Source organism: Rattus norvegicus, chromosome 1, assembly GCF_036323735.1.
Source record: "Rattus norvegicus strain BN/NHsdMcwi chromosome 1, GRCr8, whole genome shotgun sequence".
NCBI lineage: Eukaryota > Metazoa > Chordata > Mammalia > Rodentia > Muridae > Rattus > Rattus norvegicus.
In genome coordinates this window covers 171,305,275-171,377,363 of record NC_086019.1, presented here as the reverse complement: position 1 = coordinate 171,377,363, position 72,089 = coordinate 171,305,275, and the positions used below count along the sequence as shown (strand labels likewise).

The 72,089-nt window shown below is 38.0% G+C and overlaps 3 protein-coding genes across 4 annotated transcripts; 1 reads left to right on the top strand and 2 right to left on the bottom strand.

Moving 5' to 3' along the window:
- Nucleotides 1-14,911: 14,911 nt before the first annotated feature.
- Nucleotides 14,912-15,850, bottom strand: Or5p4 (olfactory receptor family 5 subfamily P member 4). Its single transcript, NM_001000216.1, has one exon. The coding sequence runs from the start codon at nucleotides 15,848-15,850 to the stop codon at nucleotides 14,912-14,914; it is 939 nt and encodes a 312-aa protein (NP_001000216.1).
- An 8,702-nt stretch (nucleotides 15,851-24,552) lies between these two features.
- Or5p6 (olfactory receptor family 5 subfamily P member 6) lies at nucleotides 24,553-65,536 on the top strand. Of its 2 annotated transcripts, XM_063285734.1 has the most exons (2): nucleotides 24,553-24,660; nucleotides 64,619-65,536. In XM_063285734.1, exons 1-2 carry the CDS (start codon nucleotides 24,553-24,555, stop codon nucleotides 65,534-65,536), a joined length of 1,026 nt encoding a protein of 341 aa, XP_063141804.1. The 2 variants fall into 2 exon arrangements, with proteins under 2 accessions (XP_063141804.1, NP_001000214.1); NM_001000214.1 differs by lacking the exon at nucleotides 24,553-24,660 and having other exon boundaries at nucleotides 64,592-65,536.
- Nucleotides 36,836-37,819, bottom strand: Or10ab4 (olfactory receptor family 10 subfamily AB member 4). Its single transcript, NM_001000215.1, has one exon. It carries the CDS (start codon nucleotides 37,817-37,819, stop codon nucleotides 36,836-36,838), a length of 984 nt encoding a protein of 327 aa, NP_001000215.1.
- Nucleotides 65,537-72,089: the final 6,553 nt, after the last annotated feature.

Sequence of the window (72,089 nt, the reverse complement as noted above, 5' to 3'; positions counted from 1 at the left end):
AGAGGGGGAAATTTCCTGAACAGAACTCCAATGCTCACACTCTAAGATCAAGAATTGATAAATGGGACATCGTTAAACTGGAAAATTTCTGTAAGGCATAAAGCATGCTCAATGAGACAAATCAGCAATTTACATATTGAGGAAACATCTTCACTATACCCACATCCAGTAGAGGGCTAATATCCAAAATATATAAAGAATTCAAGAATCTAACCACCAAAAATTCAAATGAACCCATCAAAATATGGGGTATAGAACAAAACCGAGAGTTCACAGCAAAAGAATTCAAATGACTGAGAAGCACCTACAAAATGTTCAAAGTCCTTAGTGATCAGCGAAATGCAAATCAAAATGACCCTGACATTCCACCTTATACCAATCATAATGGCTAATATCAAAGCCTCAGGTAACAACATGTGTTGACAATGATGTGGAGAAAAAGGAACACTCCTCCATTGTTGGTGGGATTGCAGACTGGTACAACCATTCTGAAAATCAATTTGAATGTTCCTCAGAACATTGGAAATAGATCTACATAAAGACACACCAATACCACTCTTGAGAATATACCCAAAAGATGTCCATAGGGGCATGTATGATGTTCATAGTGACCTTATTTGTGATAGCCAGAAGCTGGAAACAACCCAATGTCCCACAACAGGTGAATAAATACAGAAAACGTTGTTCATTTGCATTATGGTATACTATTCAGTTATTAAGAACAAGGATATCATGAGTTTTGCAGATGAATGGATGGAACTAGAAAATATCCTGAGTGAGGTAACGCAGACCCAAAAGGACATGCATAGTATGTACTCACTAGTAAGTGGATATTAACCCATCCCCCCAAAAAAGAAAGTATAGAATGCCCAAGATACGGTCCACAAACTTCAAAAAGGTCAGTAAGCTGAAAAACCCATGTAAGAACACTTCACTCCCACTTGTGAAAGAGAAGAAAGCAACCACAAGAGGGGAAGGAGGGAACTGGAAGGGAAAGGTGATAGGGCAGGGGAGAAGGGTACATGATCTGGTATTGGGTGGGGGAAATGATTGATGCTCTAAAGTCCAGCAGAAAGAATGGAAACAGGCAACCTTGGGAGGTAGGCGGTTGTGAGGACCCTCCATAAGGTACCAGAAACCTGGGAGGTGAGAGACTCTCAGGACTCAAAGGGAAGGATCATAGATGAAATGCCCTACAGTGGAGAGAGGGAACTTATTGAATCCACCTCCAACAGAAAGACAGGGCATCAAGTGAGGGATGGGGTTGCTATCCCACAGTCAAAACTCTGACCCATAATTACTCCTGTCTGAAAGAACTGCAGGGATGAAAATGGAGAAGATCATGAGACAAAGAAGCTCCAGCAATCAGCCCAAAGTGGGATCCAGCTCAAGGGGAGGCCCCAAGGCCTGACACTATTACTGAGGCTATGGAGTGCTCACAAAAAGGAACCTATCACGACCGCCGTTTGAAAGACCCAACAAGCAGCTGAAAGAGTCAGGTGCAGATATTTGCACCCAACCAATCAACAGACACTATTGACCCCTGTGTTTGAATTATAGAAAAGTTGGAAGAAGCTGAGGAGGAGGAGGACCCTGAAGGAGGACCAGCAGTCTCAATTTACCTGGATCCTGTAGATCTCTCAGACACTAAATCACCATCCAGGCAGCATAAACTAGCAGATATGAGGCCCCCAACACATATGCAGCAAAGGACTGCCAGGTCTGCGTTTAGTCAGAGAAGATGTACCTAACCCTCAAGAGACTGGAAGTCCCAGGGTACTTAGAGGTAGGTGTGGTGGGGACATCCACTTGGTGGCAGGCAGAAGAGGAGGTATGGATGTGGAACAGTCAGAGGGTGGGCCTGGAGGGGAATAAAATCTGGAGTGAAAAAAATGAAAAAAGAAACCACCTACAGTTTTGGGTTATTTGGGGATTCTCATGAGACTCCTTTGTCTAATAACTTAATTAGAAGCTGGAAAGAACCCAGATGCCCTTCATCATAGGAACGGATACAGAAATTGTGATACGCCTACACAATGGAATATTACTCAACTATCAAAAACAATGACTTTATGAAATTTATAGGCAAATGGATGGAACTGGAAAATATCATCCTGAGTGAGGTAACCCAATCACAGAAAAACACACATGTTTTGATAAGTGGCTATTAACCCAAATGTTTGAATAACCCTAGATGGACAGAACACATGAAACTCAAGAAGGATGACCAAAATGTTAATGCTTCACTCCTTCTTTAAAAGGGGAACAAGAATACCCTTGGGAAGGAATAGGGAGGCAAAGTTTAGAACAGAGGCAGAAGGAACACTCATTCAGAGCCTACCCCACATGTTGCCCATACATATACAGCCACCCAATTAGATAAGATGGATGAAGCAAAGAAGTGCAGGCCTACAGGATCTGGATGTATATCCCTCCTGAGAGACACAGCCAGAATACAGCAAATACATAGGTGAATGCCAGCAGAAAACCACTGAACTGAGAACAGGACACCCGTTGAAGGAATCTTAGAGAGGACTGAAAAGAGTTTGAAGGGGCTTGAGATCCCATATGAACAACAATGCCAACCAAACAGAGTTTCCAGGGACTAAGCCACTACCCAATGACTATACATGGACTGACCCTGGGCTCCAACCGCATAGGTAGCAATGACTAGCCTAGTAAGAGCACCATTGGAAGGGAAAGCCCTTGGTCTTGCCAAGACTGAACCCCCAGTGAATGTGATTGTTGGGAGGGTGGTAATGGGGGGGAGGATGGGGAGGGGAATACCTAATTAGAAGGGGAGGGGGAGGGGTTATAGGGATATTGGCCCAGAAACCAGGAAGGGGAATAACAATCGAAATGTAAATAAGAGGGTCTTCCTGGTTGCTGCCTCTGCAGAGAGCCCGTGGGCAGCACCCCACGAGCGAACTTGAGCCTCGGGACCACAGGAAAGACCAAATTTTCTGCTGCAAGAAAGCTGCCTGGTGAACTCAAGACACAGGCCCACAGGAACAGCTGAAGACCTGTAGAGAGGAAAAACTACACGCCCGAAAGCAGAACACTCTGTCCCCATAACTGACTGAAAGAGAGGAAAACAGGTCTACAGCACTCCTGACACACAGGCTTATAGGACAGTCTAGCCACTGTCAGAAATAGCAGAACAAAGTAACACTAGAGATAATCTGATGGCGAGAGGCAAGCGCAGGAACCCAAGCAACAGAAACCAAGACTACATGGCACCATCGGAGCCCAATTCTCCCATCAAAACAAACATGGAATATCCAAACACACCAGAAAAGCAAGATCTAGTTTCAAAATCATTTTTGATCATAATGCTGGAGGACTTCAAGAAAGACGTGAAGAACTCCCTTAGAGAACAAGTAGAAGCCTACAGAGAGGAATCGCAAAAATGCCTGAAAGAATTCCAGGAAAACATAAATAAACAAGTAGAAGCCCATAGAGAGGAGACACAAAAATCCCTGAAAGAATTCCAGGAAAACATAAATAAACAAGTAGAAGCCCATAGAGAGAAGACACAAAAATCCCTGAAAGAATTCCACGAAAACACAATCAAACAGTTGAAGGAATTAAAAATGGAAATAGAAGCAATCAAGAAAGAACACATGGAAACAACCCTGGATATAGAAAACCAAAAGAAGAGACAAGGAGCTGTAGATACAAGCTTCACCAACAGAATACAAGAGATGGAAGAGAGAATCTCAGGAGCAGAAGATTCCATAGAAATCATTGACTCAACTGTCAAAGATAATGTAAAGCGGAAAAAGCTACTGGTCCAAAACATACAGGAAATCCAGGACTCAATGAGAAGATCAAACCTAAGGATAATAGGTATAGAAGAGAGTGAAGACTCCCAGCTCAAAGGACCAGTAAATATCTTCAACAAAATCATAGAAGAAAACTTCCCTAACCTAAAAAAAGAGATACCCATAGACATAAAAGAAGCCTACAGAACTCCAAATAGATTGGACCAGAAAAGAAACACCTCCCGTCACATAATTGTCAAAACACCAAACGCACAAAATAAAGAAAGAATATTAAAAGCAGTAAGGGAAAAAGGTCAAGTAACATATAAAGGCAGACCTATCAGAATCACACCAGACTTCTCGCCAGAAACTATGAAGGCCAGAAGATCCTGGACTGATCTCATACAGACCCTAAGAGAACACAAATGCCAGCCCAAGTTACTGTATCCTGCAAAACTCTCAATTAACATTGAGGGAGAAACCAAGATATTCCATGACAAGACCAAATTTACACAATATCTTTCTACAAATCCAGCACTACAAGGGATAATAAATGGTAAAGCCCAACATAAAGAGGCAAGCTATACCCTAGAAGAAGCAAGAAACTAATCGTCTTGGCAACAAAACAAAGAGAATGAAAGCACACAAACATAACCTCACATCCAAATATGAATATAACGGGAAGCAATAATCACTATTCCTTAATATCTCTCAATATCAATGGCCTCAACTCCCCAATAAAAAGACATAGATTAACAAACTGGATACACAACGAGGACCCTGCATTCTGCTGCCTACAGGAAACACACCTCAGAGACAAAGACAGACACTACCTCAGAGTGAAAGGCTGGAAAACAACTTTCCAAGCAAATGGTCAGAAGAAGCAAGCTGGAGTAGCCATTCTAATATCAAATAAAATCAATTTCCAACTAAAAGTCATCAAAAAAGATAAGGAAGGACACTTCATATTAATCAAAGGAAAAATCCACCAAGATGAACTCTCAATCCTAAATATCTATGCCCCAAATACAAGGGCACCTACATACGTAAAAGAAACCTTACTAAAGCTCAAAACACACATTGCACCTCACACAATAATAGTGGGAGATTTCAACACCCCACTCTCATCAATGGACAGATCATGGAAACAGAAATTGAACAGTGATGTCGACAGACTAAGAGAAGTCATGAGCCAAATGGACTTAACGGATATTTATAGAACATTCTATCCTAAAGCAAAAGGATATACCTTCTTCTCAGCTCCTCATGGTACTTTCTCCAAAATTGACCATATAATTGGTCAAAAAACGGGCCTCAACAGGTACAGAAAGATAGAAATAATCCCATGCGTGCTATCGGACCACCACGGCCTAAAACTGGTCTTCAATAACAATAAGGGAAGAATGCCCACATATACGTGGAAATTGAACAATGCTCTACTCAATGATAACCTGGTCAAGGAAGAAACAAAGAAAGAAATTAAAGACTTTTTAGAATTTAATGAAAATGAAGGTACAACATACCCAAACTTATGGGACACAATGAAAGCTGTGCTAAGAGGAAAACTCATAGCGCTGAGTGCCTGCAGAAAGAAACAGGAAAGAGCATATGTCAGCAGCTTGACAGCACACCTAAAAGCTCTAGAACAAAAAGAAGCAAATACACCCAGGAGGAGTAGAAGGCAGGAAATAATCAAACTCAGAGCTGAAATCAACCAAGTAGAAACAAAAAGGACCATAGAAAGAATCAACAGAACCAAAAGTTGGTTCTTTGAGAAAATCAACAAGATAGATAAACCCTTAGCCAGACTAACGAGAGGACCCAGAGAGTATGTCCAAATTAACAAAATCAGAAATGAAAAGGGAGACATAACTACAGATTCAGAGGAAATTCAAAAAATCATCAGATCTTACTTTAAAAACCTATATTCAACAAAACTTGAAAATCTTCAGGAAATGGACAATTTCCTAGACAGATACCAGGTATCGAAGTTAAATCAGGAACAGATAAACCAGTTAAACAACCCCATAACTCCTAAGGAAATAGAGGCAGTCATTAAAGGTCTCCCAACCAAAAAGAGCCCAGGTCCAGACGGGTTTAGTGCAGAATTCTATCAAACCTTCATAGAAGACCTCATACCAATATTATCCAAACTATTCCACAAAATTGAAACAGATGGAGCCCTACCGAATTCCTTCTACGAAGCCACAATTACTCTTATACCTAAACCACACAAAGACACAACAAAGAAAGAGAACTTCAGACCAATTTCCCTTATGAATATCGACGCAAAAATACTCAATAAAATTCTGGCAAACCGAATTCAAGAGCACATCAAAACAATCATCCACCATGATCAAGTAGGCTTCATCCCAGGCATGCAGGGATGGTTTAATATACGGAAAACCATCAACGTGATCCATTATATAAACAAACTGAAAGAACAGAACCACATGATCATTTCATTAGATGCTGAGAAAGCATTTGACAAAATTCAACACCCCTTCATGATAAAAGTCCTGGAAAGAATAGGAATTCGAGGCCCATACCTAAACATAGTAAAAGCCATATAGAGCAAACCAGTTGCTAACATTAAACTAAATGGAGAGAAACTTGAAGCAATCCCACTAAAATCAGGGACTAGACAAGGCTGCCCACTCTCTCCCTACTTATTCAATATAGTTCTTGAAGTTCTAGCCAGAGCAATCAGACAACAAAAGGAGTTCAAGGGGATACAGATCGGAAAAGAAGAGGTCAAAATATCACTATTTGCAGATGACATGATAGTATATTTAAGTGATCCCAAAAGTTCCACCAGAGAACTACTAAAGCTGATAAACAACTTCAGCAAAGTGGCTGGGTATAAAATTAACTCAAAAAAATCAGTTGCCTTCCTCTATACAAAAGAGAAACAATCCGAGAAAGAAATTAGGGAAACGACACCCTTCATAATAGACCCAAATAATATAAAGTACCTCGGTGTGACTTTAACCAAGCAAGTAAAAGATCTGTACAATAAGAACTTCAAGACACTGAGGAAAGAAATTGAAGAAGACCTCAGAAGATGGAAAGATCTCCCATGCTCATGGATTGGCAGGATCAATATAGTAAAAATGGCCATTTTACCAAAAGCAATCTACAGATTCAATGCAATCCCCATCAAAATACCGATCCCATTCTTCAAAGAGTTAGACAGAACAATTTGCAAATTCATCTGGAATAACAAAAAACCCAGGAGAGCTAAAGCTATCCTCAACAATAAAAGGACTTCAGGGGGAATCACTATCCCTGAACTCAAGCAGTATTACAGAGCAATAGTGATAAAAACTGCATGGTATTGGTACAGAGACAGACAGATAGACCAATGGAATAGAATTGAAGACCCAGAAATGAACCCACACACCTATGGTCACTTGATTTTTGACAAAGGAGCCAAAACCATCCAATGGAAAAAAGATAGCATTTTCAGCAAATGGTGCTGGTTCAACTGGAGGTCAACATGTAGAAGAATGCAGATCGATCCATCCTTATCACCCTGTAAAAAGCTTAAGTCCAAGTGGATCAAGGACCTCCACATCATACCAGACACACTCAAACTAATAGAAGAAGAACTAGGGAAGCATCTGGAACACATGGGCACTGGAAAAAATTTCCTGAACAAAACACCAATGGCTTATGCTCTAAGATCAAGAATCGACAAATGGGATCTCATAAAACTGCAAAGCTTCTGTAAGGCAAAGGACACTGTGGTTAGGACAAAACGGCAACCAACAGATTGGGAAAAGATCTTTCCCAATCCTACAACAGATAGAGGCCTTATATCCAAAATATACAAAGAACTCAAGAAGTTAGACCGCAGGGAAACAAATAACCCTATTAAAAAATGGGGTTCAGAGCTAAACAAAGAATTCACAGCTGAGGAATGCCGAATGGCTGAGAAACACCTAAAGAAATGTTCAACATCTTTAGTCATAAAGGAAATGCAAATCAAAAAACCCTGAGATTTCACCTCACACCAGTGAGAATGACTAAGATCAAAAACTCAGGTGACAGCAGATGCTGGCGAGGATGTGGAGAAAGAGGAACACTCCTCCACTGTTGGTGGGATTGCAGACTGGTAAAACCATTCTGGAAATCAGTGTGGAGGTTCCTCAGAAAATTGGACATTGAACTGCCTGAGGATCCTTATTTATAATAGCCAGAAGCTGGAAAGAACCCAGATGCCCTTCAACAGAGGAATGGATACAGAAAATGTGGTACATCTACACAATGGAATATTACTCAGCTATCAAAAACAACGAGTTTATGAAATTCGTAGGCAAATGGTTGGAACTGGAAAATATCATCCTGAGTGAGCTAACCCAATCACAGAAAGACATACATGGTATGCACTCATTGATAAGTGGCTATTAGCCCAAATGCTTGAATTACCCTAGATCCCTAGAACAAACGAAACTCAAGACGGATGATCAAAATGTGAATGCTTCACTCCTTCTTTAAATGAGGAAAAAGAATACCCTTGGCAGGGAAGGGAGAGGCAAAGATTAAAACAGAGACTGAAGGAACACCCATTCAGAGCCTGCCCCACATGTGGCCCATACATATACAGCCACCCAATTAGACAAGATGGATGAAGCAAAGAAGTGCAGACCGACAGGAGCCGGGTGTAGATCGCTCCTGAGAGACACAGCCAGAATACAGCAAATACAGAGGCGAATGCCAGCAGCAAACCACTGAACTGAGAATAGGACCCCCGTTGAAGGAATCAGAGAAAGAACTGGAAGAGCTTGAAGGGGCTCGAGACCCCAAAAGTACAACAATGTCAAGCAACCAGAGCTTCCAGGGACTAAGCCACTACCTAAAGACTATACATGGACTGACCCTGGACTCTGACCCCATAGGTAGCAATGAATATCCTAGTAAGAGCACCAGTGGAAGGGGAAGCCCTGGGTCCTGCTAAGACTGAACCCCCAGTGAACTAGACTATGGGGGGAGGGCGGCAATGGGGGGAGGGTTGGGAGGGGAACACCCATAAGGAAGGGGAGGGGGGAGGGGGATGTTTGCCCGGAAACCGGGAAAGGGAATAACACTTGAAATGTATATAAGAAATACTCAAGTTAATAAAAAAAAGATAAAAAAGAAAAAAAGAAATGTAAATAAGAAATACACAAGTTAATAAAGATGGGTAAAAAAAGAAAAAAAAACAAAAAAAGAATTATAGACTTATCAAAAACATAGGTTTTTGAACCTTATAGTAGAGTTCCAGTCTGTGTAAATGAAGTTATATGTATATGCTAGAGATTGTATTGGAGTTAAAAATTCTGAAAGCAAGATTCAAGAATGCAAGAAACTAGAGAATTGAATTTGAAATTTTCAGAGTCCTATTCTACTAAGAAATTCGAGTTTTTCAAGATACACAGCAACTGGCTAGACAAAAATAAGCTAAAAATTTGAGTACAGATTTTAGTTTTTTGTACTTCATTTTTCAGAGTTTTATAATTTTAAGTCATTGAGGAGAGAGTGAACCTATAATACTATAATATTTTATTTGGGATATTTTTAGCATAGAAAAACTTTAGGTTAATCTAGGAAAACATGGTCTTCATTGTCCATCACTCAATAATTTTAAAAATGACAAGGCATGGCAAGGGTAAAACCAAATAAAAATAATTCAAGCATTGCAATTGCAAATAGAGAGAGAGAGCAGAGAGAGAGAGAGAGAGAGAGAGAGAGAGAGAGAGAGAGGGAGAAAGAGAGAGAGAGAAAGAGAGAGAGAGAGAGAGAGAGAGAGAGAGAGAAGGATAGAAGGAAGGAAAGAAAAGGGAGAAGGATGAAAAGGGAGGAAAAGGAGATAGAAAAGAGTAAATCTGAATCAGAGAAATGAAACCTAAGTGAGGGATTTAGTGTCTGTACATTGAGTGTGTACGGTTGTGTTACTCAGCCACAATGAGTGTGTTACTCAATCACAGTGGGTTGCTACTCAATCACAGTGTATACAGTGGGTATGTTAATTAAAATGGGTGTGTACAGTGGGTGTGTTAGTCACAGTGAGTGTGTACAATGTGTATTTAACTCAATCACAGTGAGTGTGTAGAGTGGGTGTATACATTGGGTATATTACTTAGTCACAACATAAATAGGTATTTGTAACTGAGATCTGTTGATAGAAAAATATATATATTACTGAATGAAAATGCAAATAGTTCAAGAGCTTCCTGAGAGAAGTGAAATGTTCTAACACATGGATGTTCAAAATGGAAGGTCAATGAGGTAGAAGATATGTTTGAAGATAGTCACTGTCGCGTGCCCAACGTCTCGCCAGCATAAACGACGTGCAGCAACAGGATTCTTCTGCGAACAAGCCTTTACTGTACAGCTCTCTTGAACAGGGACAGGGGACCTCGAGCAGCAAAAGCGCTCACCTTATATACACAACAGTATGCTAATAATCCTTCAGGGATTGGTGGGGCACGGGTCACCCCACTATCACCCCACTGTCATCCCACTATCACCCCACTACTTGTCCTCCAGGGATTGGTGGAGAATGAATCACCTCACTAGCATGGTACCGCCCCTCATTAGCATATTACTGGCCAACTGACACCAGGTGCAAAACCTGCGCATGCGCAGTACCGTTGTTCGCCACTGGAGGGCGCCCTACAAGTCACAAAAAAAAAAAAAAAACTCTAAATTAGGGAAAGAACATGGGCAGAAGCTGTAGTTCAGTAGAATGCCTGCTTAGTAGGTAGTAGGACCTATATTTGGTTCTTCATGGGAGGGGAGACAGGAACAGAGGCAGAGAGAAACAGATGAGAGAAAGACAGACAGACACAGAGAGACACAGACAGAGACAGAGTTTGTAGAAAATAAAATGTGTATTCCCTTTATAATGAAAATTATAAATTACATTCAAAGAAATGATTGAAAAACTAGAACTCATTGGAATTTTGTGTGAAAATTGTTTTTAGCTTATAACTCAAAATTCTATGCAAAAGAAAATATCAAATTGAGGGTGAAAAAATAAATTTTTGACAAGAAGAAACCTGTTAAAAAGTCAACATGAATAAACTATTATTATGAGAAGAAACAATATTTTTAAATAAAAAGCTATTGAAGACAGCAATGGATTGCAAAAGCTAGAATGTACATACAGTTATCTATGTAGGTTTTATAGATAGTAGGCAGAAATCTTGAAAAGTAAATAGCAATTGGTTTATATTGCTTGTGCATGACATCGTTGTCACAAAGCTTGTAAAGTCAGCTTAAAATTAGGAGAAAAGTAGTTCCATTTCACAACCTATGTGATACTGAAATGATCACATAAACAAATTTGAACACAAGTCTAAAGATTTATTTACCAGTACACACACACCCATAACTTTTACCCAATTACAATACACAATGATTTTGTGAGCCCTACAAATTGATCTATTTCCCTTAGACTTTTGAGCATCAATCCACTGCTGTATTTTCAAAAACTGGAGAAATTTTATGGTTCCTAAGTTCTAGGCCATTTCAGTTCAGGGCCATTTAATAAAATATATAGAGACCAGGAAATTTTTAAAAGAAACACAGGTAAAAATTTTAAATCTTTCCAGTTTGAATACCTGCAATCCGTGTTTTTAACTAGGAATCTTACAAATAAGTGAAGATTACACACACACACACACACACACATACACACACACACACACAACTATGAGAATTTTGGATTGGTCTCAGTGAGAGTAGAATCATTATCGTTGATTCTTCAATGAGAGTAGAATCATTATCATTGATCCTTATTTATCAACTCAGTATGTTTGGGTGAAATTCTTTTTATTGGTACAGGTTTTCTTTTATTTTGTCTTTTCTCGTTTTAAGAAGGTATTTACTACAGTGTGTTCCTGGTGCCCTCCAAGCCTCCATTCCCCTCTATTTCTGGAATAAGTAAATGAATAGTGAAACTTAAGAAAAAACTAAACATGCAATTGTATTTGCTTGCTAGTGCTACTAGAGCCAATACCATAAGTTAGATGTCTTAAGCAATATAGATGCATGTCTTGCAGTTCTGGAGGCTTGGAATCCAAGATGAAGGCATCTCTAGAGCATGTTTCCTCTCATAGTTCTGAGAGAGAATTTGTTCCATGCCCCTCCCCTGGCCTTTTCAAGTTTAAGGTTATTTTTCGCATTCATTGGCATATAGCAGCAGCATCCAGATCTGTGTCATCTTTTTAGTGGTGTTTTGCCCTTTGTGGTGTTTGCTTCCAAAATTCCTCCTTTGAAACAGTTCCCTAATCATAGTCTACTGGAGCCCAATTTACTCCAGCAGGTTTTCTTCCTAAAAAAAAAAAAAAATCTGCAATGAATCTATTCTCAAGTAAAGTCACATTCAGTGACTCTGAGAATTAGAAGTCTTCCATGAATATTTTAGAAAGACAAAATTGATTTCCAAACTGCATCCTAGTCCTTCATCACCTTTTCTCTTAGGAACATGCACACCTTCAGCCCTCTTCACTGCTTTGGGTCATATGGTAAGGTAATAAGTAAAGTCACAGTTTGGAGAAAGAAAGCCTGACTATCTGCCCTGCGGTACAAAGTAAAGACAAAATTCTAGGTCTCAAGGTGCAAAAACGGAGGCAGAGGTTGTCTGTATAGTAGAGTGTTTTCCTAGCATCCACAAATCTTGGGCACAGTCTCCAGCACCAAACCAAAACCAACCCAAATATGAAACCATGTGACCATCCACACGAAATAGATTCTCTAGCATCAGTTATTCTGTTTGTACAGGTAATGCCTTGTTCTTTCATGTTTATCCAGAACAAGGGAACAGAACATGAACCTATATCATCACACAAAAGGACTCTAACAATGTGAGTTGTACCCACATTGTTAATTACATCTGGATGAGTTAAACCTGAATCCTTTAGCATTGAAACACATGAGACTTAACTCTGTATGAGTCAGTAAGGGAGCACTTAAAATTCACAACAAAAACTATTCAGATAAAGATAAGATAAATATGTCACATAGCAACCTTTTGAATGAAGGAAAAATGAAGGAGAAAGACTGACTATTTAGAAGGGCATAAAGTAAGGTCCATCCATGTCTATGAGGTCCATCCAGGCCTATTATAGTTTGTATATAAAATCTCATGACCCATCTCCCCACATGTGTGCAGCGTATATGTTTGAATACTTACTCTCTAGCTGGTGGACTTGTATCTGGGGGAAGACTGTGGAATCCTTGTGTCTGTGGCCTACCTATTAATAGGGGCATGCCTTAAAAGTGATAGTAGATCCTACTTGTGCCCCAAGCTCTCTGATTCCTGTCTCACCACATTGTAATAAGTCATATGATCATGACACCGCAAGCCAGATACCCCAGGGGCCATGCATTCCCACCATGATAGAACTGTGAAGCAAAAGATCTCTTGCCTCCCTTAAGTTGTTTCTGTCAGATACTTGGTAACAACAATGAATAAAAAAGATGACATTTTACAAAGAGGTGATATGTATCAAAAAAATGAAAGGGGAATATTAAGAAGAGATATAGCCAATCCAATAAGGTTCACTGGATTTGAGAGTCTTCAAGAAAAGACCAATGAAGTTGGCTGTTATCTAAGAAGGTTTCATTTGGGGACAAAGTTATTAGTACCTTCTTGAAGAGCCAAGTGGAAGGAAAGATGAGGATGGCCAGGAACGGATAATGAAAATCTTCAGGCAGCAGATTTCAAACTTCCATCATTACGTTGAAACATTATTTTCCCCAGACTGAAGTCAAATCCTGGGCCATGTATGTCTGTGCATGTACCTGCCCTACAATCATTGTATTGGTAAAAGCATGGGTCCATAGAATTTGTAAATTAGCAAATTTCAGAACCATAAGCAGAGAAATCCCAAGGCAGCTTCCAGCTGACAAGGACATCTGCTTAATTTGCCTACTGATCAATCCAAGAATGAGAACTATGCTTGAGAAATGGCTTTTCCATAATGGTTTTGCATTACAACAATGTTTAGAATAAAAATGCATTCCCTAAAATATTAATCGGAAATCACTGTTAGAAGAGCTATAGAGAGAAATTGCCACACAGACTGATCAGGACTGATTGGCTGAGGTAGGTAAACAGTGACCAAGAGGATAGAAAAGTGAGTGGTAAGGACTTTCTCTGGTTAAGCCATAATTTCCTCTTTACTTGCTATTCTTCAAAGACATTTTTGCCACCCTATTATTATCTTCCAGAATAAAGTCTATACCCAAATCCACTCTAATACCTGTGTATGCAGACCTCAGTTATCAGATCTAGACTAAGATTCATTCAATTTCCTCTGTTATCTGATTTGGATCTTGTAATAGTAAAATGACTCTTTTCATTCTTGACCAAATTAAAGAAAAATAAACATATTTTTCCGGGACATGATCTTCATTGTTTCTTGAAGTCATTTATCATGTAAAGGAAAAACCTTTAAAGGTTAGTAAATCCCAAACTTAAAGGCATAAAATTTCTTATGGATCTATTAAAAATTTCATTCCCAAATGTTATTTTAAATAGGAGATTGAAAGACATTTGATCCTTGAAATATATCTATTTAAGTAACATTGCAAAATTGGCCAATAAGGAACAGTCAAAGTTGTAAACTATCTTGTGAACTAGTCTTACCTTTTAAAAACCCACATTTCACTTGAACAAAGCAGAGATCAATGTAAATGGCACTTTTTAACTTTTAAATGAAAATAACCAGTGAGAGTATTAATCAGAGAATATTAATCAGGTAGTTTTTTTTCTCTTAAGAAATGGATGACCATGATGAGTGTGACTGATGTGGAGTAGACAGTGTCCACAAAAGCTAGATAGCTGAAGAACAGATATGTGGGAGTGTGAAGCTGCAGGTTTCTTCTAATTAAGAGGATTATACTGTTATTTCCCACTACAATCACTGTATAAACTGTAGAAAGAAACACAAATAAAATGCAAGAGAAATGGATGTAGATATTTCAGCAATATAAGGATGGCCACAAGAGAATTTCACAGGTGGGAAGAGGTCAAATTTCTGTATTTATAGTAGCTTCTTGCTATGAAAGAGTTTAGGATAAATAACATGAAAATATCAAGCACTGATATTCCTCAAATTACTGATTTTATTATCCATATTTTTTCCTGATTTACTTCAAAGGAACCAATGTGTTCTGGCCATTAATTTTTTCATAGCCTCCTTTACCTCCTTGTTCCTCAGACTATAAATAAGAGGGTTCAACATGGGAATCACCACTGTGTAGACCACAGAGGCCACTTTGACTTGGTCAGCTGAATAGCTGGACTTGGGCATCACATACACAAACAGAACTGTCCCATAAAACAAAGTGACTGCAGTGAGGTGGGATGTACAGGTGGAAAAAGCCTTGTTCCTTCCCTCAGCAGAGCGCATCCTTAGGATTGAGTGCAGGATATAAATGTAAGACACAATGATGGTAGAGAGCGTGCTCACAAGGACGGATGCAGAAGAGATGGATGGAGATATTTCAGCAATATAAGCATGACCACAAGAAAGTTTCACAAGTGGGAAGAGGTCACAGAAAAAATGGTTGATTTTGTTTGGGCCACAGAAGTTTAGGTTCACAAAACAGCCTGTGAACGATGAAGCATTCATGCATCCACCCAAGTATGATGCCCCCAGCAGGAAGCAGCAGATTGATGGGGACATTTGAGTGGAGTACAACAGGGGTGAGCAGATGGCCACATAGCGATCATAAGCCATGGTGGCCAGCAGGAAGCACTCTGTAGTTCCAAAAGCTACATCAGAGCCAAGCTGGGCTGCACAGCCAGCAAGTAGGATAGTAGTTTCTTCTCTTAAGAAACTGATGAGCATGATAGGTGTGACCGATGTGGAGTAGCCGATGTCCACAAAGGCTAGATGGCTGAGAAACAGGTACATGGGGGTGTGAAGCTGAGGACTGCTCCGAATTAGGAGGATTATACTGATATTTCCCACTACAGTCACTATATAAACTGGTAGAAAGAACACAAATAAGATAGCGCGTAGTGTAGCGCTATCGGTTAGTCCCAAAATAATGAATTCTGTCACCATGGTGTCATTTTCAGTCTCCATTCATTCACTCAATGGTGCCTACTGGAACCAGAACCAGAGAAGAGTCACTCTCTGAAATAACCCTGTTCTAAATATAGTCTTATAAATTCATTTTAAAATGTCAATTTTGTCTTAGTCACAGAATGTTTTGTAATTTTTTTTAAATTCCATTAAGATATTATAATAGAAAAGTCATTACTTTAGGATCCAACTATGAAGATCCTACTTGCATGTGAAAAAAAACAAGTTTTGTCAAGGTATGTATAGGAAAAATATACATGAGTAATCCATAGTGACATTAATTTTAACAGCACCAACTGTGACTAATAAATATTTATGCCAGATGTGACTCTTGTTCCTCCTATTCCCATCACAAATATGCCTCTGCCTTAGTGCTCTCTTCAGTAAACGCAACCTCCTTTTGTGTAATTGTCTTGCTAATAACAATGGAACTAGGTTGAACATCTTTTTTAAAATGGCATGCTAGAATAGAATAACCCAATGTCTTATTTATAAAAACAAAATCAGTACCAAGAGCTAGATCTTGTCTACGTTCAAAATAGACAGTCTCATCACAATTTTTATTATCACTCTGATATAAACTTACTAGACATTTTACAAAATGTCCCATGACTCTCCTCCACTCCTTTACCCTTACAGGATTGTAAGAAGTAATAAGAGTCTATATATTGCTATACATCAGCATCAAATAAATGAACAGAAGTATCTGGGAGCTTGCATTAGGCAAGTTTTATGTCTAAAATGCAGCGGTCAGGAAAGAAAAGAATGTGCATCTGGCATAGGGCAATGGAGTTAGAGAAATCTGGATAGAATGGGAAGCTGCAAAATTGGCAAATTATAATGAAAGGGTGATTAGGATTTCAATTAGCATAAGAATAATGGGCCTTCCTTCAAGAGCATAAACAAGGATAGAGAGACTGTTAGTCCTATTCACCCATTTCCAAAACTCTGAAGTCCAATAGATTCCTCACAATTATTTGCTTTTTCTTTTAAAATTTCTATCTGAGATGTAAGAAACAGTACATATATAGGTGTCACAAATACAAACACACACACACACACACACACACACACACACACACACTGGTGGTTGAATTCAAAGTTATCAAGTTGTATTAGGCCAAAGTTTCTCTAGTACTATGAGTCACAATTTCTCAATTAACTGCTTCTAGAGAAAGAACCATAGCAGAGACAAACTTTCTTAAAGAAAATAAATGTATAAAAGATTGTTTCGAGGTAGGATGTGGATGCCTGGGGTAAAAAGGACTAAACTATATACAGAAATACAATGAAGTAAGGAGCCACACAAACCGAGGACATATTTGTACCCTACTGAACAGAAACAGACAAATGACAAGGACTTTTAACCTCCTGTTCCCTGCCTGTACAAAACAGAACATACATACCACACTAGATTCCTGTGTTTGTGGGAATAAAGACACTGACCACTGTTCAAACTCTAAAGAGATAGCAAAGATGTGTCAATCTCCTACACTTTCCTTAAAACTAATAGTTACTTCTGCAACACTTAGGAAATTTAAGTATTCCTGTATCCTTGAAAAGCCGTGTGTCTAAGTCAGTGACATATCTACCACAACACCCAAGAGGGGCTCCAAGGAATTGTTACTGTACAGTAAAGTCACTTTTAAGTGAGTGTTTGGTCATCTGGGATACAACCCAAAATAACTTACTTCCCTTAAAATTACAAGTTAATTATTTCAATTGTTTTGGGCAATCTTACTAACATTCTAGTGGGACAGAGAATTTACATGTACTTACGTTTTGGGACAGAAAAATCAAGTGTGCCTGTGATTATATATAGAGATGAAATATTTTTAATTGCCCATGGGTTTAATTTGTTTTTAATTGAATGATTCTCAAAAGGAAATGACATCATTTAGCTGTAACTTAATTTGGCACTTCTAAAATATGGCTGTATTCTGTGGCCCAGGTTTCATATTTCTTTATAGAGATGATGCATTTACTAGAATTCAGTTAACAGCTCTGTATCCAATAGATCTGAAATATCATTTTCAATAGTGAAATCATATTTATTTTTATGTCTTTTAATTTGTTATAGAAGACGAGATATTGACTATACTTGTGGGCAGATACTCCCCCTTCTTCATTGCCTACTAACATTTATGATTTCCAATAGAATAATCAAACTTATACTGACATTGTAATGTCCTGGCCATGCACACAGGCATTCTGATTGTCAGGTTACCCTAGCCACGATTGATACTTGCAATAAACTTAAATTGGGGCTGTACTTCCCTTGCACAAGATCTTTCCATGGTGGGCTTAAGGATCCCATTGGTCATTTCTCTCTTCTACAAAACTAAGCCTGAGGACCCACACTTGGAGATGTAGAACCTCAAGTGGCCCAATTCCAGCTAAAAAATAGGCTGCATAGTTTTATCTATTATATAACATACTGCTCATTTAAGTTGTAAAAAAGAACAGTGGCTGATGAATAGTATAAATAGCTAACCAAAAATTAAGTTAAAATATCCCAGACTGTATCTGGGAAAATGAGTTTCATTTCATCTTTGTCTTCTCATTAGCATTTTGCTCATAGTAGTTGATTTCTATGCCCATTATCCATGACTTAATCTATGCATATTTAATGATTCAAGTGTAGAATACAGGAAAAGGTAAATAGATATTATTGACTTCATGTTAAATTGCTTTAAAAATGTTCATATAGTAGTAAGTTAATGATAGAATAATAATCCACAACTTTATTCTTACTCAACTATAAATCATTCTTTAAGTCCTGCTCCATGATTTTTCCCATATAAATTGACTGTAGTCAACTTAGGTCCCAGATTTAAATAACTTGTCATCAATGACTTTTCTGATATCTTGGACTAAAGCACTTTCTACAAAAATGCAGTCTTAGAAAACCCTGAAAAAAAGCTTGCAGTATTCTATAACTACCCATGGGAGTAATCTCCTCTGCCTAGTTCTTAGAATTCAGAAGATTGCTATTCAAATCATATTACCCATATCAAATGAATGAATAAAAACCTGTTTAGAGTTCTTATTTTATCATGCTAAAACCATCACATGTGATCTACCCTTTTAACAAACATTTAGTGTATAAGAAAGCATAGTTAACTACAGATGTAAGGTTATTCAGTAGCAGATTTGTAAAATGTATTCATTCTTCCTAGCTGATAATTTATGCCAATGGACTAGGAAGGGTAATAAAATACTTTCCCTACCCTCTAGCTTAGAATCCACAATTCCACTTACTGGGATTGTGCACTTGTCTTGTGTTTGTTTGTTCATTTTATTGGATTATTTTATTTACATTTCAAATGTTATTCCCTTTCGCAGTTTCCCCGACATAAGCCGCCTATCCTTTCCCCCTCCCCTTCTTCTATAAGGGTCTTCCTCTCCCCATCCACTCCCTTCACACCCCAAACATTCCCCTAAACTGGGGGTCCAACCTTGGCACGACCAAGGGCTTCTTCTATTGGTACCCAACAAGGCTATCCTCTGCTACATATAAAGTTGGAGCCATGGATCAGAACATGTATAGTCTTTGGGTAGTAGTTTAGTCCCTGGGAGCTCTGGTTGGTTGGCATTGTTGTTCTTATGGAGTTGCAAGCCCCTTCAGCTCTTTCAATCCTTTCTCTAATTCCTCCAATGGGAGCAGTGGTTTGCTGCTAGCATTTGCCTCTGTATTTGACATGCTCTGGCTGTGTCTCTCAGGAAACATGTATATCCGGTTCCTGTCTGCATGTACTTCTTAGCTTCATCAATCTTATCTAGTTTTAGTATATATATTTATATATGGCACATGTGGGACAGGCTCTGAATGGCTATTCCTTCAGTCTCTCTTCTGAACTTTGCCTCTATATCCCCTCCTATGAATATTTTTGTTCCCACTTTTAAGAAGAAGTGAGGCATCTGGATTTTGGTCATCCTTCTTCTTGAGCTTCATGTGGTCTGTGGATTGTATCTTAAGTAATTCAAGATTTCAGGCTAATATCCACTTATCAATGAGTGCATACCATGTGTGTGTTTCTGTGATTTGGTTACCTCATTCAGGATGGTATTTTCTAATTCAATCCATTTGCCTATGAATTTCATGAAGTCACTGATTTTGATAGCTAAGTAATACTCCATTGTGTAAATGTACCACATTTTTTAATGCATTCTTCTGTTGAAGGGCATCTGGGTTCTTTCCAGCTTCTGGCTATTATAAATAAGGCTGCTATGAACATAGTGGAGTATGTGTCCTTGTTATATGTTGGGGCATCTTTTGGGTATTTGCCCAAAAGAGGTATAGCTGGATCCTTAGGAAGTGTAATGTCTAATTTTCTGAGGAACCTCCAGACTGATTTCCAGAGTGGTCATACCATTTTGCAGTCCCACCAACAATGGAGGAGTATTCCTCTTTCTCCACATCCTCCCCAACATCTCTTGTCAACTGAGTTATTTATCTTAGCCATTCTGACTGTTGTGAGATGGAATCTCGGGGTTGTTTTGATTTGCATTTCCCTGATGTCTAAGAATTTCGAGCATTTCTTTAGGTGCTTCTCAGCCCTTACACTTGTCTGTTTTCAAGAAATCATAATACTTGGAGTCATGCAGCACTTGCTCATCTGTGATAGATTTATTCACTTAACATGCTGTTCCCACAGACTATGCATCATGTAATGGCATACTGCACTTTCCTTCTGCTATTAGATTTAGTGATATTTTGTTGTGTAAACATACCACATTTTCTTCATCCATTTATCTGTTGATGGGCATTGGATGTTTTTAAATGCTGGTTGCTGTGATTAGTATTGTACCCGATAGAAAGTATGAATAGTGCTTAGAAAATAGATGTTTTAATTCTTCTTAATAAATGCTGATAAGACAGATTTGATGTCTTGCCTGGTAGTTTCATTCTTAATTTTTAAAAGAGAACTTCATCATGTTCTTTTCTGTAGAGGATGCACTGTTGTACACCCTTATCTACAACACAGATTATTATGTACTCTACATAATTGGAACAAAACTCACTCTTTTTGCAATAGTCATCCTGTGAAGTATGGAAAATAATTTTAATTTTAATTGACATTTTAAATATGATTAGTGACACTAAACATTTTTCGATATATCCATTGTTCATTTGCACATCTGTTCAATTTCTTGGCCCATTTTTATTTTTTAATTAATTAATTTACTTATGCTATGTATATGGGTCTGGTGTATGTGTGGGAACCAGAAAAGGATATCAGTTCCCCTGTGACTAGAGTTAACTGACAGCTGTGAACTGCCATATGGGTGAACTGCTGAGACATCTCTCCAGCTCCAATCCATTTATAAACCATGACTTTTTCAGTTCAAAGGATTCTTTGCTTGTTTTTTGCAAAGTAACTCTTTTTGGATATGTGATGTGCAAATGTTTTCAAGTTCCATGGCTTTCACTTCCTTCTCTTGAGTCTTCTCTTTGCACTAGGGAGGATTTCGCCTTGATGGGATCTAATTTGGTTTTAGTTTTGTTATTTGTATCTTTAAGTTTCGTGTGCAAGAAATAACTACTCAGACAACTGTCAGAGGTTGGCTGCCCATGTATGATTATAGGATATTTATACTTTCAGATCTGACATCAATCCAGTTCAGTTGATTTTTATATGTATAAGGCTGAGGTTGTATTTCATTCTTTTACATTTAACTATTTAGTTTTCTCAGTCATATGTTAATGAGAAATTCTATTATCTACTGTGTGGTAATGACACAATCTTCAAAGATTACTCAGAATATAGGTGATATTATTACCTTATTTTTTTCAGCATTATTATTCTCTCATATATACATGCTGGCTAAATTTTCCCCTCCTTCCACTTCCCCTAGATTCTCCCCTACCCCTCACGTTCCTCTTCCCCTCTCCCCTCCCCAAATCCACTGTCCTTTAACTGTCCTTCAAAAAATAGGAGCCGCCCAGACACATCAACCAAACACTGCATACAAAGTCAGAATAAGACCAGGAACATACCATCACATCAAGGCAGGACAAGGTGACCCAGTAAGGCAAAAAGGTTCCAAGAAGTAGGCAAAGGAATCAGCAACAGCCCCTGCTCCCACCACCAGGTTTTTCATAAGAACACCAAGCTAATCAGCCATAACATATATGCAGAGGACTTATATCAGATATCTGTAGGCTTCCAGATCCCTTTTGCAGGTGGTCTGGGGCAGATGGGGATGGGAACAGGAGGGATCAGATGAGGGAAGAGATAAAATACTGGGAGAAAAACCTAATATTGGGTGCATTTCAGTATTGAGGTGGAAACCTAGTACAAACTCTATGGAATTTATGAGTAACATTGGCAAAGACTCCTAGTAATGGAGGACACAGGGCCTGAACTGACTGTCTTCTGAAATCATGCAAGGCCTCAAGTGGAGGGATTAGGACACTAACCCATTCACAAAACCTTTGACCTACAGTTTGTCTTGCCTACACAGTGTTCTGGGACTAGATCCAAGCATAATGGTCATCAAAGAAAGCAGAGAGAGACTTCATCCAGCAACTGATAAGAACAGACACAGAGTCCTACAGACAAACATATATGCAGAGCTCAGGAGTCTTATGGAGGATGAAATAGAAGGATTGAGGAACCAGTGGAATCAGGGATACAACATAAATCAACAGACAAGGACTCATGGGGCTTGCAGAGATCTTTCTTCATTCTTTCCTAGGTGTCTGTATCTTCTTTAAGCCAGCACCATATCGTTTTAGTCCTGTAGCTTTGACACATACTTTGGAAGGCTGGAGAGATGGCTCACCCATTAAAAGCTAGGTTTACAACCAAAAATAAATATACTTAAAACCCAACCATTGTGGGACTTCATCTCAAGTTCTCAAGTTAATTTTAACTATTTTGAGTGTTTTGTGAGTGAATATGAATTTTTGAGTTTATATTTCTGTTTCTATAAAGAATGTCCTCAAGGTTTTGGTAGTGTTTGGGTGACTATAATTGCATTGGATATTGGTAACATTTAGTGCATAAGCCAAAGATGTTAAATCATTAATTCACATCCGTGTCAGTTTTATTCATCACCTTCTTGAAGTTGTCAGTGCAATATCTTTCTGTGTTAATTTTTTCCTGTGTATGGCATCTTTAAGTTCTGAGCAATGAGTTTCTTTTCTGAATTTTATTATCAAGTAGTTGTAGTGTAGTATTATCTACAGAAAAGCAACCAATTTAACATACAACTTTGTTGTATTTTAGTTTTTGAGCAAATTTTTGTGGTTTATAGCAAAATATGCCATAGATATTCAAAGAAAATCTTCTCTTCCCTTTCTTCCTTTTTTCTTTTACTATATTTTGTTCAATTATTCAAGTTACAACTTTCAGCACTATTATGAATTCAAATATCAGAAGTAGACCCATTTTTCCCTGTCTTACTAGGGGAAGGTATCAATTTTTGACCATTAAGTATAATACTTGTTATGAGGTGATCATATGCAAATTTTATTATTGTGAAATAAGTTATTGATTCTAAACTTTGTTGTTTGAGAAACAAAATTATAAAAGTGTTTGTGTCCTTATCTTCTTTTGTATTAATAATTGAATGATTTTTATTATTCATTTTGTATTACATTGATTGGCATATGATACAGCATTCTTACATGTAATACATAAACTTAGAGTATCTGTTCTTCTGTTGTTGAACTCACTTTGCTAGGTACTTTGTGGAAAAGTTTTATATTTATATTCAGCAGGAATGAACCTGTGGTTTTATTTTCTCATTAATCTGTCAAGTTCAATTTTAGGACACCAACTACTTAAAACTGAAAATTTAACTAAAAAACAAAGATGGTAACATCCAGAGAGGCATAAAAAATAAACAATCATTTCCTGGAAGTTTTAAACTTCGAGTTGAAACTGATTCTACATGGTGCATCCTTGTTCACTTTTCCAAATTCCAAGGGAATTAGAATAGGTTTTGGGAAAGGTTTACACCAAAAAAGTTGATGCACATGAAAATTAACTAGCAGATAATTCATGTTTATACAAACACAAGCATCTATAATTTTCACAGTCCAGATGGATTATCAGTGGAATTTTAACAAACAAGACAAGTACTCGAGGGGTTATATCCCAAAAGGCACTGTTTCTCATATACATAACCTTGCTTTATTTTACATTGGCAATTTCTTGCCATTTGTCACTCTTGTTGAGGTACAGGTCTGAACAGGTAACAATTTTTTTCCTGCTGATACATAATGATTATTTCTCATTTTTCGTTACAACTTAAATATTGGTTATGTTAAGGCATTGATAATTTGTCCCACATTCACCTATGCTCAATACAGAGAATTGTCATATATATTCATCTTATTCAAAATAAGAATTCTATGACGAGGTACATGCTGAAGTACCTTATGATGAAGTAATGGTGGGTTTTGTGTTTTATATGCCAATTGTCTAAAACTCCACAGGTTGTTAGTCATAAAGCCAAGACCTATGTGCACGTGCCTTGTCACTGATCTTTAGAAAGAAAATACATTTTCCCCATTTCAATGGGAATTTATTACTCACTGAAATGTAAACTACCAACATGAGGTACATATGATTTAAATATATCAAAGAAATAAATTTTTCAAATCATGAATGACCATGAATCATTGAAATTTATAAGCTGAAATTTATAAGTTCTTTCATGAGGTATCATGCAACAGCATGTACCTGCACATGTTTTGTCATTTATATAATGAAAACAATATGCAAGGAACAATACTGGATTCCATTCTAATAGCATCTCATTTTTATTTCCTGACAGAGATGGAATCTGGAAACTACATATTTATGAATCTACTGACAAGGATACTCTACTGTGGAAAATTGGGGTTGCCTTGCTCCTATGGAGGTGAAGCACTCGATGTATTCTTAAGACATTTCACTATTGAAAATAATATGTTGCATATAGTATTTTTAAACAATTTATTTCTTTACTTACTTTAGAGCTGAAAATTTTTGTTTTCTTTTTTAAGATCTATCTTTTTTTGTGTGCATGAGTATTTTGTTTACATGTATACCTGAATATCATGTGCTTGCTTGGGTCCAGGGAGGTCAGAAGAGTGTGCCATATCCTCTGAACTGGGACATCCACTATTAAGGAACTGGAAATCAAAACATGGTCTTCTGCAAGAACAACTTGTATTCTTAACCTCCAAGCCATATCCAGCCTTATACTCTCACATTTTTATACATACATTATTGGAAAAACAGTAGTCTTTGGAATTCTTTCTCTGAACCATTTTTCTCTATTTCATTTAGATTTAAAATTATTTGTGTTATAATCAAGCCCTTTTGTCAATTACCTACCAATTATCTTTTGTGAAAACGATTTTAAACAAAAAGTATAGCATTTTATGTAGCTGTTTTATAGTGAAAATATAAATATTTGATCAACATTTTTTCTAGAACAGATAGGGTTTTTATTTTTATTGGATATTTTTGTTTACATTTCAAACATTATCCCCTTTCCAAGTTTCCTGTCCATAAGCACCCATCCCATCCCACCTCCCTCTTCTTCTATGAGGGTGTTCCCATACCCAACCACCCACCATTTCCTGCCTCTCTGCCCTGATATTCCCCTACACTGGGAATTGATTGGAAAAATATCTTTATCAATCCTATATCCCATAGAAGGTTAATATCCAATATATATAAAGAATACAAGAAGGTAGACTCCAGAGAAATAAATGACCCTATTAGAAATGGAGCACAGAGTTAAGCAAAATATTCTCAGCTGAGGAATATTGAATGGCTGAGCAGTACCTAAAGAAATGTTCAGCTTCTTTAGTCATCAGGGAAATGCAAATTAAAACAACCCTGAGATTCTACCTCACACCAGTTAGAATGGCTAAGATCAAAAACTCATGTGACAGTAGATGCTGGTGAGGATGTGGAGAAATAGGAGCACTCCTCCATTGTTGCTGGGATTGCAAGCTGGTACAACTACTCTGGAAATCAGTGTGGAAATTCCTCAGAAAATTGGACATAGTACTACCTGAGGACCCAGCAATACCACTCCTTGCCATATACCCAAAAGATGCTCCAACATATAACAAGGACACATGCTCCATTATGTTTATAGCAGCCTTATTTATAATAGCCAGAAGCTGGAAACAACACAGATACCCTTCAACAAAGGAATGGATATAGAAATTGTGGTACATCTACACAATGGAGTACTACTGGCTACTAAAAACAATGACTTCATGAAATTCATAGGCAAATGGATGGAACTAGAAAATATCATCCTGAATGAGGTAACCCAATCACAAAAGTTACACATGGTATGCACTCGCTGATAGTTGGCTATTAGCCCCAAAGCTTGAATTACCCAAGATACAGTACACAGACCACATGAAGCTCAAGAAGTCGGATGACCAAAGTGCAGATATTTGATCAATCTTAAAGCATCCTACATTACAGATGAGCAATGTTCTCACAGTCTTCAATTTTCTGAGTGCTGGAAAAACCAGCATCTGTGGCAGTAAGAGTTTGAAATTGAAAGTTTGATGGGAGCCTCATAAATTCTACTTCTTTTGACTTTCCAGTAATGTTTTAATATCAAACTATACAAATTATTATCTACTCTAAATAATAATAAATTGTTGGTCTTTCCTAAGCTAACTCTCTGACTAAAGTTTTCCCTAGAGGTTTATTTAAGATGAAGCACTACATGTATAATTGGTACCAGAGACCATAATATGGTCTGCAAACAAATCCCGTATGACATAATAGGAAAGGAAAAGATAACACTGGTCCTTAGAGAATTGTTCTGTAGTCCCAGGTATTTAGTGACTGTGCTGTATAAATGTATATTATAAAGATTTATTTCCATTAGGATCTAGGGATGAAGAAGCCAGCAATAGAATCTTTAAAATTTTTTGTGAAACCATAAAAATTTAGGGAAGGACCATTCTTTATATATGTAGCCTTTCCAGAATTCACTTCAGATTGTCCTTACTTTGAATTTTGAACACCTAAGTTCCAAAAAAAAAACAGTGCCCCAAGGAGCTTCCTAAAACAGCTGCAGCTGGCATCTTTCAAATTCACAAAGAATGGGCTAGGTATGATGAGTATTCAGTCTACGAATGTGGTTGTTTGTATTCCCTCCATCATCCAAGCTCTACCTGTATTTTTCAGTTGGAATTGGATTAGTCTGTCAATGTGATTGTTCCTTCTCTATGTAAATAGCTGTGTATTTACCTATAGAGGTTTAAGATTGCACCAGTAGAATAAGAAAATATAAAAGACCAAAAATTCAGGTCTTTTAATTCGGGTATAGCTAAGTGAATAATTTTTATGTGAGAGCATAGAATCTAATCTAATGTGAAGACATAAAAAGAAGACAAGAGGAATGGAGAATAAATATGCTGTGAAATTAGGCCATCAAAGATCCTGGTGTGATTAAGTATTTTAGCAAAGGCACACTTAAACTATAAATTCAAGTAACTAAGGTTTCTAAATTATATATGCCATGAAGAATATATCTTATACAATCATTGGACACTGTCCAACTGCTTTCAGCCTCTTTGGTTTTGAGCATGTAGATTATCAGTGTCTAAGAATTCTGCTCTGGGAAGTTCATGTTTAACAACTATCCATATACTCATTCCCCTATTTCATGTGCATGATTAAGCCTAAATGGTATCAAGGAATAGAAGTTAAATAAGTGAATGACCTAGCACTCATCTTCAAAGTGGTGACCATAACAGACAGTCATGACAGACAGATACAAAAATAAATTTTAAACTAAGAAGTGTTAATGTGTAGTTGTTTAGGAGATTCTCTAGAGAAACAAAAGGAGCAATAGTCTTATCTGAGAAGGCAGCATGTTGGTAGATTCAATGAGTAATTTAGATTGAATACTTGCATTTTCTGATAAAGTCTTTTCTGGGCTTTAGCTCACCGAAATCAGTCTAGATATGTCCACTGTTAACAAAGTATTTCAGTTATATCCTAGCCCTAGTGGCAGTTATACCCTAGTCCAGTTATACTCTAGTCATCTGGTGGCAGTTTGATTCATCATGAGAAAGACTTGGTCATGATACCAGCTGAAAGATAACACCTATGAGTTTGGATTGTTATCTTGCAGAATTATAAAAACACCCTGAGAAAAGGTATAAGATAGTATGCATAACCTCAGTTTCCCAGCACCAAAGGAGGTGGGGGGCACTGTTACACTAAATATCACACTCTGCTAGTTTTCTGTTGGTGCCATAAGAAGCTACTACAGGTTATTACCTTAAAGCAGTAAAGATCATTATCTTATAACTCTGAATATCTAAACTCCGGTATAATTCTTACTGAGATGCAGCTAAGGAGGAAATAGCATAAAGCTGTCCTTGAGGATTAAGAGACAATCAGAAGTCACTCTCTTCTTGGTTGCTAGCTTTCTTTCTCTGTATTCTCCACCAGTAAAGTTTTATGTATATTTTTCTTTTTAAGTTACAACTTTAAATTTTTTCATCTAATCTTCTATTGTTAAGAACTTTTATTGTTGTATCAAGTCCACCTTGACAATTTATTTATCAACTGACTAGTGAATTTAGTTTACCTGAGTAATTTATCATATTGCTAGTTGATGAATATTTTTTCCAGGGCATCTTTGGAAAACTACTATTAGGCTTAGCCCATTGAGTAGTAAAAGGCATTTTGTTTTCAAGGAATTATGACCATCCAAAACCTTTTCTCTAATCACTTCTGTCATTAAATAATACCAAAGATTCAATATTCTTAATGTTTTATTTAAAATTATACAAAATAAAATAATTAAACTTTAAGTGCACATAAAAGTTTTCTCTAGCTCAGTGTGCTGAAACATACTTTTATCTCAAGACTTGTGTGGCACAGACAGGTGGATCTCTGAGTTACAGGCTTTTCTGGACTACAGAGAAAGTTTCAGGACAGCCAGGACTACACAGAGCCTATCTTGAAAAAAATGCAGGAAAAAAAAATGACTAAAACAATCTAGGATTTGAAAACTGCAATCAAATGAAGAGATAGACGTAGGAAATAAAATTTAAATGTAGGCAATACCTCAAAGTAAAGGGATGGAAAGTAATACAAGCAAATAGAAACAATAAGCACAAAGGACTAGGAAGTATTGCTATTATAATCTCAAAACATAGACTTCAAACTAAAACTAATCTGAAAAAATAAAGAGTAACACCTTACTCTAATCAAGGGAACAGTTAACCAAAGAAGTCATTACAATCCTAAATATATATGCCCCAACCATTGATGCACACTATTTTTTTCCTTTTTTTTCTGTTTTTTTTTTCGTTATTAACTTGAGTATTTCTTATTTACATTTTGAATGTTATTCCCTTTCCCGGTTTTCAGGCTAACATCCCGCTAACCCCTCCCCCTCCCCTTCTATATGGGTATTCCCCTCCCTATCCTCCCCCCACTAACACCATCCTCCCAACAATCACGTTCACTGGGGGTTCAGTCTTAGCAGGACACAGGGCTTCCCCTTCCACTGGTACTCTTACTAGGCTACTCATTGCTACCTATGAGGTTAGAGTCCAGAGTCAGTCCATGTATAGACTTTGAGTAGTGGCTTAGTCCCTGGAAGCTCTGGTTGGTTGGCATTGTTGTTCATATGGGGTCTCAGGCCCCTTCAAGCTCTTCCAGTCCTCTCTCTGATTCCTTCAACTGGGGTCCTGTTCTCACTTCAGTGCTTTGCTGCTGGCATTCGCCTATGAATTTGCTATATCCTGGCTGTGTCTCTCAGGAGACATCTACATCCGGTACCTGTCGGCCTGCACTTCTTTGCTTCATCCATCTTGTCTAATTGGATGGCTGTATATGTATGGGCCACATGTGGGGCAGGTTCTGAATGGGTGTTCCTTCTGCATCTGTTTTAATCTTTGCCTCCCTATTCCCTCCCAAGGGTATTCTTGTTCCCCTTTTAGAGAAGGAGTGAAGCATTCACATTTTGGTCATCCGTCTGGAGTTTCATGTGTTCTGTCCATCTAGGGCAATTCAAGCATTTGGGCTAATAGCCACTTATCAATGAGTGCATACCATGTGTGTTTTTCTGTTTTTGGGTTACCTCACTCAGGATGATATTTTCAAGTTCCCTCCATTTGCCTATGAATTTCATAAAGTCATTGTTTTTGATAGCTGAGTAATATTCCATTGTGTAGATGTACCACATTTTCTGTATCCATTCCTCTTGTTGAAGGGCATCTGGGTTCTTTCCAGCTTCTGGCTATTATAAATAAGGCTGCGATGAACATAGTAGAGCATGTGTCTTTGTTATATGTTGGGGCATCTTGTGGGTATATGCCCAAGAGAGCTATAGCTGGGTCCTCAGGTAGTTCAATGTCCAATTTTCTGAGGAATCTCCAGACTGATTTCCAGAATGGTTGTACCAGTCTGCAATCCCACCAACAATGTGGTAGTGTTCCTCTTTCTCCACATTCTTGCCAGCATTTGCTGTCACCTGAGTTTTTGATCTTAGCCATTCTAACTTGTGTGAGGTGAAATCTCAGGGAGGTTTTGATTTATATTTCCCTTGTGACTAAAGATGTTGAACATTTCTTTAGGTGTTTCTCAGCCATTCGGCATTCCTCAGCTGTGAATTCTTTGTTTAGCTCTGAACCCCATTTTTAATAGGGTTATTTGTCTCCCTGTGGTCTAATGTCTTGAGTTCTTTGTATATTTTGGATATAAGTCCTCTATCTGTTGTAGGATTGGTAAAGAACTTCCCAATCTGTTTGTCGCTGTTTTGTCTTAACCACAGTGTCTTTTGCCTTACAGAAGCTTTGCAGTTTTATGAGATCCAATTTGTTGATTCTGGATCTTAGAGCATAAGCCATTGGTGTTTTGTTTAGGAAATTTTCTCCAGTGCCCATGTGTTCGAGATGCTTCCCTAGTTTTTCTTCTATTAGTTTGAGTGTATCTGGTTTGATGTGGAGGTCATTGATCCACTTGGACTTCAGCTTTGTACAGGGTGATAAGAATGGATCAATATGCATTCTTCTACATGTTGACCTCCAGTTGAACTAGCATCATTTGATAAAAATGCTATCTTTTTTCCATTGGATGGTTTTGGCTCCTTTGTCAAAAATCAAGTGACCATAGGTTTCTGGGTTCATTTCTGGGTCTTCAATTCTATTCCATTGGTCTATCTGTCTGTCTCTGTACCAATACCATGCAGTTTTTATCAGTATTGCTCTGTGATACTGCTTGAGTTCAGTCATAGTGATTCCCCCTGAAGTCCATTTATTGTTGAGGATAGTTTTAGCTATCCTCGGTTTTTTGTTATTCCAGATGAATTTGCAAATTCTTCTGTCTAACCCTTTGAAGAATTGGATTGGCATTTTGATGGGGATTGCATTGAATCAGTAGATCGCTTTTGGTAAAATGGCCATTTTTACTATATTAATCCTGCCAATCCATGAGCTTGGGAGATCTTTCCATCTTCTGAGGCATTCTTCAATTTCTTTCTTCAGAGGCTTGAATTTCTTATTGTACAGATCTTTTACCTGCTTGGTTAAAGTCACACCAAGGTACTTTATATTATTTGGGACTATTATGAAGGGTGTCATTTCCCTAATTTCTTTCTCGGCTTGTTTCTCTTTTGTGTAGAGGAAGGCTACTGATTTATTTGAGTTAATTTTATGCCCAGCCACTTTGCTGAAGTTGTTTATCAGCTTTAGTAGTTCTCTGGTGGAGCTTTTGGGATCACTTAAATATACTATCATATCATCTGCAAATAGTGATATTTTGACTTCTTCTTTTCCAATCTGTATTACCTTGATCTCCTTTTGTTGTCTGATTGCTCTGGCTAGAACTTCAAGAACTATATGGAATAAGTAGGGAGAAAGTGGGCAGCCTTGTCTAGTCCCTGATTTTAGTGGGATTGCTTCAAGTTTCTCTCCGTTTGGTTTAATGTTAGCGACTGGTTTGCTGCATATGGCTTTTACTACGTTTAGGTATGGGCCTTGAATTCCTATTCTTTCCAGGACTTTTATCATGAAGGGGTGTTGAATTTTAACAAATGCTTTCTCAGCATCTAATGAAATGATCATGTGGTTTTGTTCTTTCAGTTTGTTTATATAATGGATCACGTTGATGGTTTTCCGTATATTAAACCATTCCTGCATGCCTGGGATGAAGCCTACTTGATCATGGTGGATGATTGTTTGAATGTGCTCTTTGATTCGGGTTGCCAGAATTTTATTGAGTATTTTTGTGTCGATATTCATAAGGGAAATTGGTCTGAAGTTCTCTTTCTTTGTTGGGTCTTTGTGTGGTTTAGGTATAAGAATAATTGCGGCTTCATAGAAGGAATTCGGTAGTGCTCCATCTGTTTCAATTTTGTGGAATAGTTTGGATAATATTGGTATGAGGTCTTCTATGAAGGTCTGATAGAATTCTGCACTAAACCCGTCTGGACCTGGGCTCTTTTTGGTTGGGAGACCTTTAATGACTGCTTCTATTTCCTTAGGAGTTATGGGGTTGTTTAACTGGTTTATCTGTTCCTGATTTAACCTCGACACCTTGTATCTGTCTTGGAAATTGTCCATTTCTGATGCACACTATTTAATAAAAAGCATACATCTGAAATTATGGACACAGGTTGGCATCAACCAATTAATAGTAGGTTATTTCAATGGGGATATTAGCATAAGTGGATTATGAACAACCTACAATCTGTAGAGCCAGAGAGATTGGATATTGAGGAAGGAACTATGGAGGACACATGCTTCTTTCTGGAAGATGGTATGTGTATCTAGTACAGTGAAACCTTCCTAAAATATATGAAGGTGATCCTGATGAAGTCTCTAACAAACGAGGGAGACAGAATCTCAAATGGCCATCTCTTGCCCTCAAATGAAGCTTCAAGTACCAGGACTGGGTTATATTCAATTTAGTTGTTAGCCAAAGGGGTCATAATAATAAAATGACTCCTAATAATATTCTGATATACTCATAGATCAATGCCTTCTTCAGCTACCTTTAGAGAAGCTTCTTCCTGCAGCAGATGGGAACATATACAGAGATCTACTTCTAGATATCATTCAGAGAGTGTCAAACCTTAGAACACTCAACTCTAAATGGAAGTTCTCTATCAAATCACTCCCCACAAGGCTCAGGGAACCCTGCAAAAGAGGAGACAGAAAGCATGTGAGAGTCAGAAGGCATAGAAGACACCAAAAGAATAAGGCCCTCTAAATCAACCAAAGAAAGCTCATATGAAGTCACAAAGACTGAAACAACATACACAGGGTCTGCACCAGTCAGCACAGAGACCTGTGTGCATACATTATGATGTGGGTTTAGTGCTTTTATGGTACTCCTGAGTGTGTAAAGGAGTGGGTCTCTGATTCTTGTGCCTTCTCTTGGGCTCTTTTCCTTCTGTTAGTATGCCTTGTTCAATTTTGATGTGATGGTCTTTGTCTTATATTTTAATTTTTGTGTTTTGTTGTTTTCTCTTAGAATCCTATTCTTTTGAAATGAGAAACAGAAAGGGGGTATGTTCAGATGGTAGAGAAGGTAGGGAGGAACTTGGAAGGGTAGAGGAAAAGAAAAATGAAACCAGGACATATTGTTTGAGAAAATAATTTATTTTCTATAAAATGGAAAATAATGTACTGAAATTCTGCTGTCTGTAGAAGTGACTGTATTTAAGGTCTTGCCATGTCAGTGACAATGTCTGTCAAGCATGAATGGCTAAAATTACTGTTGCCAACCCTTTTGTAAAGGACATTATGTACCTATAATAAATTTACATTTGTTTCATCATTGTTACATATGAATTTATATGTCTGTTATATATAATCTTTTAAATGTGTATTAAAGGAAATTTTGGGTATCAGTATATTTCCCTATAATTATTTCTGCTCACAAATCAATAGCAACAATCATTATTTTATCTGCTTTATTTTTTGTATTTTAAAATAAATTTACATGAAATGCTTTCCATGTTTATTTACTATGCTAGGAAATACATAAAGTTGTGTAACTAGAATGCCTCCCATTACATGAGTTAACATCGGCCTGGGAAATTCACATACAGTCCTTTCTGGTCAGTTTTGCCTTGCACTATGCTGAGGAGTTTATTGTTTTGATTAATAGCAGATTTGAGATTTTTTCCCATGTCATATGTATCTATTATAATCATAAGATTTCTTTTAGAAAGTACAATGCATTATTAATTTGCTTTTATTGTTTTTATTTCTTGGTATGTATATTTGTGCCTCTGTATGGGTATGTGCTCATGAGTACAGATGCTTACAGAGGCCAGAGGAGTTACATATTTCTGGAGCTAGAGTTACAGGTGGTTGTAAATTGCCTGATGTGGGTGGAAAGTCTTATAGAAGAACAATACATACTTGTATCTGTCAAGACATCTCTCCTGCCCAACCACATTTGTTCCAAATACTAATAATTTGCATTCTTTTATTGTTTAATGTTATTCCATTGTGTGAATACACCATTATTGATCAACCATTCATCTACTAATGAGAATTTGGACTATTTCAAGCTTGTAAGTACATAAATATAAAATGAATATTAAAATGGAAATTAATATAATAACAAATAGAGTTTAACAGAAAAATCAGTGAAGCTAAAAGCTGGTTCTTTGGCTTCTATTTTCTAGCACTGCGTATGACTATCAAAATGGATAACACACACACACACACACACACACACACACACACACTCACCAATTAAAGAGAAAGAGGTCATGGTTTGAAATGGAGCAAGTAACAAGTGAGGAGATATCTATGGGAGTGTTTGGTGTAGAATGGTTGACCAATAATAGTGTATTTACACAATAGAATAATATTAATCAATAAATGAATACAAATTATTGATATTCTGAACAAATGTGTAAAACACTATTGTAGGATGAAAGATATGTCCCAGCAGTTACAAGTATGTACTACTTGTCTAGAAGACCCTGCACCCATATCAGAGAAAATAGGAAAACAGCATTTGACCAAAGTGTCTATGATAATTAGTATATTTAAAATGTCTATTGATAGTCCTAGCCACATCAGCCTGGGATGCCAGAAGAAAAACATGCAAGTGCCTGATCCTGTGCTGGCTTGTGGTGGCTGAAAGAAAGACACCCAAGAATTGCATGGGACAAATATGTAGAGAGATGGGATAATAGAGTATGTGGTAGAGAGATGGAAGCAAAAGCAAACTGAAACAAAAGCACACTATGGAGAAAAGTGGAACTGGAGACTCCATGGCAATGAGGAACAGATAGATATTTGTAGTCATGGTGAGGTTCTGGGTTGGGCTGCCACCAAGGCCCACATCCGGGTCCATTGTCCCGTTACAGCTAAGGTCTTGGAATACGTCTATGACCAGAGTTTCCACTAAAGACCAAGCAGATGTCCATGGTCTAGGCTGCCACCAGAGGCAATGGGGATATCTGAGGGACTTGCTGCCAATGGGGAACTTGCTGATCTGAGTGCCACGCACTACCATGGGGACATCTGGTACATTGCTGCTGGGAGCCATGTCTGGTTCTGTGGTCCTATGGCAGCTGTTTAATGTTCCAGGCATGTGTTATCACCAAAGGCTCTGTAGATGTCCCTGGTCTAGACTGACACCTGAGGTACTATGCTGAACTGGCCCTGTCCCTCACAGGCCAACACACTTGGGAGAGCTGGCCTGGCCACTAGCCTGGCAGCATAGTAGACCTGATCCTAGTGGGAAGGCGGTAGGTAAGCCTGCCCCAAGTGTGTGAGCACAGGAGAGCTAGAGCCCCATTTCTAGTCTGCCTAGGGTGGCTTGGGTGAGGTGCCCTTCCCCCAATCCCTTGCTGTCTGTGGCAGGCAGGAGAGCTGGCCCAAGATCATGGAAGCAGGAGAACTGATGCTGCTCATAATTAGCTGGGCACTCAGAACAGACCCTGTACCTCAATGGGCAGCACAGTAGAGATGATACTGGTGACAGGCATGTAGGTGAGCCAGCCCCAAGGACATGAGAGCACAAGAGCTGTTCCTGATCCTCACAGGCTGAAGCATTGAGTGAGCTATCATAGCAGGTAATGTGCTGGGATAGCTCGCCCTGGTGGTATGGGTGCAGGTGAGGTTGCTGGCTGATCAACTCAGCTACCTCCCAGTTCAAGATCCAGTGCTTTGATTTGGTCCACCCAACATCTATCCCATCTGTGATTTACTGAAACACATGAAAGGGCTAGTTCTGCAGATCCATAGGATTTCTATGACCAGAGGTTTCAAAACAGACCAATGATCCATTGCAATGAACATTTACAAATAAAGATGTGTAAACAAAATGGCATAGTGTGTGACATACTGTAACACTACACTTTACACAAGACTTAAATCTATCTTAATCTATCTCATTTTATTTTATATTACTTTATTTTGTGGAGGAGGCTGCGAGGGAGAGGGTGGATGTGAAGGAATGGTGAAATGAGTGGGTATCTGTTGATCTGGAGATTGTATCAGTTTATTTTTTACAGGGATATATCCATTATATTTAAGCTCTGATTTTTAATAGGAATAAATCATTCTTTTAAGTCGACATTAAGTTTTATATTATAATGATCATATGTCATTCTCTGTTCTAGCTTAGAGTTTATATGTTCTCCTTCATCAGCCAATCACACTGCTAATTTCTACTCATTGTACTCCTCCCTCCCCATCTCTTCCTCTTTTGTTTTTCTATCTAATCCCTAGCCTTCTTTTTCTTCACTATTGTTTCCTTTCATTTTGTCTTACTAATGCAATTATTTTCTTTTCCACCAAAGCAACCATAATCATGAAAATAGTGTTCCAAAGCATCCTGAAATGCTTGTTAAAGGTATGCATGTATTCATAAATGTTTTAAAACCATGATCTATTTGCTGTAGAAAATGGTAAAACCAGGACAAGTCAGGCAGTTAGATAATACTTTAATTGCTTTGTACATTAAATAATGTTTTTTGATGGAAATACCCAATTTCCCACTATTGTTGTCAGTGTTTAATAGTTGTTCTTAAATGTTCAGGATTTGTAATTGCCAAACAAGGTAAAATTTTATTGACACTGTATAGTACCTTCCTCAGGGCTGTCTGCATTTCTTTATTTCTTAGGCTGTAAACAATGGGGTTGAGCAGAGGTGTCAGTACTGTATATGTGACAGCCATCAGCATGTCTTCATGGAAGGACCCACTGTTCTTGGGTATCAAGTAGACAAAGCAGGCAAATCCATAGTGCATAGTCACAACTGTGAGGTGAGAGGAACAGGTTGAGAATGCCTTATGCCTCCCCTGTGCAGAAGGCATTTTCACAACAAGGAATACTATGAAGATGTAGGAAATCATGATTAAAACAAAGCTGCCCACCAGAACAAATGCAGAAAGCATAAAAATAATCATTGCATGATGAGCAGTGTAGTCACATGCAAGGTAAACCAAGGGTGAAATATCACAGAAAAAGTGCTGGATAGTGTTGGAGTCACAGAAAGACAAGTTGAATATGGTGAAGGTGATGCTGAGAGAACAAAGGAACCCAATGACACAGGAAGCCATTATAAGCTGAAAGCAGACCTTTTGGGTCATAAAGATATGATAATGCAGAGGGCTGTGAATGGCAGTGTAACGGTCATAGGACATGGCAGCCATGATGAAACAGTTGTTACCAGCCAGCCCAAAGAAGAAAAACATCTGTGTGGCACACTCAGGGAGAGAGATGACCTTGCTCTCTGAAAGCAAGTCCACTAATATTCGGGGCAAGATCACCATAGTGGTGCATGTTTCTGAAAAGGACAAAGCAAAGAGGAAAAAGTACATGGGAGTGTGAAGGTTGTGATTGAGTTTGATGGCCACCATAATGGATGCATTTGCTATGAGGATGGTCATATGGGAAAGGAAAATCACAACAAAGAGTAGATTTTGTAGCTCTGGGAAACTGGAAAAACCCCACAGAAGGAATGTGGTCACTGTGGTGTGATTGCCCATCTTCTAGGTGGCAGCAATTTTTACCCAAAGATGAATATGTGCTTAAGGTCAAGGCTCTAAGATGATTGTGAGGAGCTTCTGCACTGATGCTGTCAGTTACTTAACCAAGACTTTCCAGGTAGTTTAAAACAAATGAATAAAGAAACCTGTAAAAGGGGAGATAATGGAGTTGAAATAACTCGACTAATAAAGGTACTTCCAGCTAAGTCCGATGATGTGCGTTCAATCTCAAATGTCCGCAAGTTCCAAGAAAAAAAGAAAACCTGACTCCCACACATGTACCATCAAATGTGTTTACACACACACACACACACACACACACACCACTACATGTATACATATGCACAAATGGATAAGCAAATGAATGTATGTATGCGTGTATAAATGTGGACCAAATTAAATCAAGCCAGGGGCCAACGAGTCTAAAATGGAAATCTGCATGAAACCCACAGACTGGACCCAAATATCTTCTTGGAGTCTCCTCACAAAGCATTCTGTAACACTCTTTTTCCTTTTCTTGGTCTTCACAAAAGAAAACAGGAAGTATAAATGTCTCAGTCACTTGATTTGATATGCTACAGTTTTCAAATGATATTTTGCATTAGATGATGCCCTGGCCTCTCAACATTGTTTACTAACCTTTTATTGGAAAACACACAGTAACTGAATAATTTGTTTTCGAATCGACATGATTTTTTAAAATTCTGCAGAGATAAAACGGAATTCTAAAGGAAATTCCCCCTGTTTTCAGTGTGGTCATTACTGTTTGTATTCTCCATCACTTAAGGATTCCAAGAATGTTTTTTTTTCACCAATGACCAGGTCAGATGAATAAATAAAATCAGCATAAGTAAATTCCTAGTTCTTTTCTTAGTATAGTAATTTAAGGTTGAAAATGATAAAATCCACAGTTCTCATGTTCTTTAAGCACAGCATAATTTTTAAGTACTTACACAAGTTAAGCTCTCATCATAATTCTTGTCCAATACTTAGATGATATAATGAACTCAGCAGGAGTTAACATGATCTCAAAGACTTAGGTTTATTTCAGAACTGCAAATTGTTGTCACAGTGGTCTCGTGACCTCTAACATTTTTTAGCTGAACGCTCAGTGCCTTTTCTTGCTGATGAAGTTGAACATTTCTCTTTGCAGTGCAGGCATGAAAAGAACAACTTAAGTTCTTCAGACCAATCTCACACAGTCAGAATTCTATCTTGTCTGTTCCTTTGGCATATAATTGATGAAGAAAAGTAGAACAAGAAATTGTCAGAAACCCTCTTTAGAAAATTTTTCTTTTTAACCTCAGTTAAAGGTGAAGGGGAAAACTCTAAGAAAGTTGAATAGAAAACAAAGGCATGGAAGACAAATAAAGAAAGGGATTTCTGTAAGGCAAAGGACACTGTGGTTAGGACAAAACGTCAACCAACAGATTGGGAAAAGATCTTTACCAATCCTACAACAGATAGAGGCCTTATATCCAAAATATACAAAGAACTCAAGAAGTTAGACCGCAGGGAAACAAATAACCCTATTAAAAAATGGGGTTCAGAGCTAAACAAAGAATTCACAGCTGAGGAATGCCGAATGGCTGAGAAACACCTAAAGAAATGTTCAACATCTTTAGTCATAAGGGAAATGCAAATCAAAGCAACCCTGAGATTTCACCTCACACCAGTGAGAATGGCTAAGATCAAAAACTCAGGGGACAACAGATGCTGGCAAGGCTGTGGAGAAAGAGGAACACTCCTCCATTGTTGGTGGGATTGCATACTGGTACAACCATTCTGGAAATCAGTCTGGAGGATCCTCAGAAAATTGGACATTGAACTGCCTGAGGATCCAGCTATACCTCTCTTGGGCATATACCCAAAAGATGCCCCAACATATAAAAAAGACACGTGCTCCACTATGTTCATTGCAGCCTTATTTATAATAGCCAGAAGCTGGAAAGAACCCAGATGCCCTTCAACAGAGGAATGTATACAGAAAATGTGGTACATCTACACAATGGAATATTACTCAGCTATCAAAAACAACGACTTTATGAAATTCGTAGGCAAATGGTTGGAACTGGAAAATATCATCCTGAGTGAGCTAACCCAATCACAGAAAGACATACATGGTATGCACTCATTGATAAGTGGCTATTAGCCCAAATCCTTGAATTACCCTAGATGCCTAGAACAAATGAAACTCAAGACGGATGATCAAAATGTGAATGCTTCACTCCTTCTTTAAAAGGGGAACAAGAATACCCTTGGCAGGGAAGAGAGAGGCAAAGATTAAAACAGAGACTGAAGGAACACCCATTCAGAGCCTGCCCCACATGTGGCCCATACATATACAGCCACCCAATTAGACAAGATGGATGAAGCAAAGAAGTGCAGACCGACAGGAGCCGGATGTAGATCGCTCCTGAGAGACACAGCCAGAATACAGCAAATACAGAGGCGAATGCCAGCAGCAAACCACTGAACTGAGAATAGGACCCCCGTTGAAGGAATCAGAGAAAGAACTGGAAGAGCTTGAAGGGGCTCGAGACCCCATATGTACAACAATGCCAAGCAACCAGAGCTTCCAGGGACTAAGCCACTACCTAAAGACTATACATGGACTGACCCTGGACTCTGACCCCATAGGTAGCAATGAATATCCTAGTAAGAGCACCAGTGGAAGGGGAAGCCCTGGGTCCTGCTAAGACTGAACCCCCAGTGAACTAGACTGTTGGGGGGAGGGAGGCAATGGGGGGAGGGTTGGGAGGGGAACACCCATAAGGAAGGGGAGGGGGGAGGGGGATGTTTGCCCGGATACCGGGAAAGGGAATAACACTCGAAATGTATATAAGAAATACTCAAGTTAATAAAAAAATAAAATGTAAAAAAAAAAAGAAAGGGATGCTACCAGAAATTATCCAGTAATACTCACTAAGATTAAATTAAAATGATAAAATACAAAGCTACATTTCTCACTTGAAAAGTTACTGTTTTGTATTTTCATTGTGGATTTAGGTACAGAATATAATAGTAGTCAGGCCAGAAAAATGGCACATGTTTCATACTAACAATATGTCACAAATGTATTGGGGTAAGGTACTGCTATTTCACGGAATCCTCAGAAACCATGTGATAGGGTTAGCAGTTAAGATTTACAAAAAGGAGTTTTAGGTTCAGAAGGTCCAATTATTAGAGGTCATTAATTCATTCAAATACGTTAACTAAATTCTAATGATGTTCCAGAAACTTAAAAGTTCTATGAGAAACACAATGTGGAGTTAAGTGATGTGGCAGAGCATGAATATTTATTCAATCAGGGAAGCCCTATCTGAGGAAGTGACATTCTAAGATGGACAGAAGAATGACAAACTGCATGTGAAAATTGACAGAGAACTTCAGTTGCATAGGGAACAGCCAAGACACAGAGGAACAGATCTACTCAAGCAATCCTTGCTCAGATTCCTAGGGCTTGCCTTCAAGTTCACCCCACTCAGCTTCTTTCTCTGAAGGCTTCCTGGTCAATTTACCTCAAAAGGAAAATTGTTCTATATGTGAGCTACTGTACTAGCTCTTATAAAAATGCTCTTATCTAGATTTGGCAGTACATTCCTATAATTCCAGAACTTAGAAGGAGGTGAGCAGATCAGAAGTTCAAGGGCAGTCTTGGCTACATCATAAGTCCAAGGTCAGACTGGATGAAACAAACTTTTGTCTCAGAAACACACTGTAACATTTCCTGGTACATAACTAGTGTCATAATTCCTCCGACTATTGAATAAAATATTTTTCTTGTTCATATTGGTAAGTCCCTTCCATAAGTACAGAGCTCTGGTTCATGATATCTTGATCTGAGTAAAACCTTCTGGCCTGCTTTCCCCCCATATCTATCAGCAGGATGAATACAGGGCCTGCCTCTTCCCATTCATGTTGCATACCTCCTTCTGGCTTTTTGAATGTCATAACTATGCAATCTGTGTTTCCATTAGTGTTGCTTTTTGATCCTCATTACTTACAGGAGAGATGGTGCTAATAACTCCCAGTCCAAATGTTTTAGTAAACAGGTCATAATATACTGCTTTAACACTATCTACTAAAATGGTTTTGTTTATGAGGAGGAAACTGCAGCTCAGAGAGATGTCTGACCTTCAGAGATAACACAGGTGGTATTTCTACATGGACAGTATATTAGCACAGTGTTAAGAGGATGGAGAACAATTTACTTGCCTCACTACTAACAAAGACTCCTCCCCAAACATACATGCTTTAGCATGTTTGCTCAACTGCCCATCTTCATTTCTTGTCAACCACATAGGAACAGCATTCACTATTTCTAAAATGCAGCACACTCTTTCTTAACTCTTCTACTTTACATATTTTTCAAAATTAAAATGGATGTCTGTTTGCCGTTTTTGCCAAAAACAACAAAATAAATAAATAAACAATAATAACAACACAAGAAAATACAGTTTGAATACCACTTACTCTTAGAAGCCTTCCTACGTCATCCTGGTTGTTAGTCAATTTTTTTCTGGATTAATATAACTTTTATGGTGATGAGAACTTTTGTTCAAGATTGATTTTTATATAAAATAAGGTAAAGGCTTGTGTCAACTCTCATTTGCCCCAACTTTCAACCTAAGGTGAGTGAATGTGACTCGTGAGTACTGCTTATTAAATTACCATAGGGGAAAAAAGCAGAAGCCCTCTAGTCTGAAGAAAGTCATCCACATGTGCTACTTCAGTTTGCTTGCTGCTTGCTCTCCAATACACTATCCAATCCATTTGGCTGTATTTAAATACGCATTGAAATAGGTGACTACTCTCAAAACAAGTTTTAAAAATCAGCTCTTTATAAGGAAGTTGTGAGAACAGGTACTTTATAAATGCTTATGTTATTAAATTAATGAATTTTGACAACAATAAAAGCAATCAGATGCCTCCTAAAACTCCAACTGTGTAACAGCTTCCAGAGGAAATGCTATCATAATTTTATATTTGACAGATTTCAATATTTTCTATATTATCAATTTCCACTCAAGCTCTAAATAATCTTCCTAAAGAAGTTTTAGAATTGCTAGAAGAGAGTATCAAAATACTACATACTCCTGTTCTAACATCCACCCCCTCCTCACACACACATGCACATGCATATGCACAAACACACACATGTGTCTACTTACACATGCACACACCACACATCACAAGTTTAGGAAAATTTCTAGTCCATACCTCATTGTATGTAGCTTGACAATGTTTCTCAGCATTTTTAGTTAAAAGTTTTAGTTGATAGATATTGTTATAATGGTTCTCATATATGTTGGTGATAGATTCTGATGTCCTCATACTATTCAGGTGCAGCTGGGACAGGGCATATGATTGTATGGTAATATTTCTGTTCTTCCCAATGACCCTTACAGCCACTGAGGAATAGAATACCACTAACACAGGATCTATGATTGTCTTTGTTTTGCCTAGACCTAATCCTTTTTTAGAGGTACACCTCTTGTTTGTCTTGAGTTTTACATTCCTATCTCTATTTCACATCATCAATGGTTTCTACACCTGGTTTCCTGCTCTACTAAGAAAAAAAAACAGCTGGCAGAATTGTTTATCTTCCAGCTAATCTATTCATATAAATTCTTGGGTACTTACTAACAGAGTATAAACCCTAACTAGCACTTGATCATTAGAATAATATTCGTTAAGAGTAACATCAAAACTGCTCATAGACTGCCAGCTTGGAAAAAGGAAGACTCACTTTCTAATCTTTAAAAATAACAAAGTAAGTAAGCTGCAGGAAAAATTTAGTCTCACAGTGTAGGTATAACTTTTAAAGTTTTAAGTACTTTCCCCTTTAGCTGTCTGTGATGAATCCCTTATAAATTTAGACTCCATAAAGGGCAATTCTGTGTTCATTTATAGTCAATGGAGCTCAGTACAATAGATGTTTTAACAAGAGTCCTGAGGCCCAAGGGACCATCATTTTGAGACTCTTCATTCTAGATACAAGGAACATCATACAAGAAATGCCCACCAAAATTGTCATTTCCTCTTCAAAACTATGGGGAGTTTTTACTTATACTTATTGTGGTTCTACCAAATAACAATAGAAATAATTTAAATTTAACTTAGTGAAAATATATCTTGAAATGCATATGATTCCCGTGGGCATAGTTTACTTATTACATGATACCATTTCTTTTTATTTTAAAATTCTGAAAATTTGCCAAGTATCTAAGAGCTCTTCCACCTGTTCACAGGACGAGACTGCAGTGCTAAAAGAAGCAATTGTCTGGGGAAGCAAAGGAAGCAAGAATGAAAAAATACCACAGAGCGTACACACTGGGAATGTTTTTTCTTGGGAGTGACCTTGCTGAAGAGGAAGCCCAGTCCCCAAAGTGCACTCTAGCCTTGGTCCCAAGAAAAGCCCACCTTTATCCCCACTTTTCCAGTTTTTCTCTTAATATCCGTTGTTACAATACTAATTCCATAAGGAAGCCAATTGGTGGTCTGCCTTAAATTCTCATTTCACTTGAACTTCTCCATATTTCTTCTGCTTGAAAATCCCTTTCTATCTATACAGTTTTGTCTATACATTTTTCCTAATTTTTATTGGTTATTTTATTTATGTACATTTCAAATATTGTCCACCTTCTCAGTTTTTCCTCCTCAAATCCCCTATCCCATCCCCTGTCTCCTGCCTCAATGAGAGTACTACCCACCCACCCATTCCTGCTTCACCATCCTAGCATCCCCCTACTCTGGGGCGTTGAGCCTCCACAGAACCAAAAGCCTCCCCTCCCATGATGCCAGAATAAGGCAATCTTCTGCTACATATGCAGCTGAAGCCATGGGTCCCTCCATGTGTACTCTTAGGCTATAAACCCTCACAAATGTTTAATCATTCTTCTGTTTGTTGTTTGTTTGTTTGTTTGTTTGTTTCAGAACAAATCCACATTTTGCATAATAAAAGAGACAGAAGAAATAGTTGTTCAAGAGGAACTCCATAGCTTAGCAAGGCAGTCTATTAGGAAATCTGTTAGGAAGAGGCATTTTGATTACCTTAACTCGGTACCAACACCTTACTAACAGACACACAATAGCTAATGAACATTGATACATAACAATGATTTGGGACATTTACAAGATTTTTTTCCATTGGTGTACATTCATTATACATAGTAATAGGTTTCATAGAGGTATATTCTTTCAATATTCATCTGTACCACTCCATCCCTTTATTTACACTTGCCCCTTTCTCTTTCCTACTAGTATTTTGCCTTCCTCTATTCTCCCTTCTCCTAATCTCCTACCTTCCTTTGCTCCCTCTGCTTCCATGTTTCATGTTTTAATAAGGAATTATAAAGATCATGACAATAGTTTAAAATATAAACACATTCATAAAAATAAAATCTGATTTTCACATACTGATTTTGTGTCCTGCTTACCTGTACTAAAGTGTACTTACAAGTTAAAAGTTTTCTAGCTTTGTTTTTGCTGCCTCTTATGTCTGATCACATTACTTGCAAATAGTGATAATTTTACTTCTTCCTTCTGACTGTAACTTTTTTTTTAATCCTGTGACATTACACAAGCTAGGACATCAAGGAAGCACTGAATAAAATTGAAGAAAGTAGTCTTTTAATTTCTGATTTCAATGGAAATATGTTGGTTTTTCTCCCACTTTGTGTATTGTAGGCTATAGCTTTGTTCTATGTAACCTTTACTGTATTGGGGCATATTCCTTTGACTTCTGGTTTTCTCGGGGCTTTTATAAGGAAGTAATATTAAGGTTTCTCATAGGCCTTTTCTTTAGCTATTGATAAAATCATGTGATTTTTGTTTGTTAGTTCATGAGTCCATCAATGTGATATCTTGTTTGTGGATTTGCAAATGTTAAATGGTCCATGTATCCCTCAAATTCATCCACATGACCATGATAAATGATCTTTCTGATATGTAGCTCAATTAGATTTGAAATGATATTATTAAAAAATTTATATCCATCGTTATGAGGAAGGTTGGCCTGCTACCTTCATTTTGTTTGAGTCTTTGTATTTGTTATAAATATAACTCTGCCTTCTCAACATTGATTTTTTGATGCTAGTTCTCTCATTGAACTAAAAGTTCAATATTTTGAATATTCCAGCTGGCAAGTAAAGTCTCAGAATCTGTCTATATACACACTCCAAATGCTGGGGTTACAAGTATATAGAGCCTTGCCTAGTATTTCATGTGGGTGTGACAAATTTAAATTTGGTTAGTTGTGCTTGCAAAAGAAGTGCACTCACTTTCTGAGTCACATCTCTAGACTCTTTTATTACTATTGTACTGTAACTTCGTTGTTCTTTTTATAATGATTTCTCTTTTAACTTTTTTTCCAGTAGAGACTTTATCTCCAACCTGGTCCATCCTCCAATTGATTGTTCTATATCCCACATCTCCTCTCCTCTATCTCCAAGAGAATATCCTCACCCCACCAAACCTCCCCATTCCCTGGGGACCCAAGTCTCTCAAGGGTTAGGTACATCCCTGATTGAGTCCAGATCCAGCAGCCCACTGCCATATATCTGTTCGGGGCCTTATATCACCTGTGTATGCTGCCTGCGTGGTGTGTTTAGTGTTTTGACTATTATGTGACAAGAGGAATTTCTCCTCTGGTGCAGTCTTTATGGAGTTCTGTCGGCTGCTTGTATGTTTATAGGCATCTCTTTCTTTATGTTAGGGAAGTTTTCTTCTAAAATTTTTTGAAGATATTTACTGGCCCTTTAAGTTGCGAGTCTTCGCTCTCTTCAATACTTATAATCCTTAGGTTTGATCTTCTTGTTTTGTCCTGGATTTCTGGATGTTTTGGATTAGGAGACTTTTGTTTTTTACATTATCTTTGATGGTTGTGTCGATGTTTTCTATGGTATCTTCTGCCCCTGAGATTCTCTCTTCTATCTCTTATATTCTGTTGGTAATGCTTGCATCTTTGACTCCTGATCTCTTTCCTAGGTTTACTATATCCAGAGTTCTCTCCCCTTGTGATTTCTTTTTGAATTTTCAAATCCTGGATGGTTTTGTTCAATTCCTTAACCTGTTTGTTTGTGTTTTCCTGTAATTCTTTAAGAGATTTTTGTGTTTCCTCTTTAAGAACTTTTACTAGTTTAGCTGTCTTGTCCTGTATTTCCTTATAGGAGTTATTTATGTCTTTCTTAAAATCCTCCGTCATCTAGGGGCAGTAAAGCTGCAGGAGTCCTGCAGTCCAGATTGTGCCCAGATCTGAACTAACACGGTCAAGCAGCTCCTGCACCCAAATCCCATGGGAGCAAGAGCTAGACCTTCAGAGAGGCATTCACGCCTGGGAAACCAGAGGAGACTACTGCCTGCCCACATTTCTGACTCTAGAGGAAAGCGCCTAGTGTCATCTGGGCCCCCTGTCCACAGGGACCCGGGAGAAAGCGGGGCAGGCCCTTCTGGTTGCTGCCCTCACAGAGAGCTGAAACCTACCCCAAGGAGCAACTTAATGCCTGAGACCAGAGTTAAGACCAACTTTTCTGCTCCAAGTGACCTGCCTGGTGAACTCAGGACACACAAAAGCAAAATTCTTCTGGGACCGGACACTTCTGGTTTCTAGTTGGTGCCTGAACCTTGTTGATCCCAGCCCACAGCTCCCTGCTCCCAAACCCCATGGGAGAGAGAGCTGATTGCCCAGATGTGTGGGAAATCCTGAGACTGCAGGGCAGGAGAGATCGCCACTTCTACCCACCTTTGGCCACATCCCTGGCCAAAGAGGAAACTGTATAGGGGCTCTGGGAACAGGAAGATAGGTGTACTCAAGCTGCAGGAGCCCGGCAGTCCAGACTATGTCCAGATCTGAACAAACCCGGTCAAACAACTCCCTGCACCCAAATCCCATGGGACAGAGAGCTAGACGTTCAGAGGGGCAGAGATACCTGGGAAACCAGAGACTACTCTCTGCCCACATTTCTGACTCCAGAGGAAAAAGTCTAACACCATCTGGGCCCCTTGGGCATAGGGTCATAGGAGAAGTAGGGGCAGGCCTGGTTCTTGTACACAGGAACAGCTGAAAGGCAGTGGAGAGGAATGACTACACATCTGAGAGCAGAACAGTCTGTTCCCATAACTGGCTGAAAGAAAACAGGAAAACTGGTCTACAGCACTCCTGACACACAGGCCTATAGGACGGTCAGGCGACTGTCAGAAATAGCAACCAAGGTAATGCCAGAGACAACCTGATGGCAAGAGGCAAGCACAGGAAGCCAAGTAACAGAAACCAAGACTACATGGCATCATCAGAGCCCAATTCTCCACAAAAGCAAACAGTGAATATCCAAACACACCAGAAAAGAAGATCTAGATTTAAAATCACATTTGATCATGATGATGGAGGACTTTAAGAAAGACAAAAAACTCACTTAGAGAAATGCAGGAAAACACAAGTAAACAAGTAGAAGCGCTTAGAGAAGAAACGCAAAAATTCATGAAAGAATTACAGGAAACACGGTCAAACCAGTGAAGGAATTGAAAATTGAAATAGAAACAATAAAGAAAGCACAAAGGGAGACAACCCTGGATATAGAAAACCAGAGGAAGAGGAAAGGAGCCATGCATACAAGCATCACCAACAGAATACAAGAGAAAGAAGAGAGAACCTCAGGAGCAGAAGATTCCATAGAAATTATCGACACAAGGGTCAAAGGTAATGTAAAATGAAAAAAGGTACTGGCCCAAAACATACAGGAAACCCAGGACACAATGAGAAGATCAAAGATCAAACCTAAGGATAATAGGTATATAAGAGAGTGAAGACTCCCAAATCAAAGGATGAGTAAATATCAAAACACACATTGCACCTCACACAATAATAGTAGGAGATTACAACACCCCACTTTCATCAATGGACAGATCATGGAAATAGAAATTAAACAGGGACATAGACAGAGCATGAGAAGTCATGAACCAAATGGACTTAACAGATATTAATAGAACATTCTATCCTAAAGCAAAAGGATATATATTCTTCTCACCACCTCATGGTACTTTTTCCAAAATTTACCATATACTTGGTCATAAAACAGGCATCAACAGATACAGAAAGATAGAAATCATCCCATGCACCCTATCAGACCACCACGGGCTAAGGCTGGTCATCAATAACAATAAGGGAAGAACACCCACATATACATGGAAGTTGAATAATGCTCTACTCAATGATAACCTGGTCAAGGAAGAAATAAAGAAAGAAATTAAAGATTTCTAAGAATTTAATGAAAATGAAGGTACAACATTCCCAAACTTATGGGACACAATGAAAGTTGTGCTAAGAGGAAAACTCATAGCCCTGAGTGCCTGCAGAAAGAAACAGGAGAGAGCATATGTCAGCAGCTTGACAGCACAACTAAAAGCTCTAGAACAAAAAGAAGCAAATACACCCAGGAGGAGTAGAAGGCAGGAAATAATCAAACTCAGAGCTGAAATCAACCACGTAGAAATAAAAAGGAGCATACAAAGAATCAACAGAACCAAAAGTTGGTTCTTTGAGAAAATCAACAAGATAGATAAACCCTTAGCCAGACTAAGGAGAAGACACAGAGAGTGTGTCCAAATTAACAAACTCAGAAATGAAAAGGAAGACAAAACTATACAATCAGATGAAATTCAAAAAATCATCAGGTCCTACTACAAAAGCCTATATTCAACAAAACTTGAAAAACTGCAGGAAATGGACAATTTCCTAGACAGATACCAGGTACCGAAGTTAAATCAGGAACAGATAAACCAGTTAAACAACCCCATAACTCCTAAGGAAATAGAAGCAGTTATTAAAGGTCTCCCAACCAAAAACAGCCAAAGTCCAGACAGGTTTAGTGCAGAATTCTATCACACCTTCATAGAAGATCTCATACCAATACTATCCAAACTTTTCCACAAAATTGAAACAGATGGAGCACTACTGAATTCCTTCTATGAAGCCACAATTACTCTTATACCTAAACCACACAAAAACCCAACAAAGAAAGAAAACTTCAGACCAATTTCCCTTATGAATATCCACGCAAAAATACTCAATAAAATTCTGGCAAACTGAATCCAAGAGCACATCCAAACAATCATCCACCATGATCAAGTAGGCTTCATCCCAGGCATGCAGGGATGGTTTAATATACGGAAAACCATCAACGTGATCCATTATATAAACAAACTGAAAGAACAAACCCACATGATCATTTCATTTAAATGCTGAGAAAGCATTTGACAAAATTGAACACCCCTTCATGATAAAAGTCCTGGAAAGAATAGGAATTCAAGGCCCATACCTAAACATAGTAAAAGCCATATACAGCAAACAAGTCACTAACATTAAACTAATTGGAGAGAAACTTGAAGCACTCCCACTAAAGGCAGGGACTAGACAAGGCTGCCCACTCTCTCCCTACTTATTCAATATAGTTCTTGAAGTTCTAGCCAGAGCAATCAGACAACAAAAGGAGATCAAGGGGATACAGATCGGAAAAGAAGAAGTCAAAATATCACTATTTGCAGATGATATGATAGTATATTTAAGTGATCCCAAAAGTTCCACCAGAGAACTACTAAAGCTGATAAAAAACTTCAGCAAAGTGGCTGGGTATGAAATTAACTCAAATAAATCAGTAGCCTTCCTCTACACAAAAGAGAAACAAGCCGAGAAAGAAATTAAGGAAATGACACCCTTCATAATAGTCCCAAATATGATAAAAGACCTTGGTGTGACTTTAACCACACCCTTCATAATAGTCCCAAATATGATAAAAGACTTTGGTGTGACTTTAACCAAGCAAGTGAAAGATCTGTATGTTAAGAACTTCAAGCCTCTGAGGAAAGAAATTGAAGAAGACCTCAGAAGATGGAAAGATCTCCCATGCTCATGGATTGCCAGGATTAATATAGTAAAAATGGCCATTTTACCAAAAGCGATCTACAGATTCAATGCAATCCCCATCAAAATACCAATCCAATTCTTCAGAGAGTTAGACAGAACAATTTGCAAATTCATCTGGAATAACAAAAAACCCAGGATAGCTAAAACTATCCTCAACAATAAAAGGACTTCCGGGGGAATCACTATCCCTGAACTCAAGCAGTATAACAGAGCAACAGTGATAAAAAACTGCATGGTATTGGTACAGAGACAGACAGACAGACCAGTGGAATAGAATTGAAGACTCAGAAATGAACCCACACACCTATGGTCACTTGATTTTTGACAAAGGAGCCAAAACCATCCAATGAAAAAAAGATAGCATTTTCAGCAAATGGTGCTGGTTCAACTGGAGGTCAGCATGTAGAAGAATGCAGATCGATCCATCCTTATCACCCTATACAAAGCTGAAGTCCAAGTGGATCAAGGACCTCCACATCAAACCAGATACACTCAAACTAATAGAAGAAAAAGTGGGGAAGCATCTCGAACACATGGGCACTGGAGAAAATTTCCTGAACAAAACACCAATGGCTTATGCTCTAACATCAAGAATCGACAAATGGGATCTCATAAAACTGCAGAGCTTCTGTAAGGCAAAAGACACTGTTGTTAGGACAAAACAGCAATCAACAGATTGGGAAAAGATCTTTACCAATCCTACAACTGATAGAGGGCTTATATCCAAATGTACAAAGAACTCAAGAAGTTAGACTGCAGGGAGACAAATAACCCTGTTAAAAATGGGGTTCAGAGCTAAGCAAACAATTCACAGCTGAGGAATGACAAATGGCTGAGAAACACCTAAAGAAAAGTTCAACATCTTTAGTCATAAGGGAAATGCAAATCAAAACAACACTGAGATTTCACCTCACACCAGTGAGAATGTCTGAGATCAACAACTCAGATGACAGCAAATGCTGGCGAGGATGTGGAGAAAGAGGAACACTCCTCCATTGTTGGTGGCCTTGTAGACTGGTTTAACCATTCTGGAAATCAATCTGGAGGTTCCTCAGAAAATTGGACATTGAACTGCATGAGGACCCAGCTATACCTCTCTTGGGCTTATACCCAAAAGATGCCCCAACATATAACAAAGATGCATGCTCCACTAGGTTCATAGCAGCCTTATTTGTAATAGCCAGAAGCTGGAAAGAACCCAGATGCCCTTCAACAGAGGAATGGATACAGAAAATGTGGTACATCTACACAGTGGAATATTGCTCAGCTATCAAAAACAACGACTTTATGAAATTCATAGGAAAGTAGATGGAACTGGAAAATATCATCCTGAGTGAGGTAACCCAATCACAGAAAAACACACATGGTATGCCCTCATTGATAAGTGGGTATTAGCCCAAGTGCTTGAATTACCCTAGATGGACAGAACACATGAAACTCAAGAAGGATGACCAAAATACAAATGCTTCACCTCTTCTTTAAAAGGGGAACAAGAATACCCTTGGCAGGGAATAGGGAGGCAAAGTTTAGAACAGAGGCAGAAGGAACACCCATTCAGAGCCTGCTCCACATGTGGCCCATACATATACAGCCACCAAACTAGATAGGATGGATGAAGCAAAGAAGTGCAAGCAGACAGGAACCGGATGTAGATCTCTCCTGAGAGTCACAGCCAGAATACAGCAAATACAAAGGTGAATGCCAGCAGCAAACCACTGAACTGAGAACGGGACCCCCATTCAAGGAATCAGAGAAAGGACTAGAAGAGCTTGAAGGGGCTCGAGACCCCATATGAACAACAATGCCAACCAACTAGAGCTTCCAGGAACTAAGCCACTACCCAAAGACTGTACATGGATTTATCCCGAGCCCCAAATTCATAGTTAGCAATGAGTAGTCTAGTAGGGGCACCAGTGGAAGGAGAAGCCCTTGGCCCTGCCAAGGCTGGACCCCCAGTTCGGGATTGTTCGGGAGAGGGTGGTAATGGGGGAAGGATGGGGAGGGGAACACCCACATAGAAAGGGAGGGGTGAAGTTAGGGGGGTGTTGTCCTGGAAACCAGGAAAGGGAATAACATTTGAAATATAAATAAGAAATATTTAATTTAATAAAGATGGAGAAAAAAGAATGCACCCTAATATAGAGATGCATCTTTAAAAATCTGTATCATTGTGAATGCATTATTTAAAAAATCAATTCCTAAACTCTGAAGTGAAGCAGCAAAACATTTCTAGGTCCACAAGCCCTGAGACTGGTCACCATCTACAAAATAAAAGTAGGCTAGAGTTGCAAATGTTTTTGAGCTTGAGGAAATTGTATGCTCAGAGGAACATGGCGCCATGTTATTTTCTAATGCCGCCTCTGCAGCCAAGTCCAGTCTGTGAACCAGGATTGTGATGTACTTTTTGTTGCCAGTATTGCCAAGACGAGTACAACACTGCAATGGGATTTTAGTGGAGGTTGAGGGTTACTGAAAAGGAGAGTATGTAGTCAGTTACTCGTCTTTAATGTTAGTTGTTGACATTCTGTGTAAATAAATACCTTTCTGATTTAAAAAAAAATCCTCCATCATCATCATGAGATGTGATTTTTAAATGCAAATCCTGTTTTTCCAGAGTGTTTGGATGTGCAGTATTTGCTTTGGCTGAGACCTGGGCTCTGATGATGCCAAGTGGTGTTGGTTTCTGTTGCTTAGGTTCCTGCATTTGCCTCTTGCCATTTGGTTGTCTCTGGTATTAGCTTGTCTTGCTGTCTGACAGTGGCTTGACCCTCCTGTAAGCCTGTGTGTCAGCACTTCTGTAGACCTGTTTTCTTTCAGCCAGATCAGGGAACAGAGAGCTGCTCCTGGGTTTGCGTGACCCGAAGCTTCCAGGCAAGTCACTTGCAGCAGAAGTGTTAGTCTTACCTCTGCTCTCAAGTGTGTCAGTACTCTGGGTGACTGGCTTTCAGCTCTTCACACAGACAGAAACCAGAAGGGTCCTGTCACTGACTGCTTCTATGTTCCTGTATCCAGAAGACACTAGGCAGGTTCCTCTTGAGCCAAGAATGTGAGCAGAATTGGCAGTTTCCCCTGAGCTCTAAGGGTTCTCCACACTTCTGAGAGTCCAGCCCTCTCCCCCACGGGATTTGGGTACAGAGCTAATATACACTTATTAGTGAGTATATGCCATGCATGTCTTTTTTCATCTGAGTTACCCCACTCGGATGATATTTTCTAGTTCCATCCATTTGCCTGCAAAACTCATGATTTCCTCATACTTAATAGCATAGTAGGATTCCATTGTGTAAATTAACCACATTTTCTGCACCCATTCTTCTGTTGTGGGACATCTGGGTTGTTTTCAGCTTCTGGTTATCACAAATAAGGCTGCTATGAACAGGAGAACAGATGCCTTTGTGGCATGGTAGGACATCTTATGGGTACACACACAACTGTGATATATTTGGGTCTTCAGGCAGATCAATTTCTAATTATCTGAGGAACCTCCAGATTGATTTCCAGAGTAAATGTACCAGTATGAAATCTGACCAGTAATGGAGGAGTGTTCCTCTTTCTCTGCATCCTCACCAACATGTGCTGTCACCTGAGGTTTTTATCTCAGCCATTCTAATTGGTGTAAAGTAAAATATCAGTATCATTTTGATTAGCATTTCCCTGATTTCTAAGGACTTTGAACATTTCTTTAAGTTCTTCTCAGCTATTCAAGGTTCCTCTCTTGTGAATTCTCTGTTTAGTTCTATACCACAATTTTGATTGGATGTTTGTTATCTTGGTGATTAGCTTCTTGAGTTTATATATATATATATATATATATATATATATATATATATATATATATATATTGGATATTAGCCCTCTATTGGATGTGGGGTTAGATTTTCCCTATTGGTTGGTTGCCAATTTGTTCTATTGGCTATGTCCTTTAGCTTCCAGAAGCTTTTCAGTTTCAGGAGGTCCCATTTATCAATTCTTGGTCTTAGAGCCTAAGCGATTGGAGTTCTGGTTAGGAAACCCCCTGTGCCAATGAATTCAAGGCTCTTTCCCACTTTCTCTTCTATTAGATTTGGTGTGTCTGGTTTTATGTTGAGGTCTTTGATCCATGTGGACTTGAGCTTTGTTCAAGGTGACAAATATGGATCTATTTTTACTTTCTATATTTATGGACCGCCAGTTAATCCAGCAGCATTTTTGAAGATGCTTTCTTTTTTCCATTATATATTTTTGGCTTCTTTGTCAAAGATCAAGTCTACATAAATGTGGGGGCTTTTTTCTGGGTCTTCAATTCTATTTATTGATCAACCTGCCTGTCTCTGTACTAATACCATACAGCTTGTACTACTAATTGCTCCGCAGTACAGCTTGAGGTCAGGGATTATTATTCCCCCCAGAAGTTCTTTTATTGTTAAGATTTGTTTTAGCTACCCTGGGTTTTTTGTTTGTTTGTTTGTCTGTTTGTTTCTATATGAAATTAAGAAATGATGTTTCCATGTCTGTGAACAACTGTATGGAATGTTGATGGGGATTATGTTGCATCTGTAGAATACTTTTGGTATGATGGCCATTTTTACTATGTTAATCCTACCAATCCATGAGTATGGGAGATGTTTCCATCTTTTGAGGTCGTCAATTTCTTTTTTCATGGACTTGAATTATTTCTTGTCATACAGATATTTCACCTGCTTGATAAGCATTACACCAAGATATTTTATACTAATTGTGACAATTGAGAACAGTGTTCTTTTCCTAATTTCTTTCTTAGCCCATTTATCATTTGTATAAAGGAAGGCTACTGATTTATTTAAGTAAATTTTACATCCAGCCACTTTGCTGAAGTTTATCAGCTGTAGAACTTCTCTGGTAAACTTCTGGGGGCTGCTTATGTATACTATCATATGATCTATATAAATAGTGATACTTAACTTCTTTGCCAATTTGTATCCCTTGATCTCCTTTTGTTGTCTTATTACTCTAGATAGAACTTCAAGTACTATATTGAATAGGTATGGGGAGAGTGGGCATCCTTTTCCTGTCCCTCATTCTAGTGAGATTGCTTCATGTATCTCTCCATTTAGTTTAATATTGTGCATTGTTTTGGTATAAATTGCTTTTTTTATGTCTAAGTGTGGGCCTAGAATTCCTGATCTCTCCAATATTTTTAACATGAAGTGGTGTTGTATTTTGTCAAATGCTTTTATTAGCAACTAAGGAGACAAACATGTGACTTTTTTCTTTCAATTTGTTTATATAGTGGATTATGTTAATGGATTTTTTTATATTGAACCAACCTTGAATCCCTGGATTGAAGGCTACTTGATCATGGTGAAATGATTTGTATGTGTCTTGGATTTGGTTTGCAAGAATTTTACTGAGTATTTTTGATTTGATCTTAATAAGCAAAATTAGTCTGAAGTTCTTTTGCGGGGAGCCCTTGGTGGTTTAGGTATCAGAGCAATTGTGGCTTCATATAATAAATTAGGTAGTATACCTTCTGCTTCTACTATATGGAATAGTATTAGGAATATTGGTATTAGGTCTTCTTTGAAGGTCTGGTAGAATTCTTCACTAAAGTCATCTTGCCCTGGGCTTTTTTTTTTTTTTTTTTTTTTTTTTTTTTTTTTTTTTGGTTGAGAGGTATGGGTCTGTTTAGATAGTTTACTTGTTCTCGATTTAACTTTGGTATGTGGTATCTGCTTAGGAAATCATCCTTTTCATCTAGCTTTTCCAGGTTTGTGTTTGTTTGTTCGTTTGTTTGTTTGTTTGTTTAGTAGAAGTTTTTGTATTAAGAACTGATGATTTTCTGAATTTCCTCAGTTTCTGTTGTTATGTCTCACTTTCATTTCTGATTTTGTTAATTTGGATACTACCTTTGGGCTCTTTAGTTTGATTAGCAAGGGATTTATTTATCTTGTTGATTCTCTAAAAGAACCACCTTTTAATTTTGTTGATTCTTTGTACAGTTCTTTTTGCTTCTATTTCGTTGATTTTGTCCCTGAGTTTGACTATTTCCTGTCATCTACTCCTCTTGGATTGTTTGCTTCTTTTTGTTCTAGAGCTCTCAGGTATGCTGTTAAGTTGCTAGTGTAGGGTATCTCCAATTTCTTTACCAGGGCCCTTACTCCTATGAATTTTCCTCTTAGCACTGCTTTTATTGTGCCCCATAAGTTTTTATATGCTGTGTCATAATTTTCATTGTATTTCAGGAATTCTTGAATTTCTTTCTTTATTTCTTACCTGACCAAGTTATCATTGAGTAAAGAGTAGTTCAGTTTCCATGGCTATGTGGGTTTTCTGATGTTTTCTTGTTATTGCAGGCCAGCTTTAATGCCATGGTGATCTGATAGTATGCATGGGATTATTTCAGTCTTCTGATATCACTTGTGGCCTTTTTGTGACTGATTATATGATCATTTTTAGAGAAGGAACCATGAGATGCTGAGAACAAGGTGTATTCTTTTGTTTTAAAGTGAAATGTTCTATAGATATCTGTTAAATCCATTTGATTCATAATCTCTATTATTTTCACTGTGTCTCTTTTAGTTTCTGTTTTGATGACCAGTGCATTAGTGAGAGTGGGGTGTTTTAGTCTCCCAATATTATTGTGTGGTGTTCCATGTGTGTTTTGAGCTTTAGTAAAGTTTCTTGTATGAATGTGGGTGCCCTTGCATTTGGGACATATATGTTCAGAATTGAGAGTTGCTCCTCATGGACTTTTCCTTTGATGAATATGAGGTGTTCTTCCTTATCTTGCTTGATAAGTTTTAGTTGAAAGTCTACTTTATTGTATATTAAGATGGCAACTGCAGCTTTTTCTTGGGACAATTTGCTTGGAAGAATATTTTTCAGCGTTTTACTCTGAAGTTGTGTCTGTCTTTGTTATTGAAGTGTGTTTCTTGTATGCAGCAAAATGCTGGATCTTGTTTGCATATCCAGTCATGTCTTTTCATAGGGGAGTTGAGTTCATACTATTGAGAGATATTAAAGAGAGACGATTGTTAGTTCCTGATATGTTTGTTTTTATAGGTGGCATTATGTGTATGTGATTCTCTACTTTTGGCTTTGTTGTGGAATGATTAATATTTTGTATTTTCTTTGGTGTATAGCGTATTTTTTCCTTGTGTTGCAGTTTTGCTTCTTGAATCCTCTGTAGGGCTGGATTGGTAAATAGAAACTGTTTGAATTTGGTTTTGTCCTAGAATACTTTGATTTTCCCTTCTATGTTAATTGAGATTTTGCTGGATATGGTAGTCTGAGCTGACTTTTGTGTTCTCTTAGAGTCTGCATGTCATCTGCCCAGGCTCTTCTTGCTTTTAATGTCTCTGTTGAAAAATCTGGTGTAATTCTGGTAGGTGTGCCTTAATACATAACTTGGCCCTTTTCCTTTACTGCTTTTAATAGTCTTTTTTTGTTCTGTGCATTTAGTGTTTTTATTATTATGTAATGAGAGGATTGTCTTTTCTGGTCCCATTCAGTTGGTGTTCTATAGGCTTCTTGTACATTTATGACCATCTCTTTCTTTATCTTGGGGAAGTTTTCTTCTATGATTTTGTTGAAGATGTTTTCAGGTCCTTTGAGCTTGAAATCTTTGTTCTCCTCTATTCTAATTATTCATAGATTTGGTCATTTCCTTGTGTTTTGGATTTCCTGGATATTATAGGTTAGAAGATTTTATGTTTTGAATATTCTTTGACAGTTGTGTTAATATCTTCTAAGGTATCTTTTACCCCTGAGATTCTCTCTTCTATCTCTTGTATTCTGTTGGTGATGCTTACATCTACAATGTGCACTTCCATTTTTAAGTATTGGACTGCCTTATTAAATTCCTTCACCTGTTTGATTGTGCTTTCCTGTATTTCTTTAAGGGATTTATTTGTTTCTTCTTTAAGGGCTTCTACCTGTTTACCTTTGTTTTCCTGTATTTCTTAAGTGAGTCATTTATATCCTCCTTAAAGAATGCTATTAACTTTATGAGACAGAATTTTATATCAGCTTTCTGATTTTCAGGTGTGTTGGTGTATACAGGGCTTTCTATGGTGGGAGAACTGGGTTCTGATATTGTCAAAGTATATTGGCTTCTGTTGCTTACGGTCTTGTGCTTACCTCTCACCATCTGTTTATCCCTAATGTATGTTCATCTGGGTGTCTCTGTCTGGAGCCTGCCTCTTTTGTCCCTGAGTTGTTTCAGGTCTCATGACAGGCTTGTGGCCCTGGATATAACAGACCTCCTGTAGGGCCTTCAGACTGTTGAAAGTGACTCCTCTGGATGACTTCTAGAGGCCTTCAGGCTATGGGGTCTTCAGAGAGGCAGAGACTAATCTGTTGCCCAGCTGTAGGAGATCTCCTGGGAGGACTTCAGACTGTTGGGTCTTCATATGAGCAGTCAAACTATTATCTTGTGTTTAGCTGTTCTGCAGGGAGGCCTCCGGGCTGTGGGGCCTGTTACCCAGTTACCCTGGATGCATCAAACTCCTGGGATGCCTTCAGACTGTCAGGGAAGCAGACGAGCTGGTGATCTGCCCCAGCAGAAGGCCAGTTTTGTTGTACTTCATAGATATATTTCTGAGTTACTTTTATATCCCCTTTATCCACTTTAATCTAGAGTTTTTGTTCTATTATAATATAAATTTTCAAATTAGTTCTTAATTGCTATCTGGATATTCTTGGTGTCTGTTGTTATGTATCTCTTTTTACCTCTAATTTCATTATTACTTTTGGCCAGTTCGAAAGGGGTTTGTCCATGTTGTTTATTAATTTTAAAGAAGAGCTGTTTTATTCAATCATTCTTTGTATTATTTTCATTTTCATTTTTTTAATTTTTACCCTGATATTTATTTTTTTTCTTTCTGAGCACTGATTTTGGTTAACTTCTTATATTTACATGATCTTTGAATGTCCCCATTCACATTTACTAATATCTTGGCCTTAATCTTTATCAAGTATTCCAAATGATAATGCTGTCCAATAGAAGAAAAGGGACCCAAAGGTAGGCATCAGAGTCAAAGTAGGCTCCTGCTCCCACTGTTAACAGTGAAGGCTAAGCAACACAACTGTTACATATGTACAGAGAGCCTAGGTCAGTCCTCTGGGACTTTTATCATCAGGGGATGTTAGAGTTTATCAAAGGCTTATTCTGCATGTAGATACATCTAGGCAATCATATGGTTTCTGTCCTTTAGTCTATTCATTGATTCACATAAGCCTGCATCTCAAAGATGAAGTTGACTTGATCATGATGAACAGCATTTTTAATATATTCTTGAATTTGTTTTGCAAATGGTTGTTCTTAAATATTGTGACTGTGTTCATCAGAGATATTGTCCTGTAATTTTCTCTTATTGTTGGTTGTTTGGGTAGCAGGATAATGTTGACTCCATAAAAGAATGTGGAAACGGTTCTTCATTTTCTACCGTACAGAAAAAGAAAACATGGTAAAGATAACTTAAATGAATAAATTGATGGTAAATGTTAAAGCCTTGAAAAAAGAACATGCCGAACCAAAATCAGTAGATGGGAAGATATAATTAAGATCAAGAAAGAAAGCGTGGAGTTGAAGACACCCAGAAACATGCAAGCCACCAAGTGTTGGTGGATGTGTGGGCTCCATTATTATGAGCAAGTATGTAGCAGAGACTTGAGAGAGCAAGAGAATGGGAGTGGTTTATATCCTATGAAAAGGAACTGGAAATGTGAGGTGGCGAAGGATAGCCATGTGCTTCCACTGCAGCCATAGTGAGATTCCAGCCTGTGCTGCTGTGGGGCATGTCTGAGTATGTGACTCTGAATTAGCACTGGTCTGTGTCAGTGTCCATGGCCCATGTTACCACTGTCGTGCAGAGATCCCTGATTTGGACTGCCTCCTGGGGCCATCTTGAAGGCTGAGGGCTGCACAGAGATGGTCCTACCCCTCACTGGCTGAAGCACATGGGAAATGGCCACACCCTTGCCTGGGCAGTGGAGGATAATTTGCCTGATGGTGGAGAAGTCAAAGAACCAGTATGACCCCTTGCCAGCTAAAGCAAGTAATAGAGCTTGACTAGCCCTTTCCCTTGGAAAAGCAGGAGAACTAGCTCTTGTGGTGCTGGGGTAGGAGACATAACAGAATCTACAACTCAGCCACTACTCAGGCCAAAGTCCAGTGCTTTCAATTGGCCCACCCCAACACCTCACACCATCTATGAACTGCTGGAGCATGTGAAGGTGCTGGTCCTACAGAACCAAAGCTGCAGGACTTACATGTCACAGGGCAACAATGGGGTGTGTGAGAGGAGTCTGGGAAGGATACTAATAATGTGGCCAAAGCTAAAGGCCTCAAACAAGACTAATGACTCATTGTGATGAATATTTGCAAGTAAAGTTATGTGGGCAAATGGATGTTCTATATAACATACCATGAAAATTTGCAGCTTACATAACAAGATGGTTTGTTCTTTTTATTTTTTAATTTTTATGTATTTATTTTTGTTTTTACTTTTAATTTGGAAGAAAGTTGCAAGAGCAGAGGGTAGATATAGAGGGATGGATAAATGAATGAGATTGGGGTGAATGATACATAATTCACCGAGAATCAATAACAGGTTAAAAAATAATGATTTTAAATTAAAAAATGAATAAAAGGGGGTTGGGGATTTAGCTCAGTGGTAAATCGCTTGCCTAGCAAGCACAAGGCCCTGGGTTCAGTCCCCAGCACCGAAAAAAAAGGAAAAAATGAATAAAAGAAACATAAAAAGTAAGATCAAAGATGGAATTAATAAAATGGAAATTAAAAGGAAATAAAATTAACTATGAAACAAAGAATTCGTTCTTCAAAGGGATAAACAAAACAAACAGATTTTATTCCACATAAACAAAAGAGACTGAGAAAATCCAACTAATAAAATTAGAAATAGAAATAGAAACATTACAAAAAATACCAATGAAATTCAGAAAATCAACAGGAAGAATATTGAAAACTTACATTTCATTTAACTGGAAAATCAAAAAGAAATGGATCAATTTTTAGGAGACAATTTTATATCAGAGATAAAATAAGATATATAAACAATTGTAGATAGCACCAAAACTTGCAATGATAGGTTGCTGGACCATTGGTTGTGTTTCTTACAGGAGACATTCAACTACATGGAATTAGTTGATGGATAAAAAATGAGTAAATTTAAAGTACATTATTAACTAACTCTGCCTATCATGAAAAAGGGCATCTTGTACATAAGAATGTCAATTAAGACAACTATTACAATGGAGAAATTGAGCAAAGTGTATACTGTTAAAAAGGATGTAAGTACTAAAATCAAAGGGGCTTATTCCTGACAAGGCCATAAAAAGCAGTCAGCTTCTTAAGCAATGGCCAGTGACTACAGACATGATTAATTTTAAGCATCTGAGCCTAAACAAGAGAATGGGAAGGACAGAAGCAGGTGGGAACTTCAGGTCATACCTAAGGTGTTTACTTCCTTAGTAAACACAGCAATAGTACTAGACAGTAGTAGTTCATAACTTGTGTTATATATAAGCCCTCAGTTATTGTGACAGTATACATATGATCTTCCCTAACTCAAGCCAGTCAAAATCCCAACATGAACAGTGGAGGTGGATGTGGAGCCCTACACTTTCCTGAATGAAGTCTATTAAAAATCGATAGCTGTTGAGAGGAGAGCCAATTTTCTTGAAGGATGTGATCCTTGTAAGTCAACTATACAGACCCAGAAGTCTATGGTCAGTATAAAATTGGCTAGATGAGTTTATAATAGTGATAACAAAATTGTGTGGGTAGGAAGGGGTGTGGGTATGGGAGCATTTGGAGTAAATAAGATCAATATATTATATAAAAGTCTCAAAATTAATAAAATAATTATTTTTTTAAAAATTACATATGCCAAGTGAAAGAACATTGTTACACTTTTATATATGCAGCTGAGTACCCATTAATCTGAAATACTGATATAAACATCAACCTTTTTATCTTTCAGATAATTTGTTATATTTCTTATAACTAACAAATGAGAGTATATTTGTGTTTACACACACACAAAATGAGGATTAATGTAGTCCTTGAAGATTACTTGTACGTGTGTTACAGTTGCATGAAATAAACAATAGTCATTAGAGATTCTTATAATGATCCCTGGTGTGTTCCAAGTCACTTTTGATTCTCTAGACTCATCGGGGAGATCTTCTAACAAAAATAACAATAAAAGAAAGCTTAGGGTTGTATGATCATGACTTTGGCTTTCTGTCTGCAGTCTGGGCCGATTCTGATTTCAAGAGGTGAGATTTAGGAATTTGTGAATTAATTGGTTTCCCTTTACTATAGAAAATATGTATATGTGTTCTTCAAAATTGTGTTCACAAGCTATCACTTAGAAAGTGTAAACACAATTCTGTATTCACTTAGCATCTTTCATTGACTTAAAGTTTTTCTTTAAATTAAGTGGAATTAAATTGAATTAGTGTGGCTAGATAGGCATAATTCAGTTTATCAATATTCCTCATTTATACAACTATAATATCAGAATTCTACATAGGTTTAACAGCATCTAAACTTAGCACTCAAATATAGTGTTAAAATTACTGTCATTGAAATAAATTGCCAGTACTATATCAAAATATCTTCTAGAAAAACCTACTTTGTATATTATTCAATCTCCTCCAGCATTTCAGACAACTAGACACTTTGGATAATGAGTAGGATATGAAGGCAAGAATCTTCGGAGTCAACTTGGCCCCTAGCTATGTAAACCTAAGTTCACATTTTAACTGTCTAGTATCCAAATATATTCACTAGTACACTGAGCCGAAACTCAAATTCTTTTCTTCCAATATGCGGCAGTTAAATAATATTATGTGAAAATACTATTGAATACAGACAAATATACAAGATCACAATTTAGTTCTGAATATTCATGTCATATTTTTCATACATAGATTGACATTTCAAATGGATGAATAATAATTTTATTGGTATTATTTACAACAATAATTTTATGCACCGATTACATTTCAAATTACTTTCTATTTCTTTCTTATCTTGTCAATAACAGTGCTGTTTTTAAATGTCTTGTGGATATTTAATGGACAGACATTGTAAACCATGTAAATAACTAGAAACCTTTTTATGCATTGGCCAATAGAACTGAAATCTAACCGATTTTCTTTCTATTTACAAGATATTCAACTCCATTGTAACTACTAAGTAATTTTACTTGAGAAACTTTACAAAAGGAATAAACTAAATTCAACCTGGAGACTCACATTCTGATTTCATTAACATATAGACAACTTTAGATAACTTACTAGACATCTTACTTTCCTCATCAATAAATTGGGAATAATAAACTTAACAATTTCATGGATGTTTTGATAGAATTAGGCATAAAATGGTAATTTTGTGTCCATCATCTAGAAAGCAGGACATAAATGTGAGCTGCTACTCAGGCTCCAGTGTCCCATCCTGAATATATATATATATATATATATATGGATTTTTGTCTTTCATCCTTTTGTGTTTGTTTGCTTGTTTGATATACCAAAATATTTGCATATTCTCAAACATTTCATTATTTAGTTATCACATTAAAAGAATGTTTACAAAAGCAATAAAAAACAAACATGCTTCAAACATGTTTTTCTGTTGTTCCACCTAGAAATATTAAAATATACATATTTATTGCACTTAAATCTGTAAACACTGGAACACAATCCTTAGTATACAATAAAACAAAATTTAAGTTCAACTTTTAATAATGCATTTGTTTATAATAATTTCCACCTATGAACTAATGAGAATGATATATTTATGAATTCCTTTCTGGAATATCATTATCACAGCCTTGATCTGGCAGCAGCTACACTGTCCTATGGCTTTCCTGGAGGATGGGAACCACACTGCAGTGACAGAGTTCATTTTATTTGGATTAACACGTGACCCAGTTCTTAGAGTCATCCTCTTTATCGTCATCCTGTGCATCTACCTAGTGACTGTGTCTGGGAACCTCAGCACCATCCTTCTCATCAGAGTCTCCTCCCAGCTCCATCACCCCATGTACTTCTTTCTCAGTCACTTGGCTTTTGCTGACATAGGTTATTCATCTTCTGTCACACCCAATATGCTTGTCAACTTCCTGGTAGAAAGACACACAATATCCTACATTGGTTGTGCCATCCAGCTAGGTTCAGTTGTCTTCTTTGGATCAAGCGAGTGCTTCATTCTGGCTGCCATGGCTTATGATCGCTTCATGGCAATCTGCAACCCACTGCTTTATTCAACCAAAATGTCCACACAAGTCTGTGTCCAATTGCTCCTAATTGCGTACATAGGTGGTTTTCTTAACACATGGTCTTTCACTATATGTTTCTATTCATTAGTCTTCTGTGGGCCCAATGGCGTCAATCACTTTTTCTGTGATTTTGCTCCATTAATAGAACTGTCCTGTTCTGATGTCAGTGTCTCTGCAACTGTTCCTTCATTCACAGCTGGATCCATTATTGTAGTGACAGTGATTGTCATAGCCATCTCCTACATCTACATCCTTATTACCATTCTTAAGATGCATTCCAACGAGGGTCGACAGAAGGCTTTCTCTACCTGCACTTCCCACCTCACTGCAGTCACTCTGTTCTATGGGACCATTACATTCATTTATGTGATGCCCAAGTCCACCTTCTCCACAGACCAGAACAAGGTGGTGTCTGTGTTCTACATGGTGGTGATCCCCATGTTGAACCCCCTCATCTACAGTCTCAGAAATAATGAGATTAAGGGTGCTCTGAAAAGACAGATAGGCAGGAAAATATTTTCTTAGAGAAATTCGCTGTTCTGTGGGATGTGTCATTGTACGGACACACCAAACTCTAAGATTAAATCTTTTTAGCCCTTGAATACGCTGACATCCTTCACGTCCTCGAGACTGCTTCTCATGAATTAACTCTGCTGCCGTGTGCCTTTGCTTCACCTATGAAATATCAAGCCACAGAATCAGCACACCTATCATCTCACATCTTTTTATGTGAGAAATATTATAACCTGCTCTTCAAGCAAATTTATAGCATAGAATAAATGCTATTAATAATCTCTTGCTGTTCAGTAGGTCACCAGGCATTCTTTTATTGTAAATCTATTTATTCTTTTATTTTTATACTCAAGATTTTATTCCCATCCCCGTTCATCCCCCTGTTGTTCCACATCTCATTCCTTCTCCCCACAACCCCCCGTCTCCACAAAGATGTTCCCATAACACCCACCTCACCAAACTTTGAAACTCTCTGGGGCCTCCAGTCTCTTGAGGGTTAGATGCATCTTCTCTGACTGAACTCAGACCTGAGAGTGCTCTGCTGTGTATGTATTAGGGGCCTCATATCAGCTGGTGTATGCTACCTGCTTGGTGATCCAGTGTCTGAGAGATTTCAGGGGTCCAAATTAATTGAGACTGCTGGTCCCCTTACAGGGTCACCCTCCTTCTCAGCTTCCTCCAGCTTTCCTCTAATTCAAGCACACGCATCAACAACTTCTGTTAATTGGATGGGTGTAAATATCTGCATCTGACTCGGCAGCTTGTTGGGTCTTTCGGAGAACAATCATGATAGGTCAATCCACAGCCTCAGTAAGCCTTGCCCCCACCTCCCTTGAGCTGGATCCCCTTTTGGGCCTATCCCTGAACCTTCTTTTTCTCAGGCTCTTCTCCATTTCCATCTCTGTAGTTCTTTCAGACAGGAATAATTATAGGTCAGAATTTTGACTGTGGAATGGCAACCGCATCCATCACTTGATGCCTTGTCTTTCTGCTGGAAGTGAATTCAATAAGTTCCCTTTCCCCACTGTAGAGCATTTCATATAGGCTCCCCCCTTTTCAGTCCGGAGGGGCTCTCACCTCCCAGGTCTCTGGTCCATTCTGGAGCTTTCTCCTAACCTCCTACTCCCAACATCACCTGTTTCCATTCTCCTGGCTCTCAGGGCTTTACTTCTTTTTCCCCAACCCAAGACCAGATCATTTTCCCCTCTTCTCCCACCCTGTCCCCTTTCCCTCCCCAGTCCCTTCCTCTATCCCTCCCTTTGTGGTTGTTTTCTTCTTCCTCCCAAGTGGACTGAGGCATCCTCACTTGGGCCCTTCAGCTTGTGACTTTTTGAATTCTGTGAACTGTATCTTGGATATTCTATATTTTATTGGCAAATATCCACATAATAGTGAGTACATACCATGCATGTGCTTTTGGGTACGAGTCACCTCACTCAGGATGATATTCTCTAGCTCAATCTATTTGCCTGCAAAACTCAGGAGGTCCTCATTCTTAATAGCTGAGTAGTATTCCATTGTGTAAATGAACCACATTTTCTATATTCATTCTTCCGACTTTCATTTTATATAATTATAGCCTTTGTCCTCTTTAACCTCTGTATCTATTGTCCACACTTCCTCCCTGATAACCAAAGTATGCCCTCTCTGAGTTTGAACATTAAAAAATTTCACATGACTGAGATTCTGAAATTTTTTTTTCATTCTGCACTTGGATTTTTTTTCTACACAGAATAAACTCAAATTCCATCCATATTGCTACAGGTAGAAAGCACACTTGGGGCACACTGGTACTCGTGTGTGTGTTTGTGTGTGTGTGTGTGTGTGTGTGTGTGTGTGTCCTAATTTTTTGTACATCCATTACTAACAGACACATAAGTTCCTTCTATAGCTTGAGTATCCTAACTAAAATTGATTTTCTGAATGGCATATCCTCGTAGATTGCTACTTAACTTCTTTCAAGTGTGTAGCCATAAGAGGAATTGCTAGGTCACACGGTTAGATCACATGAAGGTTCTACTTTTTGCTTTTGCAAAACTTTTAATAGCCATGCCAACATTGTGCAGGGCCTTTGTTTTCCCTACTACTACTCTCAATATTTGTCATTTATCTTTTGCTTTGGTTTGTTAAAATCAGTTTCCACTTTTCCACTTATAAAAGAGCTACACAGTAATAGCTTCATTGATTAAATTCCAACTCCCATTTTCATGTTTGAAGAGGAGAAAGAAGTACGGAAAAGTGAACAAGAGCATGTTCTTTCTGACTGCTGCAATTTGACGCAGCTCCTGGGAGTGAGAAAATTTCCAGACAATGGAGTACAGGAGGCAGGTAATAATGAGTCCCAGAGAGCCTCAGATTTTCACAAGTCACCTTCACCTTTGGGATTTCACTGCAGGGTTGGCAAGAGGTTTTGGTTGACTACACTGTTCCTGATGACTTTGGACACTGATTAACAAGTTCTACATTCTCATTTTCTTTTGTGCATATTCTGTAGAAAAATGTTCATACAGTTTTCTACCAACTTTAAACCTAAATTATTTTTTCTTGCTAATAAATTCTATTATTTCCTTAGCTATCTAGATATTAAAATTAATCATATATCAGTTACCAAATATTTTCTCAAAATATATACATTACTCTTCATTTTTCTGTTTTTTCCCTTCGATGTGTAATGATTTTAGTTGAATGTAGTATTTGTTTATATTTGATTTTGTTATTTGAGACTTTAAAGCAATAGCATTCCCATAGCCAATATGAAAGACATATCCCTATATTTTATTCTGGTTTAAATAACTCAGTGTTTTTTCTAAATTCTTTTGTTTTCCTGAAAACTTTTTATTTTTAATGTATTTGATTATGATATATATACGATATAACATATATATATATTATAGATATGTGTGTGTGCATACTGTCTGAGTCACGGTTTTATTGGTATTTAGAGACATCATGACCAATGCAACTCTTTTTTTGTTGTATTTCTTAAAAATAAATTTTACATACTGCAAAATTTACCCCCCAAACAGAATTTAAACATATTCAAATACATCACCATGATCAATTTTAGGACTTTCTTTAACCCCTAAAAGAAACTCCTTAGCATTGTTGCCTATTCTGACACTCTAGGACAATATTTACTTTCTATTTGTACAGATATACTTAATTCAGGATATTTCACAAAGCCCAGAATAATCATGACTGTTTCCCCCTGCTTAGCATGTTTATAAGGGTTACTCATGACAGCATGTTCCTTATGCATTTTTACAGCTATTGATAGTCTTTTTTTAAAAAATAGATTTATTTATTTTATGTATGTGATTACACGGTAGCTGTCTTCAGACACACTAGAAGAGGGCATCGGATCCCATTACAGATGGCTGTGAGCCACCATGCAGTTGCTGGGATTTGAACTCAGGACTCTTGAAGAGCAGTCGGTGTTCTGGTTCTTTTATTTATTTATTTTTGCTTTGTTTTGTTTTGCTTTTATCTTTATTAACTTGAGTATTTCTTATTGACATTTCAATTGTTATTCCCCTTCCCGGTTTCCGGGCCAACATCCCCCTAACCTCTTCCCCTCCCCTTCTATATGGGCTTCCCCTTCCACTGGTGCTCTTATTAGGCAACTCATTGCTACCTATGAGGTTGGAGCCCAGAGTCAGTCCACATATACTCTTTGGGTAGTGGATTCATCCCTGGAAGCTCTGGTTGGTTGGCATTGTTGTTCATATGGGGTCTTGAGCCCCTTCAAGCTCTTCCAGTCGTTTCTCTGGTTCCTTCAACAGAGGAATGAAGCATTCACATTTTGGCCATCCCTCTTGAGTTTCATGTGTTCTGTGCATCTAGGGCAATTCAAGCATTTGGGCTAATAGCCACTTATCAATGAGCGCATACCATGTGTGTTTTTCTGTGATTGGATTACCTCGCTCAGGATGATATTTTCCAGTTCCATCCATTTGCCTATGAATTTCATAAAGTCATTGTTTTTGATAGCTGAGTAATATTCCATTGTGTAGATGTACCACATTTTCTGTATCCATTCCTCTGTTGAAGGACATCTGGGTTCTTTCCAGCTTCTGGCTATTATAAATAAGGCTGCTGGGAACATAGTGGATCATGTGTCTTTGTTATATGTTGGGGCATCTTTTGGGTATATGCCCAAGAGAGCTATAGCTGGGTCCTCAGGTAGTTCAATGTCCAATTTTCTGAGGAACCTCCAGACTGATTTCCAGAATGGTTGTATCAGTCTGCAATCCCACCAACAATGGAGGAGTGTTCCTCTTTCTCCACATCCTCGCCAGCATTTGTTGTCACCTGAGTTTTTGATCTTAGCCATTCGCACTGGTGTGAGGTGAAATCTCAGTGTTGTTTTGATTTGCATTTCCCTTATGACTAAAGATGTTGAACATTTCTTTAGGTGTTTCTCAGCCATTCAGCATTCCTCATCTGTGAATTCTTTGTTTAGCTCTGAGCCCCATTTTTAATAGGGTTATTTGTCTCCCTGCAGTCTAACTTCTTGAGTTCTTTGTATATTTTGGATATAAGGCCTCTATCTGTTGTAGGATTGGTAAATATCTTTTCCCAATCTGTTGGTTGCCGTTTTGTCCTAGCCACAGTGTCCTTTGCCTTACAGATGCTTTGCAGTTTTATGAGATCCCATTTGTCAATTCTTGATCTTAGAGCATAAGCCATTGGTGTTTTGTTTAGGAAATATTCTCCAGTGCCCATGTGTTCAAGATGCTTCCCCACTTTTTCTTCTATTAGTTTGAGTGTATCTGGTTTGATGTGGAGGTCCTTGATCCACTTGGAGTTAAACTTTGTACAGGGTGATAAGCATGGATCAATCTGCATTCTTCTACATGTTGACCTCCAGTTGAACCAGCATCATTTGATGAAAATGCTACCTTTTTTACATTGCATGGTTTTGGCTCATTTGTCAAAAATCAAGTGACGATAGGTGTGTGGGTTCATTTCTGGGTCTTCAATTCTATTCCACTGGTCTATCTGTCTGGCTCTGTACCAATACCATGCAGTTTTTATCACTATTGCTCTGTAATACTGCTTGAATTCAGTCATAGTGATTCCCCCAGAAGTCCTTTTATTGTTGAGGATAGTTTTAGCTATCTTAGGTTTTTTGTTATTCCAGATGAATTTGCAAATTGTTCTGTCTAACTCTTTGAAGAATTGGATTGGTATTTTGATGGGGATTGCATTGAATCTGTAGATTGCTTTTGGTAAAATGGCCATTTTTACTATGTTAATTCTGCCAATGAACCATGGCAACTCTTATAATTACATTTTACTGGGGAATTTTAGTACCTTATTTTTTTCTTCCATTCTTATTAAATTGGGTATTTCTTATTTACATTTCAAATGTTATTCCCTTTCCTGGTTTCCTGTCCATCAACCCTCTAACCCTTCCCTCTCCCTTTATATATGGGTGTTCCCCTCCCCATCCACCACCCCATTACAACCCCTCCAAACAGTCCTCTACAGTGGGGGTCCAACCTTGGCAGAACCAAGGGCTTCACCTTCCACTGGGGCCCCAACAAGGCTATTCACTCCTACCTATGCAGTTGGAGCCCAGGGTCAGTCCATGTATAGTCTTTGCGTAGTTGTTTAGTCCCTGGAATCTCTGATTGGTTGGTGTTGTTGTTCTTATGGGGTCACAAACCCCTTCAGCTCTTTTAGTCCTTTCTCTAATTCCTCCAGCGAGGTCCCGTTCTCAGTTCAGTGGTTTGCTGCTGGCATTCACCTCTGTATTTGACATGCTCTGGCTGTGTCTCTCAGGAGAGATCTATATCCGGTTCCTGTCAGCATGCACTTCTTAGTTTCATCCATTTTATCTAGTTTTGGTGGTTGTATATATGAATTCCTTAAGCTCAGTGGTTGATATTTTTACCAACTGAGCCATCTTGCTAAACTTGGAATTGATTTCTGTACCAGATGAGCAATAAGGATGTAATTTCATTTTCAGTTTATAGAGAACCAAATCTCCCAGCACAATTATTTGAAGACACTATCCTTCTTTACTACATATACTTGGCATCTGTCAAAACCCAGCTAGCTATAGTTGCATGTACTTGCAGATAGATCTTCTAATCTATTCCAGTGATCGACATGTCTGTTTTGTGCCAGTGCCACATTGTTTATTTTGATGCCTCTGTACTACAGCTTGATATCAGGGAGTGCAGGGAATGCCTGCAACAATATTTGCTTTACTCAGGATTGCCTTAGCTTTCATAGTCTTTTTTATTTCCATATAAATTATAATAATATTTCTTCTATTTCTGTGAAAAAGCTGTGGAAATTTATCTGGCATTGGTTTGACATAAATATGACTGTCTTTTCCCAAGACTGAGTTCAGGTATGGGAATGGGGGATTTCCATCTTAGGTAGTCTTCTTTGAGAGATTAGTTAAGTGTGTTAGTGTTACACTTTTTATTTTTGAAGTCTTTCATTACTTTTGTTGAATTTATTCCAAAGAATTTTAGAGGTTATTGTGACTAGAATTATTCTTTTATTTCCTTGCCAGTATAATTGCCATCTAAATACAGTAAAGGTAATA

Bases quoted from the DNA above. Each gene is read 5' to 3' on its own strand.
- Or5p4 (NM_001000216.1), bottom strand. From the start codon at position 15,850: ATGGAGACTGAAAATGACACCATGGTGACAGAATTCATTATTTTGGGA.
- Or5p6 (XM_063285734.1), top strand. From the start codon at position 24,553: ATGTTTTGTCATTTATATAATGAAAACAATATGCAAGGAACAATACTG. The intron at 24,661-64,618 runs ATATTTATGAAT...GATGGGAACCAC, and splicing joins AGATGGAATCTGGAAACTAC to ACTGCAGTGACAGAGTTCAT.
- Or10ab4 (NM_001000215.1), bottom strand. From the start codon at position 37,819: ATGGGCAATCACACCACAGTGACCACATTCCTTCTGTGGGGTTTTTCC.